Source organism: Ictidomys tridecemlineatus, unplaced genomic scaffold (assembly GCF_052094955.1).
Source record: "Ictidomys tridecemlineatus isolate mIctTri1 unplaced genomic scaffold, mIctTri1.hap1 Scaffold_769, whole genome shotgun sequence".
NCBI lineage: Eukaryota > Metazoa > Chordata > Mammalia > Rodentia > Sciuridae > Ictidomys > Ictidomys tridecemlineatus.
In genome coordinates, this window is record NW_027525642.1 from 36,897 (window position 1) to 108,985 (window position 72,089).

At 36.0% G+C, this 72,089-nt stretch overlaps 1 protein-coding gene and 1 pseudogene across 1 annotated transcript; one reads left to right on the top strand and one right to left on the bottom strand.

Moving 5' to 3' along the window:
- Positions 1-17,088: 17,088 nt before the first annotated feature.
- Positions 17,089-18,841, top strand: LOC144374591 (olfactory receptor 2AE1-like; annotated as a pseudogene).
- LOC144374592 (cytochrome P450 3A9-like) lies at positions 18,769-46,032 on the bottom strand. Its single transcript, XM_078037362.1, has 13 exons — positions 45,947-46,032; positions 43,252-43,345; positions 40,447-40,499; positions 38,337-38,436; positions 34,493-34,606; positions 33,961-34,049; positions 31,319-31,467; positions 26,323-26,450; positions 25,119-25,185; positions 22,209-22,369; positions 21,756-21,982; positions 19,531-19,693; positions 18,769-19,201 (listed from the first exon to the last, which is right to left on the bottom strand). The coding sequence occupies exons 1-13, from the start codon at positions 46,015-46,017 to the stop codon at positions 19,112-19,114; spliced, it is 1,506 nt and encodes a 501-aa protein (XP_077893488.1). The 5' UTR covers positions 46,018-46,032; the 3' UTR covers positions 18,769-19,111.
- Positions 46,033-72,089: the final 26,057 nt, after the last annotated feature.

Below are 72,089 nucleotides of genomic sequence, written 5' to 3' on the forward strand. Positions count from 1 at the left end.
CAGCCCTCCCTTTCTCTCCCTTCTCGCTGCATGAGCTATGCTCTTTGTCTCTTTATCTGTCTTCTCAATATTGCATGCAGTCTAATCCCCTAGTTTCATCTGCCTGCCTTCAACTTCTCTAAAACTTTGAGAAAGACAAAAATGATTGCAAGGGGAAAGGACTCCTGAAGAAGGGAGTCATTAGAAAGCCACACATCTCTCTTGTTGGTTTGAATAAATGTGCTATTACTTTTCTCCTGGTAAAGGAGTAGCCATGAAGGAACAATCAACTTACCTTCTCAAAGGTTTTACAGTAGTCTGAAGACAGTTTAGTTAAGAAAATGTAGGTGAAGTTTTCTATGGCTTTTGATGATGTTTATACCAGTCCTTCAGACATTACTTTTAATTATTTTGACATTTTTAAATATCCAAGGTAATTTGTTTCCATTTTTTCTAAAACATCAAAGCCTCCAATTTCTGCATAATTGAATTTGTGACTTAAAAGAGAAAGTGTCAGATATGTGTATCTGAAGGACCAGTTGAAGGGCCTTGTCCTTTAAAAGAAATAGAAGTGAGAAGGTAAGAGCAAGTGAACAGAGGGAAGAGGATGTAACTGGCTGCAGCTGGAGTACTGGGCATGCACAGCAGGATCTGGGTAGGATAAACAGAAGTGAGTGAGGGAAATGGAGGGGAAATCAAGATGAAGGTTGTGTAATGCAATGGCAGGTATATTAAAAATAAATATTTTTAGACATGTAAAATTCAAACTTGTTTCTGTGAAAGTAGCCAGGTTGGGTTGTCTCCAATGAAGTGAGGTTTTTAAGGTGCTACTAGGGCTACTTTGTTATTAGAAAGAAGGGAACAGAGTCAGGCATTTTCTGTGTGCATTTGATCGAAAAAGTAAAACAGTCCATCATATGTAAAAGAACTTCCTTGTATGTTTTATCTGATTTTTCTTTAAATTTTCAGTGCTTCTAAATGTACTCAACAATGATAAAACTCAAGATGCTGTTGTTATTGTAAGGAAAACTAATTAATTATTTCCTTCCTTGAGTTTTTTTATAATGTTGTAAGTCACATAAAATAAGAGCTTGATATTCTTGAGGAAATGAAAAATGGATGCTACCTGACAGTACCCATAGTGCTAACTGTTCTGCAGGCCGTGCATGTGTGTGTGTTGCTCACTGTGGGAGTGTGCATATGGCCAGTGCGGGTTTGCGTGGCTCACGGTGTGGGTGTGTGTGTGGCCTGTATGGTCTTCCAGAGGTGGATTTCCAGAACCGATCAGTGCATATCTTGCCAGCTATGTTGCCTTCATTTCTTCTTCTGCTTTTTTGTGCTTGAAAAAAATATTGCTTCAATGTATCTAATTAAATTGTTTGACTCAAATTGCATATTGGAAACTATTTGCCTTGCTAGTTAAACAAAAACAAATAAAATACCACAAAACACTTTATTTTTATTTATTTATTTTTTTTGCATGTATGTGAGTCCATCTGCTCACTGCAGACATTTCCAACCTTGTGTCTTGCATGCTTAACTTAGATACACAATCTGAAGATGATTTTATAACAAGTGGCTTTTATTTGAAACTTCACTGTTGCATGCTTTATAAATTTAATTGATGCGCTTCTTTAAAGTGTTCGCAGGCCTATTTTATTATCTCCCCACTGTTTATATTTTCCTTTAACTATTCTCCTAGTTGAAACTCAGTTTGAGTGTGTTTTCATTGTCTGAGACAGACATCTGTGCAGCCAGGATCCCATGGTGTTTTCATCTTGTGCATGGGCCTCTTGTGTGTCATGTTATCTTTAAAATACTGCTCCAGCATTTCAATTTTTGTGTTATGTGTACTTATCATGATAGATATCTCATCAGATTTAATTCTTTAATCTAGGCCTTAACAGGCCTTTTTTATCAACCTTAACATATTTACTAGACATTTAAAAATCAAGTCTATTGATAAGAATAATTCATTTCAAGAGTCATTTAGTATTTTAATGGTACTGGAGTCGACTAATATTTTTCTTATTAAAAAAAAATAGCACCATTCCTCCTTAGAGACTCAATATATTACGGGTTTGTTTCTCTATTTTTTTTCCTTAACTACATTTGAATTTAGAGTGGATGCTTTAATGCCTGTAGGTTAGCCGCTGAGTCAATGCTTCAAACAGATGTTAATGAAAGGAAAGAACCTGCAAGCAAATTGGAAAAAGAACCTTGTAAGAAATCACACCCTATTGTATACGTGTCCTCCAAATCCACTCCGGAGACCCAGTGTCCTCAGCAGTAAGGACTTCTCTCTTATCAGAGGGAAGTACTACTTGCCCTGAGGTTACTGAGGAGTTTAGTTAAGAGCCAGAGTGGTACCAGAGTTCCAAATACTCATGTCTCCTCATTGTATCAAGAGCCGGCATTTCCATGCTTCTCAACCAGGCTTTCAATTTTGATTGTGATCCTAAGGAGAGTTTCTTAAGTGATGACCCTTCATGGATCTTCTGTGATTCACACTGAATAAACTGTTAACGGAAGGAAGACTATACTTAACTTAAATCTACATGCAGTATAGTGTCTGGATTTTTTTCAAGTGAAGTGAATATTTTAACCTACCTTCAGAGCCATATATTCAGAGAATGAACTAATATACTATTATATTTTTGTATGTAATCTTTTTATGAACTTAGTTTTTCGTTGTATTGTAAAAATAGGAAATTTGATTTGAAAATATATATTGTTATAGATTTTGTCAGTGTTTAAAGCACCTATATGTATCTTTATTTATGTTCACTTTATGACTGAAGCATATGAGACAAATAATTTTAAAATATGAAATAAAATTGCAACAATTTCTCCTCTTTGTGTTTTCTTATTCTGTGTGGATAACAGGATATTATCAAAAAAGAATAAAGGTGTGGTCAAAAAAAGAAACTTCAGGGATTCTCAATTCCTTGATACCTATGATCTTACATATAAATATATGTATGTTATATATAACTTTATATTTTGTGAATATATACCTATATGTTAAGATTTAATGCTAAGCTTTCTAAATGAATATAGATTGGTTCATAGCAATTTCATGTATATTTTCTATAGGTGGGTGAATTAGGGTTCTTCCATGTACATATACCTACATATTTTCACATTCATTCATATTCACAAGCATTTCTGAATCCAATGTACTGAATTAGAAATGTTTCATTTAGTAAATTAAGTATGAATAGAAATCTAGGAGCAACACACAAAGAGTTTGGGAAATGTTTTTTACAAAGAGACTTGCACAAATATTTAAAGAAATTAAGCAGCCAATTGAAGGTTGAAGAACTGGGTCAACAAGGTAATCTCATACATTGAGGCTCTGCCTTTATCCCTAGAAACTGAGGCAATTCTGTTGATCTTGAATCTTCTAGGAATATATTGAAAAATCACTGCTGTAGATGATGGGAAACAAATAATGGATATAAACAAAATAGTGTCCTCACTCAATTTATTTTAGTAAAAGATTTGTGAAGTCATAATGGAAAATGGATTTAGAAAAAGCTAAGAATGGAGGCCAGAAATGGCAAGGTTTTTCATTGGATAGTACAGTTAAATACACAATGAGACTGAGGCAGTAGGTCAGTAATATAAAATGAGAGTTGGATTCGAGATACAGTTTAAAAGGAACAGAATGGTCAATAAGTGTTGAAAATGAGATGTGGGACTCAGATATTAGTGGATAAATGGTGGTGGTAATAGAATGTAGGAGTTGAGGGATTCAGTTCTAGTGGACACTTTTACTCAAGTACATGCAGGGAGCTGGGCAAAATGGCGCACACCTATAATCCCAGCTGCTCAGGAAGCTAAGACAGAAGGATTATAAGACACCATCTCAAAAATTAAAGGAGCTTGGGATGTACCTCAGTGGTAGAGCACCCATAGTGTGTATGATTTGCAAAAGTAAGTTTTTTTATTGAAACAATTTTGAAAGGAAAATGTGAACTAACATATAGCCTTGTTCTAACAGGCACATTTCTCCCTCATCATTACTCCAAAAAGTAGCCTTGGTTTATTCACTATTAGACAGAACGTGGAGTACAGATGGCAAAACTATTTTTTCTCCTTGAGAAAGGTGTTAGTAGAAGGGAATAATGTTTGATTTGCTAGATATTTTATGTTCTGCTTCTCTTAGCATAATAATAAGATTGTAGCATTCTAGGATATCTGAACCCAAATCTCAACTTCTCAGCATAAAGTTAGACTTGGGCAACTTTGTCTCTGGGAACAGTTGCTTTGGGTATTGCTTTTTTTTTTAAATAGTTGTAAGATTTTTTTTAATAGTTGCATTACATTTATTTTATTTGTTTATGTGGTGCTGAGGATCAAACCCAGCACCTCCTCACGTGCTAGGCAAGCATTCTACCACTGAACTATAACCAGAGCTCCTGTGTATTGCTTGTTTAATATTTTATTTTTTATAATTATTTATAATATGTAGATCCATAATCTACAAAATAAAATATATTTATAAGAAAGGTTGCTTTTATCCTTGTGTATGACTTACTTTTTCTCCCCTAACTTTTATGTAGACAAAATAGGTAGATAAACTTTTCACCTCCTTTCTTAGATTAAAAATAGAATACTGAGAGATGTCAGAGAAAAATGGTGTACAGGGAGCTTCAATGGACCACCCGTTCCTCTACAAAATTAGCCAATTAACTAAGGAATTGTAGAAAGCATAATGTGACTGCAGGAACTCTGGAGATTGATCAAGAATGTATAGCAGTGAGGGAACAGTCAAGAAAAAAATCAGCCTGAGTGTCGGCATTGAAGGAGATCTCTGATGATCACTAGCAATTACACAGCACATGCTTAAACCACCAGTGGGGTCAAAGAATCACAAAGAAAATACTTTTAAAGATGAATTTTAAATACTTAAGATGAATGAAAGTGAAAATGTAATAGAACTTAGAAGGAGATGTAGCAAAGTCAGAAGGACTCAGCAGGAAATTTATGTCTGTAAATTCCTGTGTTTAAAAAGGATCTCAGGCCAATAACTCAACTTTAAGGAATTAGAAAAAAGAAGATTAAATCCAAAGCTAGGAGGAAAGAAAAAATCAGAGAGACAATACAAAAATAATAAGATGTATGTATGGAAACAAAACGTTCATTCTTTGAAAAAAAATCAATAAAATTGGCAGACTCAATTAGACAAACCAATAGAAAAGAAGAAAAGACTCTAATTGATGAAATTAGAAATGAAATTGAGGCAATACTAACCATTTTATAGACATAAAAATCATAAAAAAATACTGTAAACAGTTATTAATTAGATATATCAATGAAGTTGTCAAATTCCTAGAAAAAAAAACTACCAAAATCTAAGAAGAAAAAAAATTATAATGTGGCATAACAAAAAAGAGATTGTAACAGTCAATAGTTTAAATAATAATTTTAAAAATAAATAATATTTTTTAAAAAACTTTCAGAATAAGATTCTGGGACCTACTGGCTTCACGAGCAAACTCTATTAAATGTTTTCCAAACCTTGCCAAAAAAGTAGAAGATCATTTCCTGACTCATTCTTTTAGGAGAGTATTAGCCTTATACCAAAACCAAAAAAAACTTTAGAAGAAAACTATAGACCAATATCAATGATGACTGTGGCTGCAGAACTCTGTAAGGTAAAGGAATAGATACCATGGCTGTCAGGGCTTGCATCTGAATTGCCCCCCAAAGGCTCATGGGTTGAAGACTGTCCCCAGTGCAGATGTGGGACTTTGGGGAAGTAATTGGATCGGGAGAATCCTGACCTTTTTTATAGGTTAATCCATAAATCCATAGCTGAATGGGTTATTGGACAGTGGTGGGACCTAGTTGGAGGGAGTGGGTCCTTGGCAGTGTGCCCTTGAGGGCTGTATCTTGTCCAGGGCCTCTTCCTCCCTCTGTGTTTCCCAGCTGCCATGAGGTGAGCAGCTTTGCTGTGTCATACCTTTCTGCCATGAAACTCTACCTCACCACAGGCCCAGAACAATGTAGCTAGCTGACCATGGACTAAAACATCTGAAACTGAGCCAAAGTGACACTCTTCCCCCAAGTTCTATTTTGTCAGAGCAATGAAAATCTGACTAACACAATGACCAAGTAGGATTTGTTCCAGGAATTCAGATTGGATTAAAGTGAAAATCAATGTAATATAAATTGAAAGCTACCCCATGTTTAGGAATTGAAAAGCTCAATATTGTTAAGATGGCAGTACTCACTGTCTTAGTCAGTTTGGGCTACTGAATCCTAGGTGGTTCAAGCAACATTTTTCACACTTCTGAATGCTTGGAAGTTCAAGACAAAGATACTAATAGATGCAATGTAATGAGGCCCCACTTTCTGGTGTGCAGAGCAATCATTGTATATTCTCATATGGTGAAGAACAGAGAAAGTAAGTGCATGTCTCTTTATAAGGTCACTAGTCCCATTCATGAGGACTCTACCCTCATGACCTGATTACCTCTTGAAGCACCCCCCGCCCCGTACCATGGCAGTAGGGGTTAGCATTTCAACATAGGACTGGGGAGAGGGCACATTTGGTCCATAAGATGACCCAAGTGATCTGCAGAATCAATGCAATTCCTATCAAAATCCCAATGGCCATTTTTTTTGCAGAAAAGCTAATTCTAAAATTTAAGTGGAATTGAATGGCATCCCAATAGCTAAATTCAACTTTAAAAAGAAGAAAGTTGGAGGTCTTTCACAAATTTCCATTTCAAAACTCACTGTAGAATTGCAGGAAACAAGATACATGCTGCAATGTAGATGAACCTTGAGAACTGGCACAAAAGACATTTGTTTTATAATTCCATTTGTGTGACATATCTAGATAGGCTCATCCATAGACAGAAGAGCTTCCTGGTTGGCAGAGACAGAGAGGAGAAGGGAAAAGGGAAAAACTGCTTGATGGACACAATTTCAATTTGAAATGAAGAAAATGTTTTAACTAGATGGTGGTGATGGTTTTGCAACATTGAATGTACTTAATTCCACTGAACTGGACACCTTAAAACAGTTAAAATGATGACTTTTATGCTATGTCACAGAAAAATTTCTAAAATCTTGTAGAAAGCAGCTTTCAGAATGTATAATGTGCAAAAAGAAATGCCTCAAATTATCAGTTTAAACTTTGAGGAAAGTAAAAGAAAATCTAGCAATTAAACCTTTATATTTTCTTATGAGAAAGAAAGTACATTAATAAGAAGAAATCAATGAAATAGTGTATAAGTATGTAGTAGAGAATCCACAAAGCCAAAAATTGATTATCTAAAAAGATTATAAAACTGATAAAATCCAAACCAGATTTATGAAGTCAAAAAGAAAATACAAATTAATAATATCAGGAATAAAGAAAATACATTACAGAACTTACTGATTTTTAAAAGATAACAGGTGGATGATCAGGTTACACCAACAAATCTGACAATCAAGATAAACTGATTAAATTTTTTGAAAAACACTTATTTTAAAAAAAACATTAAGAAATAAAATTTGAATTACCTAATATTAAATTGTCATTTTAACTAAATGCTTTTCCATAAAGAAAACTCTAGGCTCAAAACTTGAATGCATTCTTCTAATCATTTAAAAAACAACACCAACCTTAAAATTATTATTATTTTTTTTATGTTTGTTATTGGTAGTTGCGAGGGGTGCTGAACCACTGAACTACAGCCTTTTTATTTTTTATTTTGAGACAGGGTCTCACTAAGTTGCTAAAGCTAGCCTTGAGTTTGCAATCCTCTGGTTTCAAACTACTAAGTCACTGGGATTACAAGTGTGCACCACCATACCTGGCTTAGAATAGTTTTTGCTTTATATATAACTAATGCAAAAAGGCAAGAAAAAGAAAATTAAAATATACAGCTTTGAAAGGAAGAAGTAAAACGTTTTATAGGTGACATCATTGGGTAGAAAATCACAAATAATCAACAGAAAAATAAATGCTGACAGGGCACCATGGGACACACCTATAATCCCGGTGAACCAGGAGGCTGAGGCAGGAGGTTTAAGCCCATCCTTACCAATTTATTGAGAACCTGTCTCAAAGTATTAAATAAATAAATAAATAAATAAATAAATAAATAAATAAATAAATAAATAAAAGGCTGAGGATATAGTTCAGTGGTAGAATGCCGATGGGTTCAACTCCCAGTACCCCCAAACAAAATCTGCTGAATCTAATAAGCAATTATACCAAGTTTATAGGATACTTTGGGTTTTGTAATGGCCCTTTAGATACAACACCAAAGGCACAAGCCATGAAAGAAACAAAAATTTTAATTAAAAATGGGTAAAAGATCTAAATAGACACAAAACTACAGATGATAAATAATAAATAAACATATGAGAAGATGCTCAACATTTCTATCATTAGAGAATTGCAAATTAAAACAACAATGAGATCCCATTAAATTTCTATTAGAATGGTTAAAACCCAATACACTGAAAACAGCAAATGCTGGTGATAATTGGGAGCAACAGGAACTCTTATTCATTGCTGACAGAAGTACACAGTGACAAGCTACGTTGGAAAGCAGTTTTCTTACAAAAGTAAATACAGCATTACTACACAATCCAGCAATTGCTCTCCTTTCTTGGCATTTACCCAACTGAATTAAAACAACAACAACAAATGTTCACAAAAATGTTTATAGTACACATACACCTACATTCAGTGCATCTACTCAGAAGTGTTCACAGTAAATTTATAATCGTCCAAACTTGGAAGCAACAAAGATGTCCTTCAGAAGGTGAATGGATAAACAAATGGATATGCCCATACCATCCAGTCTTATTCAGTGGTAAAAGGAAATGTTATCAAGCTACAAAAAGACATGGAGGAACCTTTGACCTAAGGTTTCCTAAGGGAAGGAAGCCAGTCTGAAACTGCTACAGACTGTGATTCCAAATGCAAGACATTGTGGAGAAGGCAAAACTACAAAGACAGAAATCAGGGGTTGCCAGGAGTGAGGGGAGAGGGTAGGAAGTGGGATGGTGAGGTGGAGCACAGGGAGTTTTTAAGACAGTGGATCTACTCTGTATGATACTGTGTGGGTGGACTCATGTCTGTCATTTGTTAAAACTCATGGAACTTCACAACATGAAGCTGAGTCCCTAAGGTCAACTGTGGACTCCATGATAATGTATCAGTATGGATTCATTAATTCTAACATGTTCTAACATGCTCCATGTAGCAATTACACAGCACACGCGAATTACAAAGAAAATACTTTTAAAGATGAATGTTAAATACTTAAGATGAATGAAAGTGAAAATGTAATAGAACTTAGGAGGAGGTGTAGCAAAGTCAGAAGGACTCAGCAGGAAATTTATGGCTATAAATTAAAAAGGATCTCAGGCCAATAACTCAACTGTAAGGAATTAGAAAAAAGAAGATTGAACTCAAAGCTAGAAGGAGGAAAGAAAAAATCAGAGAGACAATACAAAAATAATAATACTAACCATTTTATAGACATATAAAGGTCATAAGAGAATACTGTAAGCAATCATTAATTAATTAGATATATCAATGAAGTTGGTGGAGGGCACCATTTTATACGAAAAACTGCTTGTGGGCAAGAACATGTACAGGGGAACTCTATTTTCGGCTCAATTTTCTATAAATTCAAAATTGCTACAAAAAAGCAAACTAGTTTAAAAAAAAAAAGAAACAGTTTCCACCCAATAAAACAAGAGGGGCTTTCTTTTAGATTAGAAATACCCCTCAAAAGCAGATAAATCTTATTTACTCATGAGAACTGTGTAAAATGTTTCCACTTACCTAACAAGTAGAGCTATTTTTAAAATTATTTTTTTATTTATATATGACAGTGAATGCATTACAATTCTTACTACCACATATAGAGCACAATCTTTCATATATCGGCTGTATACAAAGTAGATTCACGCCAATTTGTGTCTTCATACATGTACTTTGGTTAATAATGATCATCACACTCCACCATCATTTCTAACCCCATGCCCCCTCCCTTCCCCTCCCACCCCCTGCCCTATCTTGAGTTTGTCTATTCCTCTCATGCTCCCTTTCCTTACCCCACTATTAGTCAGCCTCCTTATATCAGAGAAAATATTCAGCATTTGTTTTTTTGGGATTGGCTAACTTCACTTAGTACTATCTTCTTATTTTATTCCTGACACACACACACACACACACACACACACACACACACACACACATGCTTAAACTGTGGAACCAACCTAGATGATGTAGCGTATATGCACAATAGAATATTACTCAGCAATGAAAGAGAATAAAGTAAGAAGATTATATATATATATATATATATATATATATATATATATATATATATATATATATATATATAACCAAGGATTTATATATAAAGCCTTGGTATTTTCTTACTTTAAAAGGAAAAGGGGCTGGAGTTGTGGCTCAGTGGTAGAGCACTTGGCTAGCATGTGTGAGGCACTGGATTCAATTCTCAGTGCTACATGTAAATAAATGAATAAAATAAAGGTCCATCAACATCTAAAAAATATATTTTTTAAAAAAAGTGAAAGGAAAAGAAAAGTGGTAGAACACTTACCCAGTATGTGAAAGGCCCTGGGTTTGATCTCCAGCACTGTAAAAAATAAAAATAGTTATCCTTTAGTTATAAAGGTTATAAGAAAATCATTTTAAATATGTTAAAACTCATGGAATTTTGTAGCCATAAACCCTCCTTGAAGGATTTCCTAGAATGTAATCATCCCAACAGAAGGTGCCTGGAATAACTTTTGCAATAGGATTGAAAAATTGAAAAATAACTACACATGTTATGGATAACAAGGTCAGAATGTGCAAAGGAGGAAGGCTAAAACAAACTCTGTGGTGTTGAATTGGAATTGAGTTTTATGAACTCCTGGATATGTCTACTGAGAGGTCCTGGCAGCAGTATCACCTGAGTACTGGTGAGTACCCTTGGCACCCAGATCTTGATTTCTTAATATCATTCTCCACCAAAAAGGAACTAGAATTTTTTGAAAATTAATGGACTCCAGGAGTATGGCTGGGAATGAATGAGATGAGCCTTATGGCATCTTATGCCAAAAAGTAAGAAAGTGCTCAGAGAATGGTGGGGCACATCGAAATGAACTTATCACCTTGAAGTGGCTCCCATTGGCCAAATCTGAGGACATTTTGAGCATATAAGTTGACAATAGTAATAGGTCATAACATTGAGTAAAATAAGAAACCACAAGCCCATGTAATTATAAAAAAAATTAAATACTAATGAATAAATGAAGAAAACCTTTTGCTCACAGTAGAATTGCATTGCATGAGCTCAGAAGAGAGAATAGATTTCAAAAATCTCCGGTACATATACTAGGTCATTTAGACAAGAATCACCAATAAATGCTATAATTAGTGGGATAAAAGTATAATAAGTTTTAGGATATTTACTTAGCCTCAAAATATTTACTGAGTAGCATCTTTCCTGGCTTGTATACTTCAAAATGCAGAGCATGAGTGATAAGTAAAGGTGGGAAACCTGATTCTGATTAGAGACCTATATCTGATTAATGCAATTTGTGATAGGAATAGTGGAACAACTGGCAAATTTGTACTTTGATTAGCTGATAGTATTGTGGGAATGTTCATTCCCTGATTTTGATTCTTATACTGCCTTGTTTTTAAGAAATGTACAATGAAATATGTAGGAGTGAATATTACTTATTCTCATGTCTGCACTTTATTCACAAGTGGTCCAGGAAATAGAAAGTAGTTTTATATATTGAAAGAGACATGAAAGCAACTATATTGAAATGTTAACATTTGGGAAAGGTACTTAAAGAATCTACAGGCTCCATTGTTCTTGTAGCTTTCCTGTAAGTCTAAAACTATGTTAAAATTAGAAGCTTTTCAGTGTTACTATTTGCATATGCTTTGTAGAAAGTCTAAAATACTTTGTAGATAATCTATTAAAATTAATGATGAAATTTATTAAAGTTGCCTATCAAATGCAGGTTTAATTTTTAAAAATCAGCTATAGCAGCTCTAAACACATGGAGAAATTTTTATTCAGTTTTATTAATTCTTTTTAGTTATGCATTACATTAGGATCCATTTTGATGTAACTATAAAAGTCTGAAATATAATTTGCTTGAAGTCAGTCCCTAGTATTTCCCCTTTTCCCTTCCATCCTCCCTTCTCCCATTCCCTTCCTTCTTCTCTACTGATCTTTCTGCTGTTTACTTGTATTTTTTCTTTTCAATTAGTGCCTTATGAATATATGTAATGGTGAGAGTCACTGAGGTATATTCATATATATACCTACGAACGTTGTTCATTCCACTGTTCTTCACTTATCCCATCCCTCCTGCTTCTTCCTCAATCCCCTTCCTGATCTTTATCCTATTTTGATGAAATCCTTCCCCTTTTCTTTTCTATTTTTTCCCTTATTTTTGACTAGCTTTTGCATGTCAGAGAAAATATTCAGCCTTTGACTTTCTGGGTCTGGCTTATTTCACTTAGTACATTAGTCTCAAGTTCCATCTATTTATTGGCAAAGGCCACAATTCCATTCTTCTTTATGGCTGAGTAATACTCTCATATGTATATAAACCACATTTTCTTTATCCATTCATCTGTTGATGGGCATCTAGGTTGGTTCCATATCTTGGCTACTGTGAATTGTGCTGCTATAAACACAGATGTGGCTGCATCTCTATAGCATGCAGATTTTAGATCTTTTGGATATACTGAGGAGTGAGATAGCTGGGTTATATATTGGTTCCATTCCTAGTATTTTGAGGGATCTCCATACTGCTTTCCAGAGTGGTTGTACTAATTTGTAGTCTCACCAACAATATTGGTGTATACCTTTCCTCCTACATCCTCACCAACAGTTCTTATTTGTATTTTTTTTAATTGCAATTCTGACTGGAGTGAGATGAAATTTCAATGTAGTTTTAATTTGCATTTCTCTGATTGATAGAGATGTTAAACATTTTTCATATATTTGTGGGCCATTTGTATTTTTATATTTCTTCTTTTGAGAAGAGTCTGTTTTTTAGTTCTTTTGCCAATTTATTGATTGGGCTATTTTTGTGTGTGTGTGTGTGTATATGTATGTGTTTCAAGATTTTAAATTTCTTTTTTCTTACTGGATATTAATCCTCTGTCCAGGGAATGGCTGGAAAGATCTTCTCTTATTTTGTAGACTCTCTCTTCACATTCTTCACTGTTTCCTTTGCTGTGGAGAAGCTTGTTAATTTGATGCCATCCCACTTTTTAATTTGTGATTTTATTTATTACACTTTAGGAGACTTGTTAAAGAAATCAATACCTGTGCCAATATGTTGGAGTGTTGGGCCTACATTTTTTCCTAGCAATTGCACATATTCTGGTCTAATTCCTAAGTTTGTGATCAGCTTGATTTGTCTTTTGTGTGGTGTGAGAAATAGGGGTCAATTTTCATTTCTCTGCACACGGAATATCCAGTTATACCAGCGTCATTGGTTTTAAAAGGCTATCTTTTAACCAATATGTTTTTGGCACCTTTATGTAGTATGAGATAACTGTATAACCAGGCATGGTGGTGCATGCCTATAATTCCAGCATCTTGGGAGGTTGAGGCAGGAGGATCACAAGTTCAAAGCCAGTCTCAGCAATTTAGTGAAGCTGTAAACAACCTATCAAGACCCTGTCTCAAAATAAAAAATAAAAAGGCTGGGAATTTGGTTAGTAGTTAAAGACCCTTGGGTTCAATCCCTGATACAAAAATGAAAAATAAAAAATGACCGTTTGTATGTGGTTTGTGTCTGTGTCTTCTAGTCCATTGGTCTTTGGGTCTATTTTAGTGTCAATGCCATGCTGTTTTTTTCCTATAACTCTGTAATATAATTTGAGATCTGCTATTAAGATGCCTCCAGCATTGCTCTTCTTTTTTCAGGATTGCTTTGGTTATTCTAGGTCTCTTATTTTTTCAAATGAATTTTAGGACTGTTTTTTTTTCTATTTCCATGAAGAAAGTCATTGGGATTTTAACAGGAAGTGCATTGAATCTGTATAGCACTTTTGGTAGTGTAGCAATTTTGACAATATTAATTCTGCTTATCCAATAATACAGGTGGTCTTTCTATCTTCTATGGTCTTCTTCAATGCCTTCAGTATTCTATAGTTTTCATTGTAGAGGTCCTTCACCTCCTTCATTAGATTAATTCACAAGCAATTTATTGTATTTTTGAGCTTATTGTGAATGAGATAATTTCTCTAATTTTTTTTCAGCAGATTCATTATCACTAATGGAGTATATGGGAAAGTTAATCTTGTATCTTGCTTCTTTACTGTATCTTTTTTTAACTCTAGAAGTCTTCTGATGGAGTTTTTTGGGTCTTCTAAATATAAGATCATGTTATCAGCAAACTGATAATTTGGCCTCTTCTTTTACTATATGTATCCCTTTATTTTCCTTCTCTTGCCTAATTGTTCTGTCTGTGTTTCAAGGACTATGTTGAATAGGGTGATAAGAGTGGGCATTGTTGTCTGGCTCCTAATTTTAGAGGAAAATGCTTTCAGTTTTTCTGTGTTCAGTAAGATGTTGGCCTTGGGTTTGCCGCAAATAACCAAGAAGACAAATGCTTGATCATATAATTGTAAATATACCATACTCCTAGAGATAAAGCCAACAGAAAAAAGTATAAGACTTCTCTATTAAGAACTTCAAACATCCCAGGGTAAAGAAGATCTACTTGGTGGTATATATTAAACTAAAAATATCACTTATTTCCAAATTGTTCTAAAGATTCAATACAATTTCAATAAATTCCCAGTAAATCCCCCCCTCACACTAGAACACAACAAGTTGATTCTAAAATTTATATGGAAATTCAACAAGCCAAGAATAGGCAAGAAAATCTTGAAGAATAAAGGAGGAGGGCTTATACAAACATACAAAGAATATTAGTGTATAAAGAAAGAAATTGAAGAAGACCTTAGAAGATGGAAAGATCTGCCATGCTTTTGGATAGGCAGCATTAATATTGTCAAGATAGCCATACTACCAAAACTGTCATACAGATTTAATGCAATTCCCAATGACATTCTAGAAAAATCAATCATAAAATTCATTTGGAGAAATGAGACCCAGAATCAATCAATCTTATAGGGAGAGAACACACTCTCATTTCTATCCACTGAATTCTTGGGGGTCTGATCCTATGAATTCTCGCTGTGGGAGAAGCAATACCATAAATTAGATGCAGACATCAAGCATGTATCACATCCTGGAGGACATTGCTCCAGCAATGAGAAGTGTTGTCATCTAGGTGTTACTTGAGGCAGAGTCTTCCAAGGGTATTTTACCATTCTATCAGGTTCTGTGTTTCAGGAAGATGGAGGACCTATGTTAATTATAACAAATCCCATGAACACAGGCCACATTACACACTTGTTTGCTGTGAATGGAGCTCCTTGTTCAGAAGCAATGCTGCATGGAATACCCTTATGGTGAATAAAGCATTCTGTGAGTCCAGAGATGGTAGTTCTGGCAGCAGCACTTCATGAGAGGAAGCAAAATCCATACCAAGAGTGAGTGTCCAGTCCAGAAAAAAAAGGAGTGTCCCTTTCATGCTGAATGTGGTCCAATGTCATCAATGTGCTATGCAGTGGCTGGCTGATTATCCCAGGGAATGGTGTGATGTTGGGAACTCACGATTGTCTTTGCTGTTAGCCATGGGTATTCAGCAGTGGCTTCAGACAGATTTGCCTTGGTGAGTGTAAGTTTATCATGATGAATCCAGGGATAAACTTTACCCCAGATGCCATGTCCAGTTTGTTCATGGATATATTGGGCAGATGCCAGGACTGAGTGAGGAAACAGGGGCTGATATCCAAACTACTGGTTAACCCTTTTTGGAATAAGAATCTCTATCCCATGGGTGGTTTTCATAAGAATATTTTTTTCATATATATTATCCAGAAAATTTTGTACTTCCAGGATAATAAAGGGAACACATGTATCAGAGGAATGAATGTCTCCTGTAGGCAACGTAAAGAACTTTGGGTTTTCTTCTGGAGAAAGGGTTAAGGTGTTTGCCTTCATGCTGCATGTATTGTATTTAGTTACACAGGTATCATTTTTGTATTTGAAGGTTAACCTGACTTATGGAGGTGTGCATGTGTACCAAAAAGACAGAAGATGGACTGCAGTGACTTTGTGATGTGTGATGTTTTCCAGGATGAACTACATCTCACCAAATTCCCTCTAATCCATCGTTTCTGTTTAAGGTGGGTCTCAAGAGGAGCTTCCTGGGAGATTAGAGAGCAGAAGGGAAGCAGCCATCCTGTAGTACTAATACATTTTTGCTGGTCTGCTGGCTCACACCTCACTGGTAAGGAGCAGTGGCTGGGCCTGCAGTTACTTAATCTTCCCCATGATTCTCCCTTAGGCTCTTGGAATTCTGGGCTAATGGTGTGCATTCAGCTTCATTAGAAATCTGACCTAAATTTCCAATGTGCCTGTATGAACATACCATATGGATCTCATCTTTATGTATAGCCACAAGTAACTAATAAAAAAACCATAAATAAATAGCATATCAGCAGAGCAGAGGGAAGGAATCAGAGGAAGAGAGGAGGAGAGGGGAAATGGGAAGTATGGAGACTGAATTGAGGCCTATTTTATGCTTTTTAATTATGTCAAAAGAATTCCTAATATTTTGTAGAACTCAAAAGAGCCAATACAAAAAGAAGAACCTTAGTGCCTAATTCTATAGACAAACAGACTGACTTTTTTTTGTTTTCTCTTGTGGGGTCACAGCTCATGCTTTGGGGTTTTGTCTTTCTTTTGTCTGCCCTGCTTTGTACTGTCTTCCTTTTCTACTGCTTGTCCTGTAGACTTTAAATTTCCACATCAGACTTAAACATGACAGCAGTATACCAACTCCTTAACCAGCTTCCACAAAGAAATAAGGCCAAAGTTCTGTAACACAACCATTAACATTTACATGCATAACTAACAACATCTTAGTGGTTAAGCTGCTCTTATTAGAACCTGCATGGTAAAACAGGAAACATAATCCAACAACCATAAAAACACAGAAACACACTCACACAAATCATACACATGATTACACACACATAGGCCTATATTTAGTAAAAAGAGTCATAAATTCTGGCCCTTAATAGAGTCTTGGAATTTCAAATGACCATGATCGTGATGACAAATTTTAGGTTTGTCTTGCTTTGAAAAAAAATGAATTTCAATAATTTCAGTTTCTGGATACTTACAAATAGAGAAAAAACTCTTCACAAATATTTTCTTGGATCAAGAGAGCTTACCACCCTGTACACAGGATCCCATATTTCTGGCATCACACTTTGTCTCCACTCCCTGTTTCCCCAAGGACTTTGAAGGGACCATGTGGCTGAGGAATCAGACGTCTCTGGCAGACTTCATCCTTGAAGGGCTCTTCCATGACTCCCCGACGCACCTTTTCCTTTTCTGCCTGGACCATGGTGGTCTACTTTGTTGCACTGAGTGGCAACACTCTCACCATCCTCCTCATCTGTGTGGATCGTGGACTTCACACCCCCATGTACTTCCTGCTCAGCCAGCTCTCCTTCATAGACCTGATGCACATCTGCACAACCATCCTCAAGATGGCTACCAACTACCTGTCTGGCAGCAAGTCCATCTTCTTCCTGGGATGTGCCACCCAGCACTTTCTCTATTTGTCTCTGGGTGGTGCTGAGTGTCTTCTGCTAGCTCTCATGTCCTATGACAGGTATTTTGCCATCTGTCATCCTCTGCGTTACACTGTGCTCATGAGCAGAAAGGTGGCACTGATGATGGCCCTCACCTCATGGTTGGGGGCATCTCTGAACTCCCTAATTCACACAGTCATCTTGATGCACTTTCCCTTCTGTGGATCTCAAAAAATGTACCACTTCTCCTGTGAGTATCCAGCTGTTGTGAAGTTGGTATGTGGTGATGTCACCGTCTATGAGACCACAGTGTATATCTGTAGCATCGTGCTTCTCCTCCTCCCCATCATTCTGGTTTCTACATCCTATGGCTTCATCCTGCACAGTGTCACTGAGATGCGTTCAGCTGGGAGTAAAAGAAATGCTTTTGCCACTTGTAGCTCCCACTTCATTGTGGTCTTTCTCTGGTTTGGTGCCTGCATCTTCTCGTACATGAGGCCCAGGTCCCAGCGCACTCCACTGCAAGACAAAGTTGGTTCTGTGTTCTATAGCATCATTACTCCCACACTGAATCCTCTGATTTATACTCTCCGGAATAAGGATGTAGCTAAGGCTCTGAGGAGAGTGTTGAGGAGAGGTATTATAACCCAATGACTACACCTGTATTTGGCCCAAGTATAGAGCGTTATTATGGGTAAAACTCTAAGAATTTTCAAGATTCCAGATCCATGATGTACTTTGACTATCCAAAGAATAAAGTGGTTTATGTATACCTTCACTATTTTAACTGAGTTGCAGAAATTCAAGTAGCATTGTATATGTGTCTAAATCCTTCAGAGTATTATGGAAAAACCTTTACCAATCCCATTTAAAGTAGACATATGAAGTTAAGTGATACTCTAAAAATATTAAGATAAATATATAAAGACCTTTTCTATCATTATTTTTATGGAAAATACATATGTAAATCATGACAACAAAGACTATTTAGGGAGTATAAAATTAGAATGTGTTGATTAATATTAGAAACCTGTGAAATAAAGCGTGTTTTGAAAGAAAAAAGTTGATGATAAAGTATTTCTACTCAGATATTTTGAGTTACTGAATCAGTGTTTAAGAATTTATAAGGGCAGATATGAAGAGGTGAGGGTGCAGAGGTGGGTGGATAGAATTCCTCCAAAACCAGAGAGGCTGAGTTTTCATATCTGTCACACAGATGGTCACCTCCTTTCCATAAAACAACACATAATTCTTTGCACAGACAATGAACAAGCCCAGCAAAGGTCCAGCCTCCTAGTAACTCAAGAGCATCATCCACCCATAAATCTATTTTCAAGACCAATTTTTTATTTATAGAGAAAATCAATATGTCTTTTCTTCTGAGATACATCTTCTTTGAAGAACATAGCAGAGATTTTCAGGGAGATTTAGACTCTACTTTCCAGGCTCATCTCTTGACACAACCTTTAGAACAATGGGTTTTTCTGGTTGAAGAAATGGTTTCTTGCTTAATTTCAGAGGAATCTGCAAACATTAAGCAAGTATATTTAGATGTAGTAAATGAAACTCGAAAAACAGAAAGAATCAGAAAAAGTACATTTCAGACAATAAAGCTATACAAACAAGTAAAAAATACTTTCAGCCTCTTGTGTCTGGGATTCCTTAGCTACCTGATCTTTAATATCTTGTTTTTTATAAAGCCACAGATATAGAGCTCTAAAACTGAAGAAGCCTAACATTGCACAAGTGTCTCAAAAGAGAGTCTTTGAGTGAGCAGATACTTTTCTTTAAATAGGTTCCTCAACTAAATGTAACTACCCACAAGACCTTACTTTTTCATAAAGTGTCCTGACCTGTGTTTCCTTGCAAGGATGGAAGAAGAAGTTCTGCAGTAATCTGATAAGAGCAAGTTTCATGCTCATGAGAGCAAACCTCATGCCAATGCAGTTTCTGGATCCATTTCCAAAGGGCTTGTATATGTAAGGATTGATGTTCTCCTTGTTCTTCTTACTGAACCTAATTTCACAATAGTAGATGAAAATAAGTTATTGAGACATAAATCTATGAAACCTACATAATTGGGGTTGTCTCCTAAACATTCATAAGCAGCAAAGCACAGGATTCTTTTGTGGAATGGTCACTGAAATCCTTCTGTGACTTTTCTTATAAGAATTGAAACCTACAGAACTTTCATTCTCCTTACACTAGAGGAGCTCTCTGTCTTGTTAAGATGTGATGAATGCTATTTAAAAGAAAATATGTCTTTAAGTACTGAAATTATATTCAGGATTGTGATCCATACACACTCTTTAAAAAATTAGAAAATGAGCATATAAATGAAGCAAAGTGTGTTCCTACCATAACTTCCACTCCTGCATTTCATATTTTTATTGATGAAGGAGGAGAAAATTCTCCCACCATGATTACCTCTCTTCTCTATACTCCTTTTTATCTGGATCTTATTGTCTCCCTTCCTTCCTCTCTCCCTTCTTTTACACAATTCCTCTCTTCCTCTACCTCCTCCTCATTCATCTATTTTCTCCTTCTCCTTCTGTTTCTGCCTCTCTCTCCATAGAATATTATCATTGTCTTCTGAGTCTGTCTCATAAGTTTAGAAATAATATCTGGAATGTTGAACCCAGTTTGTATTTAAATTGAGCCCTAGTTTTTTGATTACTTTAAGGAGAAAGTGTTTATTTGGAGAAAGTGATAATGACATTGTGATTTTTTTTAATGTATTCTTATATATTTGAGAACATTTTGGCAAATTTATAGGTGATTATGAATCAAAGTAATATGGAATCTATTGGAGGGTTTGTGGTGTGTGGAGGGTCTGATGAGGTTGGTTGATAATTGTTTGAGCAGATGATGAGCAGATGCGGAAGCATGGAAAGCGTTTTCCAAACTACTGTCTGTAGATTATGCTTGTGTGTATGTCAAGAGTCCTCTATACCACACATATTTGTAATTTTCCTCATCCTGGTCTAGTCCCTGATGCACTTTAAGCATGTAGTATCTTATCATGCCTCAGTGAATCAAAGAGATGTGTAATCTCTGATTTTGTATCTGTGAAGTTCAAAAGTTGGAAGTGCTGAAATTGGAGGAAACTGGCATTGAGGAACTCATAACCAACAAGACAAGGTCACTCTAATCAAGAAGTGTAACATTAGGGGCCAAGAGTAGTCTTGATCCCATGCCACTGGACCCCCCAGACACTACCCTGAAAACTTTCTTTATTTTGCTCCTCAGTACAACAACAGGAAAACAGTAACTCTTTCCAGAGTGCAAACTGTGAGGTTGGATCAAAATTTTCAGAAGACCAAGGTCAAGGATCAAAATTTTCAGAAGACCAAGGTCAAGACATATTTAAGGATGAATATCTCAGGTGTCTTGGGGGCAGGTTACTTGGCTTTGAAAAAGTCATCAAATGTGGATAGTATGAAGAGCTGGCCCAGAACACTCCAGAGACAAAACTCTGAGGATCTGAGCTCTCTCCATCCTCAGTGAGGCTGCTTAAACTATCTGGGTGGGGGGTGGTTCTTAGGCCTTAACTTGTATTTAACAATTGTGCTGGAGGAACCAGGAAGCAATGTTTAATCAAGTGGAAGATAGCAGTGCTTCCTAAAGCTGGTAGAAAATTCAAGGAGCTATAGTGAACAGGACAAAAATCCTAAAATGATTAAAAAAGATAAGCATCTAAAATAAGAGACTGGTCAAGTGGCAGAAAGGTTTATAGATTACTGTTAAATAAAATAAAAAACAGTTTAACATCAAATGAAATGTGATAGCATTTCAGTCCTTAAAAACTACACATTTATATAAAAATTTCCATACTGAATTAATCACATTAATAATAGATAGGGCTTATCTTGATGTTCTAGGGCCTTAAATGGCTATAGTCATTTATTTTTTCTAATGTTTGTCTTCTAAAACAATTACCACTTTGTAAAAGACTTCTTAAAATTTTCTTAAAACAAGAAAATTTTAAAATCACATGTATGCCATCTGCACTAAAAGTCCTCAGAACATGTGTGAAACAGCCTCTTAAGGGTGGATTTTTTTCTCAGGAGCCCTGTACCTTTCAGGGTAGAACTTTTCAGGTTCTGGCCAGTTCGTGGAGTTTTGATGAAGACTATATGTTGGTATAGCCACGATTGTTCCTTTGGGAATGCGCACCCCATTGAGTTCAACATCTTTTTTACAGACTCTCACAATTCTCTCAATAATTGGATACAATCTGAGAGTTTCATTCACCACCATGTCCAGATACTTTATCTCAAATAGTACATCATATGTAACAGGTGCCTGACAAGAAAGAAATTTTTTGTAAATTAAGATTTGGAAATAACTTAAAACTTTGTTGACACAGTACACTGATGTTTTCAGAGCTCCTCAAATAACTCATATTGGTAAAATACCATAGCATTTGTAAAGTATTTAATAACCATCATAATTTTAGAACTGCCCAATAACACACTGAGATGCCCAGAGATTTTAACTCTCCTCTCCCCTCCAGGTGCCATTCACTCACCTTATTTGGCAAAGTCTCATCAATCTCCTGCTGAAGCTTCTTCTGGACATCAGGGTGGGTGGCCAGTAGATACATAATAAATGAAAGAGTGTTGCTAGTGGTGTCATACTCAGCCAAATTAAAGATAATAGACTGGGCTGCAATCTCCAGATCAGATAGACCTAAAAGGGGAGGAAAGACAATTTAGTCTAAGCATGTACATGCACACTTTACAGTTCACATGAACATAAATCAGAATGATGATCCAAAATCCAATGAGGAAAAACTGGAAGAGCAATTCATAATGTTCCTCATTCTGCCACCCCCCACCACGAACACAACTGGGTGATTTCAAGAGACAGTATGGATGTCAAACAAACAGTATTTTTCAACTGTGCCTTGCATATCATGAACGTTATTTAGCTATAAATAGTGGGTAGCACTCTTCCCCTGGGAAAAAAATAAACTTACTCTATCTAGAATGTAGTTTGAAGAACCTTGAAAGCATTTGCAATACTGGCATCTTTGCAGGGAAAATAAAGGCCATAATTGACAGAACTATACTGAGCCACAGAGAAATTTTTCTACACAAACTGTGGTCCATGGACCAGCAGCATCAAAAGCTTCAAGGAGCTTATTAGAAACACAGAGTTTCAAGCTACTAAACTGAAATCTGAACTTCCATGAGATGTAGTCAACTCTGTTCACAAACTAGCCTAAGAATCATCAGGTAATAGAAGACCTGGGGCACCAGTTTTCAAATTGGATGATCTCAGGGTGTGCAGAAACTATACAGAGAAAAATAACCCAGAAGAGTAGTGATTAACCAGAGCCTAATGAGTGGTATTAAAATCACACAAGAAAGAATGTGTTGATACAGGGCATTAGGCAGAAGCCATAGGATGATGGGGTTCAGTGAGTGAAATTAACATTGCTTATCAATCTTGGGCTGAATGTCATCTTTCTTAGTACACATCCCCTCTATTTGCTGAACTTCATAATCATCAAACAGCCTTTGTGATAGAAGGTGTTGTTTCTCTTGACTTTTCTCCTAAAATGTCACATTCAAGTATTCATCTCATTGATTGGAGAAATGATTAGGATTTGTTGATACTCAAATACCTGAACGAAATATGGTATACATTCCAACGATGTAATTCATAACAAAAAATAATACAAAAATACAAAATGAGTGTGAGAAAGATCTACATGGAATTCTAGCTTACAGAAGCTTTCTATGATGCTATTGTGGGAAAACTCAAACCAAATTTTCCCCACTACTGGCATAAACCCAATGATACTAAAATGAAATTGGAGTATAAACTTAAGTTACACTTAAGTTAGTGGTAGCCACTAACCATATGTGTCTATCTAAATTTAAATTTTAATGAATTAAATCTAAATAACAATAGAAAGTACACTTCTTCAGTAACATTACCTACATGCCAAAAGCTACATAGCCACGTATCCAGTGCTTACTGTATGAACAATACTTATATTTAGTACTTCATTCAACACAGAAAGTTGTAGTGGAATCAGGGAGAGGATTACTGTTTCAACCATGTATATGGACTCACATAGAAATATTTATATTGCTCAGTCTGCACTAATATATTTTATTTTCATATCTCTGTTCAGAGAAACGATCTCAAAGAAACTACAGTAGTAATGGTCACATTACACTTCCAGATTTTGGTTTCTAATACCATCTCTCACTTAAAAAAGCCAGGGCTTCTAGAAAAAATGGGTGATTCCAGGCCTGATCAAAGGATATAGACAAGGAACCTAGAGTTTCTTGCACCAGAAAGCAAGAATGTTCTCCCAAAACAATCTGAGAAAACATATGCAATACTGTGTATGTTTCTACAATGTGGATATATATCATTATATAGGAATCAAAACTGATAGAATGTACAAACTCAAGAACTCTTATGTTCACCTATGAACTTAGGGGTAAGGTGACTTATCTGTGATGGTTCATTGATTGTGGCAAATATATCATTTTGGTGAGGGACCTTTGTAATGGGGGAAACAGATGAATTTCGAGAAAAAAATGGATATGGGAAATTTCTATGCCTTCTTCTCAGTTTTGTTATGAACCTAAACTGCTATAAAATATAGTCAATTTTATCAATCAAAATATAAGATGAGGAAGAGAAGAGGGACGAGGAACAGAAAGAGAAGGGATAAGTTGTTAAAAGACTTAAGCCCAAGAGAATTTGACCATAAAAATAAAAAATGATAGCAAGAGAATAAATTCATAGTATATAACATCATACTGACATAAATAAGAATGGAACTCTCTGACAATCTAATACCAACTCATAAATGTACAGTAGACAATAGAATGATAAAGACAGCAGTTTGTAAACATCATAATTCAAATGCTTTATATCAAAAATCATTCATGTATGATAAAACTAGTTGGTGAAAGTATGCTGAGGAATAGGATATTTACACAGTATCGGAGGTTTCCCCCACAACATTCTTATGAATTACATGGGAAAAGTTAATCTTAATATCAGATGAAGCTAGTAAACACATTTTCACCCAGTACTGCCATTGACCCTCACCACTACTGGAACAGTGAACCTCCTGATTGGATGTACAAATGCAAATATCCAGGCAGAGGTTCTGATTCAGTGTATCTGAATGAGGCTTCAAATCATCATTTGTTCTGATGTTGATGGTAAAAAGACAACAGACTAACTTCATGACTGAAATGCTTTTTCCTAGTTTCCCTTCAATTTTTGAGCCTTGTTACATCTGTATGATTCTAGACAGTACATGTGGGCACCATTTGCAATATCCAAATGTGTATCTTCCTGCAATTTGGTGGAAATCTATTTTCTCTAGAAAATGTGTATATTTTCAGGATAATTTGCTTATTTGAATTTCCGTGTCAATGGACCATGAAACATTCTTGGTTACCTTGGTAGGGCTCCTTGTCTTGGGAATTCTGGGAATCAATCATTAACTGGAGAAAATCAATGCGGTTCTGGAATTAGAAATGGAAATGGGAATGACAAAATCAGTCATAAAGTCAGAAGTACATCTTGAATGTAGCATTTCACCTCCCTTCTTAGAATATGGGTCCTTTAAGTCCAGAAGTCTGGCTAGGGTTACACAACCCACAAGTGAAAAAAATATGCATGTATAAACCATGGAAAACAGGATATTTTCCTGAGAGAAATCCAGCTATGGTGTCCAATATCTGTTGGTCTTTGCTCCCCATAATGCTGAGTTTGTCTCCTTTTCCTGTCATACTTGCTTGACCAGGAAGTGGTCTTGGACTTCAATTCTTTTATTTTTCCTTAATTCTTATTCAATGACCACACTGAATACACTTGGTAGTTTCAAAGATGATTACTAGCTTTTGTTTGTGTATCATCAAATCCTCCACCCATTAGGTACATGATTCAATCTTCAGTCACACTTGGGGATGTCTGTCCTGCCTCCCTGACCTGGAGACATTCTTGTGCTGACCTCCAGGCAAAGCAGAAGGCAAACCTGGGTTATCATATTACCTTGATGGTAACTGAAGAGCACGGCCTGATTGTGGACAGGAAAAGACTCAGATTTAACATACACATACTTCACCAGGTGCCCAATAGGACCTTCCTTTGAAGAATGTGCCAATTAAGATGTAAAGGGCTTGGAATTGTAATGATTGTTCACCAGTTTAAGATTTGGGGAATACTTTTAACAGTAAAATCATTTTGAAATACGATTTTTATTTTGACAGTTTACTGAATGAGAGGGAAATGATAAGGTTTTTATTTGAATGATATTTTTTTTCAAGACATAACATCATGTCTATTATTGTATCAAAAATTTTCAATCTTACTCATTATCAGTTTGACTTTTTTAAATTTGATCTTCATTCTAACCAAAATGTAAAAATTCTCCAGTGCAAATCTTAAAGTATTCCATCAACTTTAAAAAATGTACAGAGAGGGACTGGGGAATGAAGCTCAGTGATTCAGTATTTGCCTAGCATACATGAGACCTTGGATTAAATCCCCAGCACCACTTACAAAATTACATGTACATTTGTATATGCACAAGTCAGATGTACACAGCAAATAAATGATCAAAAAGCGAACATTGTCATGTCACCACCACCAGGTTTTACCTTTTCTTTATTTTCTAGGGGTTTTTGTTTCACCTTCATTACAGAATTTTTAAAAAAATCCAGAGCACTTTTTGAAAACTTGTAGACATTTAATGCTTGAAACACTGGTCTAAGGAATGGAAATATCACTAGAAAAAAAGTGAAAGAAAAAATAAAGAGAAACCTTGATGAAAAGGCAACATCCCAGGAGCATTGATTATTTTATAAAAAATACAGAAGAGAAAAATCATCAGTTTCCTCCAGCAGAAGCCATTGCCTCTGTGGCCAGTACCTGGTGTCTGGTTCATGGCTGAGCAAGGGCATTTCATACATGGGGTTGCAGCCACCATAGCAGGAGATCAGTGGCCCCATCAATGCCACTGGACTGATAAAAGGAAGAGGATTAAATTCCCTGGCTCCTTACCCTTTTGTGTATTGGAATAGGGTCTCTGGGTAAAACAGTTTATACTCTGTGCTATAATTAATTATGCATTCAAGGAAAAGTAGGCAGGATAGGTACAAGTTGACCTATGTTTCTCAGCTGTCAAGAACTGAAACCAGAAATCAATAACAGATGGAAAATCAGGAAACTCAGACAAAAATACAAATTAACTATAAAACTTCCAGACACAACTGTCAAGCATGAAAGATGGAATCCAAAAGCAACTAGAAGTTGTTTTTTAGGTGAATTAAGGTGATGACATGTTATATCACACTTAGGAGAAGTAGCCAAAGCAGTGCTCATAAACATATAGCTACAGATGTATAGGTTTTATAAAAGATAGTTCTCAAGTCAATAGTCTAAGTTAAATCATAAAATGGTGAAAAGAGGAAATTAAACAAAAGGGAAGCATAAGAAAGAAAATCATAAAACTCAAGTTGAAACAAATGAAATAGAAAAGAAATAAAATCGACAAAAACAAAAGGTGTGTATATGTCACCTTACCCCTTTGAAAATGTCATAAAAATCACCAAACCATTAGCCAGATTGACCAAGAAATACAAAGGCATAACAGTTTCATATGATATTTCCTTCAATATGTACTAGAAATGGGCATCTGGATCAGAAGGTATATCTACTTTTATTTATTTTGGAGTCCTTCACACTCTTTTCCAGAATTGTGTACATTTCTACCTACAGTATGTAAGAGAATTTTTTCTCCACATCTAACTAGCATTTGTTATTTTTTCATTCATTCTTTCTTTTTTTGATAATGGTCATTCTAACCAGGGTGAGATGATGCCTTATTGTAGTTTTTATTTGCATTTCCCTTACACCAAGTGATATTGAATAGTTTTTTCATGTATTTTTAAGTCATTTTTTTTGAGAAATAACTATTTGGAGAATTTTTCTATATTTAAACTGGATTACTTGGGTATTTGGCCATTATGTTTTTAAAAATTTGTTATATTATGAAAATATATATCATTTATATATGTAATACTTTATAGATATATAAAACATATTTTATATTAATATATTTTTTCTATATGATTGGAACATCTGTACATCCAGATTTATTTCTATATTATTCTGAATACCTGATATGTGCATTAAATCTAGGTATCCATCAATGCATGGATAAAGAAAGTGATATATATATTTATTTATTATATATTATAATATAAAATTTATGTATTTATAATATATATTAAAATAAAAAATATATATACCCACACATACATATATGCCCAATGGAACATTCATCCATAAAGAAGAATGAAATTCTGTATTTTGTAGCTAAAAGTGGATGGAATTAGAGGACATTCAGCTTATGAACTAAACTAGACACATCAGTACAAGTACCACATGTTTTTTCTCATATGTGGAAGGTAAAAATATTTGACCTGAATGTATAATAGTGATTATTAAAGGTTGGAAAGGGCTATGGCAGAAGGTGGATAAAGAAAGGCTCTATTTCATTTGTGTATGCTGTGTATATGTGTTGAGACATCACATGGAACTCCATTTATTTGCATAACTCATACATGTTAATGAAAAAATAAAATAAATATTAAAAAAGAAATGAATAGCAAGAGAAATGAAAAAAGAATTTATTACTACCATTGGAGAAGGATTATGAAAGAATTCTAACAATTTGCTTGTTCACATATATTTGTGCAGAAAATCCTAAAAGACACAAACTACAGAAATTGATTGAGAAGTAAATATACAACATGAATAAACTTGTAAAATGTAACATGATTGCATTAGTAATAGAAAATTATTCACAAATACAAGCCCAGATCTTGATTGTTTTAATAGTAGATTCTACAAAATACAGAACTAATACCAATTTTTCAAAAACACTTCCAAAATTAAAAGAGCATTTCTGAATATACTCTAAAAGACCAGTATTACCCTAATACTAATACCAAGCAAAGACAACACAGGAAATGGTTGTGTAATACACCAAATCCATGAAATAAAAAAGTCAACACAGAGGATTATTTCAATTGATGCAGAAAAAAACATTTGATAAAATCAAAACCAACATTCCCCGTGGAAAAATAATTCTCAAAATCATTCTTTTGTGATAAAACCCTCAGCAAATTAGGACTAGGATGAAATTTTGTAAATCTGATAAATGATATCTATGAAAATTTGTAGCTTAATAATGTAATAGTTTTACCCCAAATCAAGAACATGACAAGCATTTCTCTCTCACCACTTCTCTTGGGATACTGTAAGTAATAAAAAGTTCACCAGCATTTTATGATACAAGATCAGTACACAAAAATAAACTGCATTTCTCTACACTGTGATAAGCAACCCAAAAGAAAAACTAAGAAATTAAAAAATAATTCTATATTCAATGACATTAAGAAGAATAAAATACATAGGAATCAATTTAACAAAGGTGCAAGACAAGCACAATAATAACTACAAAATATTGTTGAAATAAAAGAAAGAGGATCTACATGACTAGGAAAAACATCTCAGGTTTGTGGATCAGAAAACTTAATATTGTTTAAATGGCAATAGTACTGAAATTGATTTGCAGATTCTAATGTACTTTGTAACAGAATCTTAGCTGGCTCCTTTGAGGAATTGGCAAGTTGATTTAAAATTCACATAGAATTCAAAGGAACACAGAATAGCTAAAATAATGTTGAAAATGAGATTGAAGTTGTAGGACTCACATTTCTTGATTTAAAAACCCACTCCAAAGCAAAAATAAAATGTGGTCCTACAAGATGGGTAAACATATAGATAAATGGAATAGGATTTAGAGTCCAGAAATAAACCCACATGTCTATGGACCATGGAATTTTGAGAAAGGTGCCCTGGCCATTGAACAGGGCAGACACTCTTCAAAAAATGGTGCTGGAACAACTACATAGCCACATGCAAAAGAATAACATGTTGTCCTCACCTGGCCCTGAATGTTAAACTTAAATTAAAATCATTGGGCTACCTTAATATCAGAGCTAAACTACAATTTTTAGTAGTAAACAATAAAAAGTATGTAAGTCAATATGGTTTCAATCAATTCTTATATTTGATACTTGGAGCACAAACAATAAAAGAAAATGATTTAAATATTAAGTTTCCAAGACCTGTTCAGTTTCTAACATTTATATAAATGGCATCAAATTGCATGCATCTACTATCAATTGCTTTTCTTTTGTGAACACTACAGCTTTAATATTAATACATTTTAAGATTTTGAAATCCAGCTCATTCATTTTAATGGTTGGGATATGGAATACCTTCCATGATAGGAATAAACTGCAAAAAACTAAAAACTTTGTGCTTTAAAGGACACTATCAAGAAAGTAAATAGATATTTATAGAATAGGAAAAGCTTGTTTCAAATCATAATCTGATAAGAAACTGTGTAAGGAATATATGAAGAAGTATTTTTTCAAATAAATTATTTAGAAATTATTTTTTCTTTTATTTTAAATTTGTTCCAATTAGTTATACATGACAGTAGAATGTATTTTGACACATTGTACACAAATGGAGCACAAGATTTCCTTCCTCTGGTTGTACATGGTACAGAATCACACCAGTAAAATTCTTAAGCCTCAAAACAAAAATACAAATACTTCAGGTAATTGTGGGGAAAGATATGGATAGACATTCTTTAAAATAATGAATCTGAATTATCTTTCCTATGTACATAGATGAACACCTCATAGTGAATCTCCACATCATGTACCTCCACAAGCCTGCCATCCTAATTAGAATAAGGTATACTTTATGTTTTTATAAATATGTGATGTATATCTGAAAAGAACAAATAAAAAAGTGATTAACATTGCTTGTTATCAGTAACCAACAGGAAAATACAAATCAAATCCACATAAGTTGACATCTCACATCCACTACAATGTCTAAAATAAGAGATGGAAACAGGAAGTGTTAGAAAATAAGTGAAGTAATTGGAACCCTCATACACTTTTAGTAAGAATATTAAATGGTACAGCTATTATGGAAAACACTGACAGAAGTACTTTGTAAGGCAGCAATTTCACTCCTGAGTATATACTCAGATGAAATTGAAAACTAGAGTTCACAAACAAGTTGTCACACTAATGTTCATAATGGCACCATTCATAATAGCCAAAAGGTGGAAATAACATAAATGTCTATGAACTGATGAAAGGATAACTAAATTGTAGTATATCTATACAATGGTATATTATTTGGCCATAAACATGAAATACTGATATATATTTTACTTGGAAACAAAATACTAAATGATATCACCTTACATCACAAAAGACCACATATTGTATGTCCCCATTTTTATAATGTATGCATCATATGCAAGGCTAAAGAAATAGAAAATACAGTAGTGTTTGTTTAGCATAAACCATTTTGAAAGCTGACAGTTAAAAGATAATGAGTTTTCTGAGTTTTGACAATGGTGAGGGCTGCACATATCATTTATCATCCTAAAAATTATGGAGTTTTACATTGTAAGGAATCATATAGTATGTAAATAATATCTTAATGAAGTTGTTATTTTAAAAGAAAAAAAAAAAGAAACGGTGATCCACATACTAATTATAAGAAAAATTTGATGGAAGACATCTGAACCAATGGCTTTCTTGGCTTTTTTCACAAATGGATCTTGTGCATTGTTGAGGGAATTGACATTAACTCCAAAAGATGTGCTAACGATCACGTCCATGCTGTAGCTCCCCAAAATTCTGAGTAGAAAAAGAAATGTAAAATTTCAATCTGTACTGCTTTACTCTCCTACTACACATGCTGGAAGAAGTGATATGAGCACATTCACAAACCGTCAGAAATATCTGTTGATCAAATGACTAGTCCATGCTCCTATCAAATGCCGTGAGGCAGCTGCCCCTGTGCCAGGGGAGTTAGGGATACCAGGGTAGTGAGCTCAAGGAGTTCAGTCACAGAGACAGACACCCATAATCAGATAAATTACCTCAGTGAGTGGAGCGCAGAAGATAAAAGATGATTAAGTATGGAGCTTCAGCAAAACCAAGGTGTTATAATTGACTCCTGGTAGGAGATCCAATATAGGTGACCTTGACCTAGGTCCTGCCTCAGCACAGTCTGTGCCCAGAGCTGATTCCTCTCTAGCACATCACATAAAAGCAACACCCTGTTCTGAGAGGCAGAAACATTGCCCCCCCTTCTCTGCACCCACTGCTACAGCTCCTGAGAGGTCCTGAACTTCAGGACCCAAAGTGGCCCCAAGGGCAGAATCTCACAAAAGGAAATGAGTAAGAATATCCTCAGTTAAAACATTGAAAATTTTCTCAAAATGTACTTGGATGATCTCACAACGTGGGGAACACATTCTCTCAGATTTCCCAAGACAGTATCTGCCGGGGTCCTGCCCTAGCGGGGTCCAGGGAGTCCTGAAGGATGAGTTGCGTCCGCGATAAGATGAGACAGGAGACCTTCCCTCGAGCAATATCTAGAGAGAGAGCTAAAGCAGCTTTCTCTGCGTCCCCTTTTATTACAATTTTTCTCATCATTATAGATTCACAATACGTCATTAATTATATAATTTAAAACTTTGCCAAGACATGACATTTCCTTAACCATGATTGAGGGTACATTAATTTACATTTTTCCAGGATATGACCTTCAGTTATATAATTATTAAAAGTACAGAATCATTAATAAAATATGTCACTAATTTACTTTTGCAGATTTTCCCAAGATTTACTATTTTTCCCAAGATATGTTATTTTCTTATTAACTAATGTCAAACTACGTAACCAGACTCTAAGTCTCCTAACCAATCATTAACCTAAAGTACACTTGTACTTTATTTTTAATCTAAAATGCCCATCTAAAAATGTCCCTTTAAATATTATATTTAAAATATCCTAAAGTTTATGAATTATCCTTAAAACATATCAAAAACCTATACAACTAAAGACTTAAGAATTTCTAAACTTAAGAATCTAAATAAAATAATATTTCTAACATTATTCTAAAACTGTGTCTTATAAATCTATTTTAATTAATTCCTAAATTTATTCTCATAAAACTGTTTGAGCTGCTTTCTCAAAGAGTTTCTTTGTTTCTCAGTCAAGGAGCACTAGTTCTCATGACCTTTCAGAAGATGATTGTTGTCTGTTATTAGGTTTGTCCACAATGTACTAAGATAGAAGAATAGCCTTCTACATTGTCCTTGATATGTTGGGTAGTAGGACACCCTCCAAGGCATGAACTACCTTTTATGTTCTAGCCATCTAAGATTTAATTTGTTTGGCATTTAACATACTCATGCCTCCTGTGAGAAGCATATGCATGAAAATGCAAAGTCCCAATTACATAAAAAAAAGGGTCTCATGGTTTCGGTTACCCACCAACCAGCATGGCTTTGCCAGCATTCATCCTCACTGTGACCCTGTCAAGACAGTGGGAGAGCGGCTTTTCCAACACTTTTTCTCACTGTGACCCTGTCAAGCAGTGAGTGGGGGGATCACCTTCACCAAGTATCAGTGGTTGTTCATGGGTCAAAATAACCCATTTTATATAACAAATGATATGGTAGTTGTAATCCATATCCTTTCAGGACCTTATCTCTGTTGAGACTGGAGGAACAAGTGGTGAGAATATTTCATATTTTGTATTTTGCTGATATTCTCAGTGCAACCATGAAGAGATTTGTTGTTCCATGGCCTGCATGGTATTTTTCTTTTTTAATTTTTTTTAAATATTTTTTTTTAGTTGTAGAGGACAGCATGCCTTTATTTTATCAGTTTATTTTTATGTGATGATGAGGATCAAACTCAGTGCCTTACACATGCTAGGCAAGTGTTCTGCCACTGAGCTACATCCCTAGCTCTGTGTTATATCTTTCTATCCCTGCTCAATAGGTACAAGAAACTTCCCCCCATCCAACATTCCCTAGGCTCTACCCTCAACTTCTGAGTGATTATGTTCTTCATTGTAAAATATGTGTTTTGACTTACATAATATCCACATTGACGATCAAGCAGATAAACTAATTCTGTTTTTGTACACAGATGTCCCAGCACCCTGCCTCATCCTAGGAGCCTCTCCTCCTTGTGTGGCCCATTGTGGTTGTGACAGCACACACTTACTTTTGTCTGGTCAGGGGGTAGCTCAACAGTCGTAATTTCAGTTCCCTGGCAGGGTGCTGGAAGGTCTTAAAACAGCTCAGAACCACAGAGCTGCCTGCTACTTACTCTTTCACAGTGACAGGCTTGCCTTTCTTCACTTCCTGGCTCAGGTACTTCACCAATGCTTCTCCATATTGGTTAATGATGGGGATCTTCTAAGCACAAAACACAACTTCACCCACAGTTAGAGGAGAATCGAGTCCCCGAGGCTCTGGTTTTCCCAGGATTATAAAGTATGAGATATTTATAATGAATAAAATAATATCTCTTCTAGATATAAAGACAATAGGTCATTTGAAATTTTTAATTAGTTCTTTTTATTTATCCATAAGAATAAGTTTCATTTTGACATAATTATAAAAGCATGGAAAATAATTTGTTCTAACTCAGTCCCAATACTTCCCCTTTCTCTCCTCTCTTTCTTCCCTCTGTTCCCTTCCTTCTACTGTATTGATCTTTCTGATATTTACTTTTAGTTTTTTTAATTAGAAATTTCAAACTTAGTGAAATATTCTTTGGAAAACGATGATGTTCTCACACATGTCCTATCCCCAAATCCTTATTTAAGTTTTTAACTAAAGTCCTCTTAGTTTATTACCTCCTTGAGTTTCCCACTGGAGAACACTGGTGACAGCAAGACTCGAAATCTCTTCCACTCTTCATCCCTTGCTGCAAATAGAGCTTTTTGCATAAATCCCAATGGCAAAACTACCTGAAGTTCACACAAAAAAAGACATTTTGTATGAGGTATGTTTTGGAAGTCTCCACATTGTAGAGAACTTGTTAAACAGGCATCAGTTTTTTTAATCAGTTATTTACTGAGTGTCTACTAGGGGGCTCTCCCTGTGTTAGATGCTCCATAAACTTTTATCCCAAATTCCTCTTCTCTTGTGAGGGTAGAGGGGGTACCCAGCCACCAGATGCATGTTCAGTATTTATATTACGGCTGCTGTGTAAATACAAAGACCCCTCATGGTAGGTAAACTGTTCTTCCAGGGTACAGAGAGCATTATGACCTAGGGCATCCTATACAGGCAGCACAGGAAAAAACTGATTGATGACAGTCATCCAGATAACCTTGGAAAACTAGGTTGCCTAGACCAGTTATGCTTTTCCATATATGTACAGCATAAATGTCTTGCAAGGGATGCCAGGATATAGCCACTTAAATATAGTATCTAATAACTTAAAATATTAGGAACTTCTTCTGAATTCTGAAAAAATTATGCAATTATATGGAAGCACTTTTGTTGAATCATCTCCCACTACACAAACATGGAGGGACAGAAGGAAAAGGAAAGATAATTATGTTTCCCAGCTTGAGACTGGCCTGTCAATCCAACCTGCTGGAAGCTGTCATTCAGCTTCCAACACTGTGTTTTATTTATAAAGGTACACATCCAGTTCTCATTCATGATGAAAGCTCAAAACACTAGGAAGAAAAAAAAAACTTCTTCAATCTGAAACAGACTCTATATACTAAAAAACCCAAAACCAACAACAAAACCTTAAGGTAACATAACATTTACTGGTGAAATGGTGAATCTATTCTCCTAAGTTCAGGAAGAATGTATAGTTTTCTACTTTTATCATTCTTATCCAATATTACTATACTCTAAATTTGTACTGGAGCAATGGGACAATGTTTTTAAAAAGGCATAAAAATTGCAAATGAAAGAACCTGAAGTGACCCTGTCTTCAGGGGACAAAATTATCAATGTGAAAAATCTCAAAGAATATTTTAAAACTTCTAGAACTAATAAATAGGTTCACCAAGGTTGTAAGATACAGTATTAACATGCAAAAACAAGCTATATAAAAACAAGGGAAATGTAAAAAAAAAAAACATTAAAAACACAATACTATTCACTGTCACTCCAAAGAAAATGAAACACATTAGGAACAGATATAAACACAAGTACAGGATTGCTATGCAGAAAAGTATAAAATGTTGATCAAAGATATTAAGGAAAATCTCAAGAAATGGAGAAGCATAACATGTATTGAAAGATTCAACCCAGAAAAGATACAGATTTTCTCCAAAGTAATCTATAGATTTGATTGAATTCTTATCAAAATCTCACCAAGTGGGTTTTTGCAGACAAACTTATTCTGAATTTGTATGAAAAATTAAAAAACCAACATAAATAAAGTGGGAGGCCTGGGGATGTGGCTCAAGCGGTAGTGCGCTTGCCTGACATGCATGCAGCCCAGATTTGATCCTCAGCACCACATACAAACATAACAGAAAATAAGGAGTTAAACAGTATGATAGTCTCTAATGCTAACTTAACACACCAGGAGACAGGAGTTTGAGAAGTCAGCTCAGCATTCTGAGGCTATGAATTCATCAGAAAAACCAACAAGCCAGAAGCAAAGACCAGTTCATTACAATAAAACCCACTGAGAGAGGCCACTAGTCTTCCCTGTTCTGATAATAATACTAGGGACTCCCCCAGATGAGGTGTCACATCTTTTTGAACTAAGGGGCAAATGCATGCATAGAAAAGTTAAGATGGTAACTTCTTTGTCTTATATATATATATATATATATATATATATATATATATATACTTGTAGATGGACACAATATTTTTATTTTATTTTTTTTATGTGGTGCAGGGGACTGAACCCAGCCCTTTACACATGTTAGGCAAGCACTGTACCACTGAACCACACAACCCTGGCCCCAAGATGATAACATATTTTTTCCTTTGCTTTATTAACATAGTCACCATCCCCCAAGGTTGGTACTTAAAGTGGTAATGAAACTCATTGCAAGAAAAAACACAATGGAGAGAAGAGCACAGGCACAACTAAAATAAAACAGAGTGAAAAATAGACACACCCTCTCAGCCCAAATGAATGCTTTGCAATGGTGTAAACAGAATGATCAGAGGGAGAACAGTCTTTCTAAAGATGGTACTGAAACAACTGGACAGCCACAGACCAACAAAACAAGACAACAACAACAAATGAACCCTCACCATGTTTTAAAATTAGCATTACATAGATCATAGGTTTTTATGTAAATTGTAAAGTCTATAACTTTTAGGAGAGAAACAAGAACAACATAAAAGTTAGAGGCAAATCTTTTCATGTATTAGCGTCCCCCATAAAAGACAATACTTGCTCTTATGGAGACGCTGTTAAGAGAAAAAGACAAGTGACCCATCAGGACTTGAAAAGACTAGCAAGAGGGAGCCTTGGGGATCACTATATCCCAAGAAAGCTGATGATTATATGGATTTATCCACAGCAGCAATTTTGCCCAAATGTACATAGGCTCTTATGTACACGGGCACATAAAACTGGTGAAATCTAAATAAGTTCTGTGGATTATATCAATGTCAATTTCTGGTTACTCTAATAACAGGAATAGACTACATTCAGAGATAAGTAATATGATATTCAAAGCATGTCAATTGGGAAAAACAGAAGAAAAGTTTTATGAAACTTCCTTGAACAGTTTTGGAGCTAATTTCTGTGAAGCTGTGATTACTCCAAGACACAAATTTAATCAATAAATATTTGTATTTTTAAAAATAACCTTAGCATACACTTCACAGAAAATGATATAAGCTCAATCAACAAATATATTAAAAGCTATTCATCATCTTTAGCAATCAGAGAAATGCAAATCAAAACCACTATCATGTCACTCCAGTCAGAATGGCAATTATTATGAAGATAAACAACAATAAATATTGGCGAGCATAGGGAGAAAGCAGCATACTCATACTTTGTTGGTAGGATTGCAAATTGATGCAGCCAATATGTAATGCAGTATGGAGATTCCTTGGAAATCTTGAAATGGAACCATTATTTGACCCAGCTATCCCTGCCTTTGGTTTATACCCAAAGGACTTAAAATCAGCATACTACAGGGACACAGCCTCATCAGTGTTTTATAGCAGCGCAATTCACTATAGCAAAACTGTGGAACCAACCTAGATGCTCTTCAGTGGATGAATGGATAAAAAGGGGGGGGGATATATTCCCAATGAAATTTTACTCCACAATAAAAGAGAATGCAATCATGGTGTTTGTAGATAAATGGATGGCATTGGAAAAGATAATGCTAAGTGAAGTTAGCCCATCCACAAAAAAACAAATGCCAAATGTTTTCTCTGATATAAGAAAGCTGATTCATGATGGGTTAGGGAGGGGTTGAATGGGAGGAATGTATAAACTCTAGATAGGGCAGAGGGGTTAGAGAGAAAGGGAAGGGGCGGGGGTTAGCAAAAATGATGGAATGTGATACACATCATTATCCAAAGTACATGTGTGAAGACATGAATTGGTGTCAACATACTTTATATACAACCATAGATATGAAAAATTGTGTTATATATGTGTGATAAGAATTGTAATGCATTCTGCTGTAATTTATTTTTAAAAAATCAATTAAAAAAAAGAAATTTAAAAAAATTAATGCTTACTGCCCTATTTGTAAAAACAGAATAACATTCTTTCACCAGCACTGTTTTGATCATCTCTGGATCCGTAATAACCAACACAGGCTGTTGACCATCATACAATCTGTGTTGGGAAAGAAGAGCTCATTAAACCTACTAAGACATATTCTTCAGTTAGAGCAACACCCAGGAATCCAAACTGATATTCCATAATCCGTATGCCTGACTGTAGAATGCACAGTGACACTAGATACAAGTTCAAGTTAGGTAATGACACACAAGAACATTCTGGACATATAAAATGAAGGTCATGTACCTGAAGCAGGGAAGGGATATTTAAAGATAAAGAAACTCTTTATAAGAAGAGCCTGGTCAGAGATGTCTAAATGGTGCGTACATGTTTTCTACCTCATTCTCTAATAATTTTGTATTTAAAAATATTTTATAATCAGTGCAGTTTTAATCTGCACTTCTCTAATTGGGAGATATGTTAAACATTTTTTCATATATTCATTGGTAATTTGTATTTCTTCTTTTGAGAAGGGTCTGCTCAGTCATTTTGCCCATTTATTGATTGGGTTATTTGTTTTGTTGGTGTTAAGCTTATTAATATTGTGAATATTAACACCATAAATGAAGTTCAGGGGGCAAAGATTTTATCCACTTCTGAAGGTTCTCTTTTTATGCTTTAATTGTTTCTTCTGATGTGAAAGTATATTAAATTAGAGAAAAATAGACAAGTAAATTATTAAGTTCTTACAAGTGCTTAAGATACAAGAGATGGCTAAGGTTGTATCAGTGGGGACTCAGCCCTGTGTGCTCTTTCCAATCAACAACATGGCCTTTATGAGCCATGCCAGTTAGGTAGGATGATGTGGTCAGCTCTGCTGTTTTGAGGACTTGATGAGAGACGATGAAGAGGGAGGAAGAGGCAAAGCCTTCTTCCACTTGCTTATAGAACACAATAACTACAATAATACCTCTGGAGCTGCTTTCATCAAGCATTATTAAGAAAATGGCTACTGAAATTAGCTGTTTTCACCCTAGCAGATTATGAAGTACATAAGCCCATGGAAACACAGTGGTTTAAAATGTACTGGAAGTCTATTCTTGAAAGTCAGTAGAATGAGGTAGGCAGAGAAATCCCTGTGTATACTTCTAGTGAAAACTCCTAATTGTCAGGGAAAAACAAATGAAATCTCCAAGACTTCACACTTGCAGAGAAAGTTAAAACAAAAGAAAGCAGAGGTCAAATCATTTCCCAATCTGTTCATCTCTGTCTCCTCTTTTCTTTCAAATGTACATAATAACCCCAAAATTTATATAAAGGTCACTTTTATTCAATGTGACAATCTTGAAAGTAGATTAAGCCATGCATGGTGAACATTTTAGGAAGGTCTGACTTAATGTCTCCTATGCAGTATTAAAGGCTCCTAATGAAGAAAAAAATGGAAAAGGGGGTAGAGGCTGGGCACTAGAGAGAAGGTGAGGCCAAGAGTTTTTGGGTCATCAGAGACTGAGAAAAGTCAAAAGTATGACATTCTTGTCCATGAACCATGACATCTGGTGAAATATGGGACTCTTGACAGGAGGAGGAGCCTCTAAAAGCTTTATGTAATCAATTCCCAGTAATAGCTCTGGGCTGGCATTGTCCTCTTGCCCTGGAGTGCCTCATTTAATAAGTCTACTCAAGGGAAGTTTCCAAAATACTCACCTGCTGGTAGCAGGCCTTCCCTGTCCCCCGGGGCCCAGCCCCCAATTCCTTGTTCTGCATGTCAATGTGGCCAGCTCACAAGGCCGTGACGCAGGTGGCCAGCTCACAAGGCCGTGATACAGGCTTGCAGTTTCCAGTTTATCTACCTCGAGCATATGTGTCTCTCGGAACAGCTTGACCTGTTCGAGCCTCCTGAAAGGGGACATGACGATAACCCAAGGACACAGTTATTACTCTTTTCTCCTCGCCTTTGAGTCATTTCCCCTGTTACAAAAGATATTTAAGGAGAACAAATTTGGCAATAAAGCGCACACATGCCTCCTCCTGGATGAAGAACCTTGGTGTCCTGTGATTTTTTAATTTTTTAACCTCAATGTCTCTCGCCGGACTCGGTTCCCGTTAGCCGGACGTGGCACTCACCCCCACATTTTCCCATACTTTTTATGACATTGGACATCATACTGCCAAAAACTCTGGGTGGAGAAACAAGAGAATTTATATTGTTATTTTGAAAATATTGAACCCTGCTTTTAATTCATGAACCAATATTTAGAATCCCTTGAAATCAGACTGGAATATGGTCTATAACTGGCAGTTAGAGGGAAGCTCTTATTCTAAGTCATCCAAAGGCAAAGAAGAGAAAATAAATGGGATATTAGTGTTGAGAGCCACAGTTTAGTCGGAATGATGCCTGGCATTTTGCTGAAGGGAATGGTTAAAAGATGACCCTGCTCTGAGATTAGGGTGGCTCTGGGATTAGAGCGGATCCTGCTGCCTCTGGTGCTCGCTACTTTTGAGTTCCCGTTGAGTTCTCTTGGGATTCAGAGAGAATTGACTGCGTGGAGCCCTGTGGAGGGAGTGTGTTCCTGGGAAGTGTATGTAGAGTGCTGGTGAGAGTTCCAGAATAAAGAGTTGCTGTTTGAACCTACAAGGCTTTGTGGCGGCTTGGTTAATTTGTGCCCAGCCAGACTGCAGCATATTAGAAAAGGGAATTTAGAGTCCATCTTGAATTTTCTTGAAGTATTGTACATATTGAAGAAATTATCCTCTTTTTTTTTTAGACAAGGTATTGCCAAGTTTCCTATGAACCTTGAATTTGTGATTCTCTTACCTCAGCCTCCAGAGTGGTTGGGACTACAGGTGTGTGATATAGTTTCACTAATTGTCCTTGAGTATGAATATGAAGCAAGTCTAGTTTTCTGTATCATTTTCTCATGTGCATGGACTGTTTTGAAATCCTGCCAAATTTGAGTCATTCCCTCCACCTGGATGTGAAAAAATCAAAGCTGAGAAAAAGTGAGTGAGTTTCCCAGGGATATTCTCAAGGCCACTTCACTCATTCATCCCCAGATCTTTTTTCATTTCTCTCATGAATCTCCGTAGAATACTGGGGAAATGAGGAAGTTCAAGGCACCAGTCACCTCTAAGTTGACCATGTTGATGTGAGTAGTTTAGCTGACTATTTCACTACTGTGACTCTGACAAGAACCATGTAGAAAACTAAGATTTACTGGGCTCACATTTTCAGAGGTCTCAGTTCATACATCGCTTCCTGTGTTGCTGTGGTCTGTGGTGAGGCAGAATAGCATTGCAGAAGAGTGTGAAGGAATAAAGCAGCTCAGGATGTGGCATTAGGAATCAGACAGAAACTCCACTAACCAGGGACAAAATGTATGCCCTGAAGCCAGGCCCCCAGTGACCCACCTCTTCCAACAATACCCTACCTGCTTACAGTTGCCCCCAATTAATCCTTACTGAGGAAATAGTATAGAGTAGATTAAGGATTTCACGATTCAATCACTTTATTTCTGAACTTTCTTACATTTCCTCATAGATGAGCTTCTGAGGGATACCAAGACCATAACAGTGATTCTCATGCATGTTGTGGAGTGAGAAAGAACAAGTAAGGATTGCCAAAATGGAGTCACCTTCTGTTTTTCCAGATCAAAGTGGAAAAGATGGAGAGATGCAACTCCTACCCATGGGAGTCAACAAATTAAGTACTTGCTCTAAGTTTTTTTTTCTAACACTTAAAAAGAAATCTTCCTATTGCTATATTTCAGGGATGATGTTTTCATGATGCACAGGGAGATCCCCAATTATGTGGATCTTACAGCCTGTCTAGTATACTGTTTATCTGGAAAGCGTAAATAGAAAATAATGCCTTTTCAGCAGGAATAGCAGAATGGAATTCTCAGGGTGTCAGGGGGCCTATAATTCTCAGGGGGGTCTATAATTATGCTCAGAATTATAGAATTAGAGTATGATAAACAAGCCTCAGTGTTTGGAAGAGATAATCTGAGCAGAGTGTAGCATTTTTTTCTGGCCTCTGGTTTTGAGCTCATAAATTTCTGTCAAGAGTCAGGCCCCGAGTCAGATATCTAAACGGGTTAATGACAAAGGCTTGATGAAAATTCACATTTCTTGTGGAACATGTTACCTTGTATTTAGTTTAAAAATTTAAATTTTTTTTAAATCATGTGATTACTGTTCATTTCATATGTGATACTGCCTTTGTTAAAAAACAATACACATCTTGTGTTTAATTATGTGAAATCCATATACAAGGGCTAACTTATCTCATTCATACTTATTTGTTGCTAAGACTCACTGCTAGGGTGCTATCTTTGAATGATAAGAAGAAATGCAGAATGCTGTCGTTTCATCTGTTAAATTCTCCAAATATGTCACAGGAAGTAAAACTTGGGTGAAGCCATGGAAATAACCACAGGGTATTTACATATTAAAAAATTAACTATGTGCAAATTGTCAACTTATGAATGCTTGGGGTACTTCAGAAATTGTAGTTTCATTTTTAATTTACAAAGGGACTCATGAGACCTTGCAAAGAATAGGAATGTTTGAAGGTGTTTACCATGCCCTCTTTCACAGATTTTTTGCTCAAATACTAAGCACAATATAATCGTCGTGGAAATGTGCACCAAGCAAGTTAAAAATCATTTTTATGAAAAATTCAAAGTCTGAACAACATCATGAAGATCAAATGCAGATGTACGAGAGATCCAAGCTGTTCCACTGAGGCTCTTGAAGAGTTGACATCAGAGCTCCAGGGAAAACCTGCCCATGCTCCAGGAGGGGCCTGAACATTGTTTCTCAAAGGATAAAAACTACTAAATTTCTCTTGAAGATAAACATTTTTATTGATGACACTAAACTGGCATTTGTACTCAGGAGATAAAATAGAGGGAGCTCAAGCACACTCACCTTGCGGTAGTACAGAAGAGTTCCAAATAAAGGCAAAGGTGTTGGCCCAGGTATTCCCAGCTTCTTAAATAGCCCATGAGAGTATGTTCCATATCTATAAAGTGAAATAGAAAGCCGGGTCACCCTGATTGTCATTCTATAGATAAGGTCCTGACCAGTCTCTGACTTAGAAACTGGACCAGGCAGTGAGATAGGTAACATGTCAGTGATACATAACAACAAAAACTCCAACTGGCACATTCTGTTTTCCAACACCACTTAGAGATAACTTCCTGCCACAAGAGGCACAATGATTTGGTAAAAGAACTTGAGTCTTCATTGCCCCAATAACTGGGTTTGTTCTTAATAAACATTCCCAGCCTTGACTGCGCCTGAGAAGGTCAGGCTGGCATTCTGCCAGAGCATCAGAGTTGCTATGTGTATTTGGTATGTTAACCTTTCCTTAACGTAGAGATTCCTAGTAAAAAAGGGCCAATGCTTTGACATGCCTTTCATTATGAGATTTTGAGTAACCAAATCCATTCAAGCACACAGTGTCCACTGAGAACCTATGGTAACATTATTTTTTGCAATTTGGTCATAAACCTTTCATACTTTTCCTTCTTTCTATGCCATGTCTCTGGTTCAGCATTCAGCCCTTCTTTAAATTTGACTTCACATGGATATTTGGAAGCAGTCATAGTATTCTTATTTCTGTTGAATGACAAATGTGACATTTAAGAAAACTGGGACTTCCATTGGCTTTATACCAACGTGAGCTAAGTTGAGTGTCACCCAAGTCCATTGTCAGACAATCTAAGTGACTTGAGCAAGAAGGAAGGCTGAGTTTCCTTAGACTCTTAGTGCTACTGTGAGGAATAAATGACTGAGGAATCATCTCCAGGCCATTCCTCCTCTCATTGAGTCTGATCCTCCAACTGGTGATGCTCAGATGGCAGCATAGATTTAGGCATGCTCATGTTTACCAAGGCAGTCAATCATAAAATAAATTTTTGTATTGCCTCTATACATCAACTCTCCTTGTATGAAAACCCACAAAGGCTGGTGCTTCCTTGGGCTAGCCAACCTGCAACACAGATGTGTCATGTTCACATCCCCATGCCTGAGGGTTCTGGATCCTAAAATCTTCACCCCTATCAGCATTGATAATAGATGAAAGACTAGGTAAAGGAAAAATGGTGAACAAGAGATTCCTGGCAGCTACTTCAATCACGAAACAACCAGTCTTGCAAAGATTGCCCCATAGTAGCACAGAAGAGAAAAGTCTGGCATGTTTAAATAGCTCAACATGCCCAGCAATTCCTTTTAACTACATAGAAGGTGACCTTCCAAATTTTAGTTACAGTCCTGATGACAGAGCAGACAATATGCAACATAAAATAAGAATCCATAATGTGTTCCAGACAGTTGAATAAGAACTTGCTGCTTCTTTGGAGGAGAATTTTTAAGGCAGTATAGTTTTCACATACTCTGTACAAATCCTGTCATTACATACAGTAAAATTAAACTACATTGATTCACTAGAGAATGTCTGCAGAGAGAGGATTATGTTGCCACAACACCCTGAATTAGTAGTACCTTTTCTTTCAGACAATAAGACAGATCTATATTTTCATTTTCCATGCTATTTTGATTCCTTATTTTTAAGAGTGAAATTGAGACAAATGTCAGATGTGACCTGTGTGGAATCTCTCCTACCCACAATCAAAATAACCTCTTTCCCTCTGTTTCATGATGTCAGGATCCCATTAGTAAAAGCAATTTCCCTACTAGATGATATTCATTCCTGCGTTTATGTTGGAGTGTAAAGGAAAAGAAGTAAAGCCAATTTGGCTTTGTGATGTTGTTCACGCTGCTAGACTGTTTCATATTGAGGGATAATAAGTCTCTTTACTGATGCTAATATCTCAGAGAGAGCAAAAATAATACAAAAGGAAAGAATAAAACTTATTAAAATTTCTGTCAGGTATTCTCTGCTCTAGACACTTATCATTTACAAGAAAACAGTTCTGTGAATTTCAGGGTGAAATAATTGAGTTTTACAAGAGAGGAAAGTGCCAGGAGAAAAAGAGGGAATTGTGCAGTCAACCTTCCAGGGAGTCTGAGGGGAAATTGGTGTGTTATATAGAGGGTGCTGGGGGCAAGAGGGGGCAGGAGTCACCACATGCACAGGGGATAGTCCTCTTGCATGTCTTCTGCAATAGGCAGAAATCCAAGAAGATAAAGAGACAAAACCCAAGTAAACTGGTTTTCCCCAGAATTCCCTAAGTTTGAAAGGGAGTGAGGTTCCCAATGCATGTGATAATAGTTATTAATTATCTGTATATGCTGAATTCTGGTTTATTCCTCTAGGTGAAACACAGAGCCAATCAGATAACCCCCAGAAACAAATCTCAACACCAATTTCCCTATCCACAAGAACTCACCATTTGTTCAGCAGTTCTGTCTTCTGAATTTTTTTTCTACTATGTGGGCTTTTTTGCCAAAAATGTGTCAATTTGTAATTCAGTGAGGCCAATTTATGTGTTAGGAAAGGAGATGGGGCCAGGCATGCTCAATAGAAACTTTTTAAGTGTTTATAGAAATTTCAATTCCATGATCTCTTTTGATCTTTCAAATAGACAAAGAAAAGAGGAACATGATTAGGTCCCCACCTCCAGGGTAACAGTGGAGAGGAGACTGGACAGCTACTCACAGATATAGGAGCACCAGGAAGATAGCCAGGAGGACCCAGGTCTCTATGGAAGAATTGGAGATCAGATCCATCACCACTTTTCTTCAGCAGTTCTGTCTTCTTAATTGTTTTTTTTTTTTTTTTTTTTTTTGCTATTTGGGCTTTTTTTGCCAAAAGGTGTCAAGCTGTAATTCAGTGAGGCCAATTTATGTGCTAGGAAAGGAGGTGGGGCCAGTGGAAAGGCCACCTATGCATCTCCTGGAATTGGAGAGGTCAGGTGTTCTCTTTGCAGTTGACAAAGAATCATGCACTCTCCTCTTTGATCTTTTAAACTATTGACTTAAACAAACTTCCTTTGGTAATTTCACTAACTTTGAGGCCAACAGCTGTCCAATGGGTAACTAAAAGAAGAATAAATCTTGGTATTCTGCCTTCATTAGGTATCCTTTACTAACCTAATATTTGTGACTACGCAGCTTTGCACAAGACATGTTAATCATTTAAGGAGTGTTTATCTAAAAACTAGCAAAATAAGAATATTTAGTCCCAAATATACCTAATCTGATACCATCTTGGAGATTGAGGCAAGATTGTAGGGACATTTGATTGTCAGCTTTGGGGGTTTTGTTTTGTTTTGTTTTGTTTGTTTGGTGCTGAGGATGGAACCCAGGGCCTTGTGCATGCAAGACAAGCACTCTACCAACTGATCTGTAACCCCAGCCCTGATCCTCAGCTTTTAAAGCAGGTTTTCTTCAGAGCACCAGAGTGGTACCTAGAATTTCTCATTCATTTTTCAATTCCTTTCAGGAATGGCAGAGTCTTGTAGACAGATCACTATGAAGAGAATGTTCCCTCAACAAAAGGAATCATATCATGACATCTACATTGCCTTTCTAGTATCCAATATCTGGTAGATAAACATCCTGAGCAGTAAGTAAAATTTACCCCTTTCAAGTGATTAGGACTTCTCAGGAGCTACCTCACAGTGCTAGAACTGAGATAGTGATCCATGAGACTACAGTTTGGGCAAGATTGCTTAACAATGCATACTTCTTCCCCACTGCTCTAATTCTTATATAAAAGCCTTCAGGTCAACTCCACACCTTGAAGACATGCCTAAAAATATATCTTCCTGGGGTGGATACACAGATTATATTTCTTTACTTGCTTTTTACATTTACCCTTTGCGTTTGATTTTGGGGGTGAGTGGCCAGACCTAGATTTTGTATCTGGCCTGAAACTTCTGTAGTATGCTTAGTGTATGTTTGGTGAAAAAATAAATATATCACTGTGTAATCAATAATGTCAATGTTATTTAATATTTTATTTTTGAACTCAAGCAAAACCATTAGCATTTAATTTTCTTAATTTTTCATAGCACCATAGCTGATGACATGAGAATACACGAGACCTTCATCAAAACAAGCTACATCCATAAATCTTTGGCTATACAGGTTACTGCACCTAGAATGTTTTTGTGCCTCACAAAAGACTTCAGCTTACCCTTCAAAAACCAGCTCCCACAGCACCTATTTTGGTATAGTCTTTCCTAATTTATCTTGAGCAGTAGGAAAACTTATTCCTTGCTCTGATCTCCAAGACTCTGAAAGCTGACGAAGGAGGATTGCAAGTTTAAAACCAGTCTCATAAATTGATTGAGGCCCTATGACACTTAGATAGACCCTCTCTCAAAATAAAATATAAAAAGGGAAGAATAATAGAATGAATAATACAGTATTACTTTATGTGCATATATGGTTACACAATCCAGGTAAATCTACATCATGTACAACCAAGAGATTCATTTTACTATACTTCCTACTCATAAACCCCCTTCATTCCCTTCACATATTTCTACTTAATCATGTCTACACCCCACTTTATTGTGAATTAGCATTAAGATATCAGAGAAAACATTTGAAATTTGGTTTGGGGGGATTGACTTATTTTGTTTAACATAATATTCTCCAGCTCCATCCATTTACCAGTAAATGCCATTTTATTCTTTTTTAAGGTTGAGTCATATTTCATTGTGTGTGTGTGTGTGTGTGTGTATCACATTTTCTTTATATATTCATCTTTTGAAGGACACCTACATTTGTTCCATAGGTTAAGTATGAAGATCTGCTCACGTATTTGGTTATATACAGACTCAGCCCCAGATACCATGCTGATTTGAGAGGGGCACACATGAACAGGCAATTGTAGGATGCCAAATAAAGTAATCATAGAGGTATGAGAAAAAAACATTCTTATCAATTTTAAAGGTGGAGCTTCTTTCTTGGCATGGGACAGTCCATTCTCTTGTGCATCGTAAGTCCACATAATATCTGTTTTGAGAAGCCTGTTATCACTTCCACTGACAAATAAATTGCACATGGGTTTGGCTTTTGTTTTACATTCAAAACTCACAGGTCATAATCTTAAGTATGCAAAAAAATAGAATGGAATGAAAGAAAAAAAAAGTAAGATGATTTTTTAAACTCAGCTCTCAAATGCTCTTTCTTTTAAGTAGGTACTATTTTCATCTTGCTAACTTTGAGAGGCAGAAGTATCTAAGCTTTGTGGTGGGGAGAGGGAATAGCCAAGTATTCTCGGCCTTGTGTTTTGAGTGGTGTGAAGACTGTCAGGTCCAGGAACACATCCTCTTGGACTGAAGGAAAAATGTTCCTCAACCCATAGTCACTGCAGGTTGAATGTGATGTATGCCCACTGTGTTCAGGACCTGTGTCAAGCATTACACATGAACTATCCAGAAACATGGCTTTCATGAATTTTAACCATTGTTGGGGGAATTAAACACTAAACAGCAAGATGAAAAAAAACCCACACATATAGATTTTGAATTACAAATTTGGATGAGTTCTGTGAAGTTAAAGAATACTTTACTGAAACTTGTAGCAGGATTTGACTCACTCATTTTTTCCTTTGTCAAACTTACTCATTTTTCAAAAAATATAAAAATAGCATAATCAACAAAACTAAAGAGAAGGGAAGTGTGAGCCATTGGGTGTAACTAGACTTCTTTCCTCATGTAGGTGATGGATATTGGCTAGAATTGACCTAAGATGTCCGCGGGTCTTGTTATCTGAATCACAGGACTTGCTCAGGACCGCCTGCCTCTCTCAGGATTGATATAAAACACACCACTTCTTCATTATTCTACTTATCTTGTATATTAAAGTCCATAATTTCCTGCAGTCCAGTCAGGAACCAAGAGATCCTATGATCATGATGCACAAAGGTAGAATAGGCAGGATCTTAAAGAAGACACAGCTGCCATGGAAGCTCTGAGTCCTAAAGTCTAGAGAGTTTTCTCAACTGGGAGTGCAGAGAGAGAGGTACACCACACCTCCACACACCCCTTACCTCAAGAAAAACTAGCTAGTGTTTATTTTTTAACTCTTTAAATTTTTATTTGGGGTTTTTTGATATATATGAAAGAAGATTGTATTTTGACATTATACATACGTGGAGTATATCTTATTCAAATTAAAATACCATTTTTGTGGTTGTACATCATGTGGATTTTTTCTGGTCATGTATGCATATATGAACATAGGAAAGTGACATCCAATTACTTCTACTTTCTTTTCTAATATCTTTTTGTTGTTGTTTTGTTGTTGTTGTAAGGACTTCTCCTTCATTAACTGGCACAACCCATCCAACAATTCTATGAGATATGTATGGCTATAATTATCATTTTATGAAAGAGCAACTAAGCCCCAGAAATTTAATTCATCACATACAGTTACATAGCTAATTACTACCATCAAAAAGTGGGGCCCTGGAGCAAAATCTTGTAATTTCATTTTCCATTGAAAGTTCAAAAGACCTTCTAAAAAACCTGGTTGATGTTTCAACCTCACATGTGTTACATATTTCTTTCCGCATCTTCCAGAACACTCCCAACACAGTTACAAAATGTTGCAGAACTGCTTGTAAACACAAATCTACAGACGACCTTTTGTTTATTTATTACTAAATGTGAATTCACTGAATTCTATGAGTCAGCAGACAGTCAGAGGTAAAAGGAGTTCAGCCATTTTGCAATCAGAATCATTCCAATAGTCAGGAAAACAAGAAGGAAAAGAGGTCAAAACCAATAAATCAAAGATAACTGAGAGAATTAATCAGTGAGGACAAAATGTGCATCATGGGGTTATGTTGAAAAAGCCTGAAAAGCCTGCACACTGCCCCTCTATGTGGGCCAGTGACTTTCTAACTTGCCTGGTGGGACTGCGGGCTGGCCTTATTCAGGGAATGACCTGCTCACCATTATGGAGATCTCTGTAAAATGCATCTGTTAACATTTCTTACTGATTTTGTTACCCAGTCCTTTTGATTTTGAAACAGAGTCTTCCTAAGTTGCTTAGAACCTCACTATGATACAGATTAAAACTGATAATTCACTGGCTTATGTAAGCTTTTCTTTTCAACAATTTCACCAAGAATTTTGGATTTACCATAAAACAGTTATTTCATAAGGAATATTCCATATTCCCTCAAGGTCAAGCCATTGTAGAATGAGCTCGTTTATCTATTAAGCTACAATTACAAAAATTAAAAGGGGGATATAAGACTATGACTCCCCAAAAAAACCTCAATAATGCTGTATTTGTTTTAAATTTTCTAAATTATGACTCAGAAGGTCACACTGCACTGAGTGACACATCTCTTCCACAGCAACAGGCCCTTTAGGACTTACAGACTGATCAATGGAAAGGACAAGACACAGTGATTATGTGGGCCATAGGTCATGCTTGTATTTTGCAAGAAGGTGGTTTTTGTTTTATTTGGGTACCTTTGTCTAATGTAAGATGACTGCAATTATGTGGGTTAGTCTCTGTGTCCTCTATTCTGTACTATTGTTCTAGCAGTCTATCTTGGTGCCAATACCATGCTGTTTTTGTTACTATTGCTCTGTAGTATGGTTTAAGTTCTAATATGGTGATGCCACCTTCTATACTTTCTTGCTAAAAAGGGAATATTAGAGAGAAGATCTTATACTAAGACATCTAAAAGCATAAAAGAAAAAAGAAAAGAGATATTAGAAAAGGGAATTTAGAGTCAATCTTGAATTTTCTTGAAGTATTGTACATATTGAAGTAATTATTCTCTTTTTTCTTTGAGATAAGATTTTGCGATGTTCTCTATGTTGGGTATAGTCCGAGAAGTGGGATATCTGGGACAAATGGCAGATATATCTTCTTAAAGGTCCTCAGATTACTCCTGGATTTGCAATTCTCCTGCCTCAGCCTCCAGAGTGGTTGGGACTATAGGTATGTGCCACAGTTTTGCTTGTTGTCCTTGAGTAGGAATATGAAGCAAATCTAGTTTTCTGTATCATTTTCTCATGTGCATGAACTGTTTTTGAAATCCTTCCAACTTTGAATCATTCCTTCCACCTGGATGTGAAAAAATCAAAGCTGAGAGAAAGTGAGTGAGTTTCCCAGGGACATTCTCAAGGACACTTCACTCATTTTTTCCCCAGATCTTTTTCATTTCTTTCATTAATCCTTCTAGAATCATGGGGAAATTAGGAAATTAAAGGCACAAATCACCTCTTTAGTTAACCATGTTGATGTGATTAGTTTAATTGGCTTCTTCATTACTGTGACCCTGACAAGAACCACTGGACTCACAGTTTCAGAGGTCTCAATTCATACACGGCTTACTATGTTGCTGTGGTCTGCAGTGAGGCAGAATAACATGGCAGAAGAGTGTAAAAGAATAAAATAGTTTAGGACATGGCACTAGAAAGCAGACAGAAACTCCACTAACCAGGGACAAAATGTATGCCTTGAAGCCAGGCCCTCAGAGACCCACCTCTTCCACCAATATCCTACCTTCCTACAGTTGCACCCAGTTAATCCTTACTGAGGAAATTCTGTAATGAGTAGATTAAGGCTTTCAGAATTCAATCACTTTATTTCTGAACTTTCCTCACACATGAGCTTCTGAGGGACACCAATGCCATAACAGTGATTCTCATGTATGTTGTAAAGTGAGAAAGAATAAGTATGGATTGACAAAATGGGGTCACCTTCCAGTTTTCCAGCTCAATGTGGAAAAGATGGGGAGATGCCACTCTACCCATGGGAGTCAGCAAATTAAGTTCTCTAAGTTTTTGCTTCTAACACTTAAAAATAAATCTTCTTGTTGCTATGTTTCAGGGGTGATATTTTATGATGCACAGGGAGACCCCCAATTATGTGGATCTTACAGCCTGTCTAGTATACTGTTGAACAGAAAAACGTGAATAGGAAAATAATGCCTTTTTAGCAGAAATAGCTAAATTATGAAATTCTCAGATGGTCATTAGATCTCAGAATTTTAGAATTAGAATATGATAAATAAGCCTCAGTGTTTGGGAGAGATAATCTGAGCAGAGTGTAGCCTTTTTTCTGGCCTCTAATTTTGAGCTCATGAATTTCTGTCCAGTAATCAAGATTTGAGTCAAATACCTAACCAGGTTAGTCCCAAATGCAAGCCACAATTTCACATTTCTTTTGGAATATTCCATTCAGTTGACTTAAATTTTAATAATATTTAAATCACCCAATTTCTGCTCATTTGAAATCACTAAATGTGCCTTTGTTGAAAAAACAATACTCGTCTTATGTTTAATTATGTGAAGTCCATAGATAAAAACTGTCTGATCTATTTATAATTTTTTTCATTTGACATCACTAAATGTGCCTTTGTTGAAAAAACAATACTCATCTTATGTTTAATTATGTGAAGTCCATAGATAAAAACTGTCTGATCTCATTCATAATTTTTTCCTTCTAAGATTTATAGACAGGGCATTATCTTTGGAGAATAATAAAAAATTCAGAATGCTTTTGTTTCATCTCTCAATTCCTCTAAATGTACCTTCAGTAGTAAAACTTGAGTAGTGCCATAGAAATAACCACAAATTTAGACATTAAGAAATTATGTATGTGTAAATTATCAAACTATGAATACTTGCATTGCTCAAGAAATTTTAGTCTCAAATCTATCCATGAACATTTTTAAATAGCTACTCATGAAATCTAGTTATGAATACGAGTGTTTGAATGTGCTTGATGTCTTCTATTTCACAGATTTTTGATCAAATATTAAATACAATATAAATTTCCTGGAAATGTGCAAAGGCAAATTAAACATCCCCTTTATGATATGTACAAGTCTGAACAACATCATGAGCATCCAATGCAGATGAACTAGAGATCTGAGCTGTTCCACTGAGGCTCTTGAAAATTTAACAGCAGAGCCCCAGGGAAAATCTGGCCATGCTCAGCGTGGAGCTTGCACACTGTTTCAAAAAGGATGAGAGCTGGGAACTTCCTCCAAAAGAAGTGCAGTTTTACCAATGACATTAAACTGGTACTTTCTTTTTGCCAAAGAAAAAAGAGGGAACTCAACCATACTCACCTTGCAGTAGTACAGAAACATTCCAAAGAAAGACAAAGGTGTTGGCTCAGAAATTCCCAACTTCTCAAACAGCACATATGAATAGGTTTCAAATATATAAATTGAGAGACAAAGCCAGGTGAGTATGATTGTCATTCTATAGATAAGAGCCTGACCAGTCTTTGACTCAGAAACTGGACCAGGCAATGAGATAGGTAACATGTAGGTGATATATAACAACTCCAACTCACAGTGTGAGAAAGTGGGCACATTCGATCTTTCCCAACTTCATTTAGAAAGCACTCCCTTACACCAAAGTCATAATGATGAGTTAAGAGAAGTTGAGATTTTATTACTCAATTATTAGGTTTATACTCAATACACATTCCCAGACTTGAGTGCTCCTGCAAGGTCCAGCCTGGCATTCTGCCAGGGCATTTCATTTGCATGTCTCTTTGGTATGTTGGCCCTTCCTTAATGTAGTATTTCCAAGTCTAAAAAGGGGGGTGATATTTTGAAGTTACTTTGATGAAGAGATTTTGCTTAACACAGTCTATTCAATCACAGAGGGCCCATTGAGAGCCTCTGGTGACATTTTTTTCTTACAACTTGGTCATAAAACTTTGGGGTTTTTCATTTTTTCTCTGCAATGCTCCCAGTTCAGCATCCAGCCCTTCTTGAAAATTGACTTTATATGGATCCTTGGAAGCAGTAATAATATCCTTCTGTTGAATGGCAAATATACCATTTTGAAACAATGAGACTTCCCTCTACCTCACACAAATGTGAGCCATGTTGAGTGTCACCCAAGTCTGTTGTCAGACAATCTGGTTGCCTTGATTCAAAGGGAAGACCGAGTTCCTTGTGTCCTCTGAGTGCTACAGCGAGGAATGAATGACTGAGGAATCATCTCCAGGCAATTCTCTCTCATTGATTCTGTTTCTCCAACTGTGATGCTCAGATAGTAGCCCAAAGCCAGGCATGCTCATGTTCATCAAGGTGGCCAGTCACAGCACACTTTGTTTATTGCCCCCATGCATCAACTTCCTTTGTATGAAAACCCACAAAGGCTGGTGCTCCTTTAGCCTGGCTGGCAGCAACTCAGATGTGTCATACTCACAGCCCCATGCCAGAGTGTTCTATGTCATACAACCCATGCTCCACCATCCCCAAAATGAGGGAAACATGGAGAAAAAGAAATAGTGTACAAGAGACTCCTAGCAGCTATTTTAACCATTAAACAGCTATTTCTGCAAAAGTGGCCCCATAGTGGCAAAGGAGAAAACTGTGGCATGGATAAATGGCCCAGCATGCTCTGTAATTCCTCTCATCTACATGGAGGGGGACCCTCCAAAGTTCAGGAACTGTCTTTTTGAATGAGAAAAAAATATGCAATATAAAATAAGAACCCATAATGTGTTCCAGACAGTTGCAATAAGAACTTGCTGCTGCTTTTTAGAGGAGAATGTTTAAGGCAGTGTAGGTTTCTTATATTCTTACAAATCCTGCCATTTAATACTGTGATAGTAAAATTAAATGTGACTCCATTTTGTTTTGTGTATCCATTCTATAAAACGACCATGCCAAGTAGAAGGGTCATGACTGGGTCAAGATGTTCTTTTCCTTTTTTTATCAAAACCTTTAAGGACATGGAACTACCTAATGGGGCATGGTTTCTATAACTAGGGTAACAGGGCTCTGTTTCTGTAACTGGGGTGACTGAGCCAACTGTGATTGGTTAGGCTTCCTGCCACTTGACTGCACTCTTCCGCTTCTGAAACCTGGCTTGCTTGCATTGGCTGGACCCCCAAACATCCCTTTTGTGGTTTTCAGGGTTATAAGTAGCACCCTTGCAATTGTTCAGGACTGATCAGGGGAACAGCTTTATATTCTGTTAAGTGGCCACTAGTGTGCTGCAAAAAAGGCTTGATTCGATTATACAAGAGTGGTCTGGAAGTCAATTTGTGAAACCCTGGGGTGAAGCTTTAACTATAACATCTGGGGGGCTATAGCATCCTAGGATGCTCCTCCGGCTGGCCTCTCAGAAATGGTGAGTGGACTCCTCTGGGGAAAAGGCCAGATTGGGCAAAGTTGCTTACACCTTTCCTGGGACAGGAGGAGATATTGCCACTGTCTCCCTGGAGACCTCCCAGTGGGCTCTTACCTTTGCCTGGGGCAGGATGAGTCATGACTCTGCCCCATTGGAGGACTCCCTGTGTGACCTCACCTGTCTGTATCTTGGGGCATGAGGAGACATTGTCTCTGTCCCCCTGGAGGACTCCCTGTGGGGCCTCATCTTGTACCTGGGGGCAGAATGAGACGTGGTCTGTGCCCCATTTGAGGTCTCCCTGTGTGACCTTACCGATTGTTGCTTGTCCTGCATCTGTTCTGCTGTTTATCGTTTCTCCAGCTTCTGCCTTTCTATTTGTTATTTGTCCAGTGTCTGTTTGCCGGACATCTGTCTTGTGTTTATCTGTTCCTGTGTTGTGCATGGGCCCTTTTTTTGTTCTCACAACTGCTCTTCTCTCATCAGAACTCCTTCTCTTCACCATCATCATGGGACAAGGAAGCTCTATAGAGATCTCTACCTGGACCCCTTTAACTTATTTTCTTAACAATTTTCAGAACTTTTGTTTGTTGGTTTGTTTTTGTTTGTTGCCTTTGTGTTCTGTGTTGATTTCTACTTCAATTTGTTTCTAATGAGAAAAGAAATGATTAAAATGGTTTTAACTGTGCTCACTACAGCTTTCATTAAAATATAAAGTGCTTCCAACAGGAATTGTCAATAGTAAAAGCTAAAGGTAAAAAAAAAAAAAAAAGCAATCTGGAGATTGCCTTCACTTAGTAACTAGGCCAGGTGCCAACTGGGTAAATCGTGTCAGTTCTTATAGAGAACAGATTAAAACTAAAGTGTTTTATAAAATTATTATTACTAAATTGTATAACAAAAAGCATAATTTTGTCTAGGAAGTTTGGATTTTGTCTCTCAGTATTTGCAAGCATGAATAACTCCCAACTATTAAAAAAGTGGTCCAAAGATTTTTCTATGTCAGGTTAAAATTTGGTCGCCACAATCCAGGAAATGAGGAAAAAACAGTTTAGAATGAGTCCCCAACCTAGGGACTCTCCCTAGGAGACCAGTGGAGCTGCATCTTTCGGAAGTTTTTTCAGGAAAAAAATAAGACCCTTTCATTTGTCTATATTCCCTTAACTCATTTTAGCTTTGATGAACAGGACCTCCTCAAGGAAAAGGTCAAAAAAACTTTTAAAATTTTATATTTGCCAAATTGATAACTTTGATCCAATATGCCTAGATTAATATGTTTTTCTGATTACACTCTGCTTTATTCTAAGGCCAATTTACAAGGGTTAACCCTCAATCTAATAGGTTTTAAAAAATAAGTTACAAGGCTTTTGTTTGCCTGTTTGCTTTGTGTGGGTGCACCCGTGTACTGTCCATCTACATGTATTGCCATGTCTACATATATTTGGTACAAAAAAATTGACATCTGAGATCATAAATTAAAATTAAAAAATAGATCCAAATACCTTTCATTATTATGATTTAAAAGTTTTAATTTAAATTGGTAAAATAAATAAAAATACAAATGTCTTTAAAGTTACTAATGACAGTTTTTTTCTAGATGGTTAAACAGCTGTTAAAATGTTAATATTTATAAAGTGTCTGATATCCATTCTCTCTAGGACTTTTCTTCAACAGGAAAAAACGATTACTAACACTATTGAATGCACCTGTTTGATACCTTGTTTTTTAAAAATGAAACATAAATTACACCTAAACATATATAAAATTAATCATGGATGTGTTTGGTATAGACATCTAATTGTTTAACAAAGTTAAAATTCTAACTGTTAAATATAGTATCAAGTACTTTTAACACCTTAAATTCCATAAGGCAAAATACCTAAACAATGTTTGTGTTTTCATAAGTTGGTAAATTAATTTTTTAAAAAATTATTTGTGTGGGACAGAGAATGTGGCTCAAGTAGTAACGCACTCGCCTGGAATATGCAGAACACTGGGTTCGATCCTCAGCACTACATAAAAATAAAATAACAATATTGCCTCCACCAAAATCCTCAAAATAAATATTTAAAAACTCTCTCTCTCTCTCTCTCTCTCTCTCTCTCTCTCTCTCTCTCTCTCTCTCTCTCTTTCTCCAAAAATATTTTGTGTTATCATAAAAACAAGGTTACTACAAATTAAAAGTCCCAACAAGTATAGTTCTATATGCAAGGAGTCAAGACGTTTCAACTACATTTCAATTAAAGACCATAAATAACAAATATTTCATCTTATTAAAATAGATTAATTTATCTAATTCAGGAATGTATAAGGGTTATTTCAAGGTATAAACAGAAAGAAAGATCAATGGATTAAAAATTATTAAAATGTTCTAATATAAAAATATATTTAGTAAAAATCTAATAGGTTTTAAAAAATAAGCTAATGTTTCAGATGTATGTCATATTGTGCTAGCTAACATTCATACAGAGTCAGGAAACAATATATGTAAACTTTATAAAATAATATTTTAAAAGAGAGACAAAAATCAGCTTTAAAACCATTTAAAAATAGGTTCCAGGTAAAAAGTCTTTATGTGGTAAAGTATAATTTTAATACTTCTAAGTAAACAACAAAAGGATCTAATTAAGTAATATAAAGGTCTAAAAATAAAAGATAAATATTAAAAGGTTTATATGTAAATAAGTTGGTTATATGTGTAACACAAATAGTTAAAACTATTCAAGTTCTTTCCCTACAGACAAATATTAATGTACTGATATATTTATATACTAAAATGACAAAACCTTCTGAAAATATTAATTACATTGTGTCTGTGAATTTTATCCCCTACAACAAATAATCTTGGTTAAACAGCAACGTTTATTTTAAAGTATTTTTCTACATTACACAGTCTAGATTTTTCATTAAAAGCTAACCTTGGTTAATATAAAAACATCAATACAAGTGTGGTACATTACTCTTCTTTACAGATTGAATGTGTTCAGACTTGAGGCAGACAAAAGAAGCTGACACTTGTTCAGCCTGCTCCACAACTAACAATAACTGAGCCTGTTAATGTGTTATAGAAGTAAAACTTCATTAACACACAACCTAAGTTAATTTGACATAATAAGCCATCATCTGTAGACAGATAATAATTAAAAGAGGTTAAACTAACTGAAAAGGGGCTAAAGTTATAGCTCAGCAGTGCAGTGTTTGCCTTGCATGAGTGAGTCAATGGGTTTAATCCTCAACATTAAATAAGTTAATAAAAAATAAAGATATAGTGTTATGTAAAAAAATTAACTCTAAAGTTATAAACATTAAGGTTAAAACAGAGTATTCTCAGTTTAACACTGATATAACTGACTTGCTAGATGCTTAGGATCAAATTTAAAAATTAAGATTAAAATAAAGGGGACAAGAAAAGCAATATTTGGCTCTTGCCCTCTGTGTCAGCCTGAACCCAGAACAGGAGGAAGAGCTTTGCAACTCTGGGCCACATAACCTCCTGATAAGGGAGATTAATGAGACTACTGGAGAACAGAAAGCCAATGAGTATACATGCTTCAAAAGAGAAGGTTCATTAAAAAGAGGAGACATGCCTGATGCTTCCAAGGGAAGCCACATGGTCAGCAAGACCTTGACCCATCCTAATGTAGATGGCACTAGCAGAGCTGAAATACTGCTCACAATTTCCCCAAGAGTGTCCTCCAAGGAAACTCAGCTGACTCTTTCCAATAGATAGAAAAAAGGTCAGTTTGACCAGCTTGGTCTTAATCACCTAGCAAAAACAGTTAAAAACCAAAGCATAGCCATTTCTTGGCATTTAAAATAAACAACACTTATTTTAATGTAACATAAAGTGTACACTTGTGTTAACACCCTCCAGTAAGTAAGACTGGAGACAACAAAAGAAAAATTCTTGGGCAAGAATGCCTGATAATAAAAATTGCGAGTCAGAAGTTTTTAGTCAGTTTAAGGCCTACGTATTTTCCTAACCTCATACACAAATAGACTTAATCAGTGTTTGTTAGTATAACTATCTTCCCCTATGTAACAAAGAAATCTCTACTGAATGTAGAGGTCATGCCAATAAAGATATTTTACAAAAATAAGATGACATTATCTAACTTACCTAAATGTTGTGTCTACATTCCTGATAATTCTGACAATGTTAAAGATTTATTTCCCTAAAAAAGGGCCTTATTAGGCTTTGTTAGGCCTTGTTATGGGAACAATTTCTCAGGTCTTTTGCCTCCTGGTAAACAATTATTAATTTCTATCATTTTCATAATATTCATGAAAAGATTTCAGATGCTACAACTACTACTTTGCATTAATCTTATTTCAGTACTCATGTCATTTTGTTTCTCTCATAGAAGTGCACACCCCCAGATGAATTTACAATCTATTCTTCCTGAATCAAATTTTTACCATGGACTCCTTGACCCTCTCAGTTTCTACAAAGGGACTCCAAACTGCTTGCCCACTGCACATCGCTCCCTCTCAGCTCGAAGCAGTAAGAACAGTCATCTCCCTTTTACTTTACAGCAGTAGTAGGTCCCTAATATTATAGAAAAAATTATGGTCAGTATAGATATTCGCCAATATGTCTAGCTCAGGAAGATGTACCTGGGGAATTACCCCCAAGATCACCCTGGGTGATCTTCCAGAAAGAGACACTTGCTTTCACAATCCAAATTATAAGTGGGACAACTCCCCATTTACCAAAAATTGTGCTTCCAGGTCCCACTTTAAACTCCTTGCCTAAATCTCAAAACTGTCAATAACTCTTATCTATGTAACCTACTATTTTGATGGAGAAATTGGAAAAGTACCTGGGCTTATTAAAAGACCAGGGCCCTCTGATTTATCAACATAGACAGGCTGACCCCATTTTAGTTCCCCTCCTGGCTGGTATGGGAATAGCTGGATCAGTATACTGCTTTGGGAACTGCAGCTCTTATCACAGGCTCTAAAAATTTTAAGTCCCTCAGCCATAGAATATATATAGATTTTGGAGAACTAAAAATATCAGTCTCCAAACTAGAATTTTTACTAGACTCTCTGACAGAAATAGTATTACAAACAGATGGGGTCTAGATCATCTCTTTCTAAAACAAGTAGGATTTTGTATGGCCCTAGGAAAAATGTGTTGTTTTTAAGCAAACCATTCTGGGAAAAAAAAAAAAAAACAATTTGGTGCTAGTGAGAAAGAAACACAAACCATAAGAAGCTTCAGGCAATTAGTTCTAAAACTATTGCTCCTGGTCTCCTTGGCTGACTACAATCATCTCAGCCATAGTTGGGCCCTTAAGTCTTTCTCCTGATTGGGACTACTATAGGGCTCTGCCTATTACACAAGAGTGTAGGTGAGGTGCGACTTATGGTCTTGCCAGCCTAGTATGGTCCCTTAGACACAGAAGGATGAAAAAGAAACTGAAGCCTAATGATGTGCAAGATTGACAACAAACCTACTAAAACCAGTGGGAATGTGATAGTAAAAAAAATGTGACTCCATTTTGTTTTGTGACTCCATTCTGTAAAACAGCCATGCAAAGTAGAAGGGTCATGATTGGGTCAAGATGTTCTTTTACTTTTACTATCAAAACCTTAAGAACATGGAACTACCTAGTGGGGCAATGTTTCTCTAACTAGGGTAACAGAGCTCTGTTTCTGTAACTGGGGTGACTGGACTCACTGTTATTGGTTAGGCTTCCAATCGCTTGACTTCACTCTCCTGCTTCTATAACCTGGCTTCCTTACATTGGCGAGACCCCCAAACATCCCTTTTGTGGTTTTCAGGCTTCTAAGGAGCACCCTTGAAATTGTTCAGGGCTGACGGGTGTGGGGGGCAGCTTTAAGTTCTAGTCAGTGGCCACTAGTGCACTGCAATAAACGCTTGATTTAATTATATGTGACCAGAATGGAAGTTAGTTTATAAAACCCTGGGACAAAGCTTTAACTATAACAGTACAATAAAACTAAATTACATCACTTCTAGATTGTATGGATTCATTCTTTCATGCTGGAGTGTGGAGGGAAATAATAAAGAAAAGCCCAATTGGGTTTGGGGTGTTTGTCAGGTTGCTAGTAGATTTTATACTGGGGGTAAATAAGTCTCTTTACTGATGCTAATCTCCCAGAGAAAGGAAAGATAATACAAAAGAAAAGAATAAAACTTCTTAAAATTTCTGTCAGGTATTTTTGCTCTAGATGCTCATCATTTAGACATTTCTGTGAATTTCAGGGTGGGAGAATTGAGATTTTTGAAGGAAGGATGTGCTAGGAGAGGTTCACAGAAAAGAGGGAATTGTTCAGTCAGCCTCCCAGGGAGTCTGAGGGGCTATGGTGCATTGTACAAATGGTTCTACAGCCAGGAGGGCACAGGAATCACCATATGAACAGGTACAGTCCTCCAGAATATTTTTAGCAGATAACCCAGAAGATGAAGAGACTAATTTTCCCCAGAATTCCCAAAGCTTGAAAGGGTGACGTTCCCACTACATGTGATAAGAACTTATGCATTAGCTGTATCTGTTGAATTCTGGTTCATCACTCTATGTGTAAACTCAGAGCCAATCAGATTATTACTGGGAATACACATCAACATGAATCCCCAAACCCATAGGAATATAGATTTCAGTGCAGGGAGAAGCTCAAGCAGTCTGCCTAATATCAATAGAAAATTCTTAAGTGTGTATAACAATTTCAATTCCATCATCTATTTCGATCTTCTGAATAGTTAAGGAAAACAGGAACCTGATTAGGCCACCAACTCCAGGCTTCTGGAGGAGAAAAGGCTTGACAGTGACTCACAGACAGAAAAGCATAAGGCTGATAGCGAGGAGCACCCAGGTGTCTATGAAAGAATTCAGGGATAGGTTCTTCACCACTTTTCCTCATAAGTTTTGAATTCTGTATCTTTCTTTCAGCAAGATGGGCTGCCCTTTGCAGAACTGTGCCTGCAGAGTGTCCCTTCTGTGACAAGCTATGATTCAGTGAGGCTAGTTTTTGTGCTGGGGAAGGAGGTGGGGCCAGGGATGAATTCAGTGGAAAGGCCACCTTTGCATCTCCTAGAATTGGAGGGGTCAAGTGTCCTCTTTGCAGCTGGCAAAGAATCACGCACTCTCCTTCTTTGACCTTTGCTTGAAAACAAGGACTTACAGATACTGCCTTGGGTAAAGACATTGACTCTGGGGCCTGCCGCTGTACAATGAGTAACTAAAAGCAGGATAAAGCTTGGCATTCTGCCTTAATTCAGGATCCTTTACTAACTTAATATTTGTGACTGCTCAGCTGTGCACATAGACATGTTAATAATTTAAGGAATGCTCATATAAAAACTAGCAATAGATTACCAATTTATCTAATCTGTCTTATCCCCCTTGAATATTAAGGCAATATTGAAGGAACATTCAACTATCAGCTTTTAAAAAAAAATATTCTTTTTAGTTGTAGATGAACAAAACACCTTTGTTTAATTCATTTAATTTTATGCAATGCTGAGGGTCAAAGCCAGTGTCTCACACATGACAGTCAAGTGATCTACAACTGAGCCACAACCCCAGCCCATCAAGTGTCAGCTTTTACAGTATCTTTTTTCAGAATCCAAGGGTGCTTCTCAGAAATCTTCAGTCATTGTTTATTTCCTTCCAGGAAAGGCAGAGCTTGTAGACAGATATACACAGGAGTTTATTTCCTGAACAGGAGCAATCATCTCATGGGACATACACTGTTTTTTTTAGGATTCCAGGTCTGGTAGATAAATATCCTGAACAGTAAATAAAATTTATTCCTTTCAAGTGGTAAGAACTTCTCAGGAGCCACCTAAGAGTGCTAGAAGTGAGATAGTGATCCCTCAGACCTCAGTTTGGACAAGACTGCTTCACAATGCATACTTCTTCCCCACTGTCCCAATTCTGCTTCTATTTAAACCTTCAGGTCATGCCAGCACCCAGAAGACATGACTAAAAACATGGATCACCTTGTCTTTCTGGTGTGGCTGCACTGACTAAAGTTCTTTTTTTGATTTTTGCAATTTCTTTTTGGATTTTTTTTTTGGGGGGGTGAGTGGCCAGACCAGGATTTTGTACCTGGCATGGGACTCCCATAATTCTTTACATTATTATTTTGTGGAAAATCAATAAATCACTGTGTAGTCAATAATGCCAAAGGTTATGTGATATTATGACAAACTCAACTGAAGCTACGGGGACTAATCTCCTTATGTGTTCTTGGAACCTAGCTGCTTTTCTTTTTGCTGATTTTGTTGTTGTTGTTGTTAGTGTTATAAGTGGACACAATATCATTATTCTTATTTTCCTGTGATGCTGAGGATCAAACCCAGTGTCTCACACATGGTAGATGAGCATTCTACCTCTGAGAAAACCCAGTCCCATAGCTGCTGTATGTACAAATCTTGAGACCTTTGTGAACACAAGCTCCATCCATATATCTTTGCCCACACAGGTTTCTCTGCCTAGAATAATTTTGTGCCTCAGAAAAGACTCCTGTTGAGCCTCCAAAAGCCAGCTCTTTTAGCACCTATTTTGGTAGTCTTTCCTTACTAATCTCAAAGAGTAGGACAACTTATTCCTCGTCTCTTCTCCTTTGGACTCTATAGTCTGAGGCGGGAAGATTATGAGTTCAAAACCTGCTTCAGAAATGCAGTGAACCCCTCAGCATCATATATATAACAGCAGAAAAAACTGGTCATTACCCTATGTGCATATATGGTTACATGACTGGTGTATATCTGCATCACATACAACCAGAAGAATAAGAATTTATACTCCATTTTTATATAATGTGTCAAAATGCATTCTACTGTCATGTACAACAAATTAGAACAAATAGTGAAGTGTTGGGGATATGGCTCAGTGACTAAGCACCCCTGGATTCAATCCCCAGAACCAAAATAAATAAACAAATAAATAAAAATAAATGAATAAAGGCTGCACCTCAGTGGAGAATCACGTCTGGTTTAATTCCCAGTTCAAAACAAAACAAAACAAATTCTCACAAACCAAGAAATGAACAAACCACCACCATCACCACCAGCAATAGCACTTATTCCTCTGAAGCAACTTCTGTGCTCTGCACACACTTCCATTGTTTTCTTCTCTACTCTTATATCACATTGCTTGTTTCCACCAGTGTTTCCCTGAACCAGACATTGAGCTTCTCAAGGGCCCAGTCTGGGTATCATCCACTATTTTAGCCTGATATCCAGCAGAAGGTTTTACTCCTGGCATCAAGAAAAGTTGGCTGAGTTGAACTGAGTGAGATTGTTGTGGTTGTGCATGATCCTTTCTGGGGAGTCTTTGGTGACCACTTAATCTTCCTGCCTTGTTAATATACCAAGAAAAGTTGTCTCTGTGTCAGTCACCTTAACTGTACTTTCAGTCTGATCTGTACTAATTCTGTTGGGAAGATGGCCTCTCAAGAAGAGATGGGACATAGACAAGATGGAGCTGATGGTCTCACCAGTGTGTATTTATGTTGCTGTGCAGTTCCTGAGGGAATATTGCAGTACACAGCAAGTTACCCAAATTCTTGACAAAAGAGAGGTTCATGCTTTCCGGAAATTCTGCATGTCCCAAACCAATGGATGTGAAAGAAAAGAAAAAGAAAACAGCGGCCTGCATGGACACATAGACCTCCAACCCCCTTGGTGCAATGCCAGAGCGGATACAAGGTCTAGGAACACCAAAATATGATTTGAACTTTTCCTTTGGGATCATAAGTCAGAATATATGGCCTCCTGATTTTTGGTGAATAGAGGGTTAATTAAATGGGTGGGCATCAATTCTGGGAAGCTAAGAGAGGAACAGCTCTGTAACAGGTGTCATTACTACCTGTAAGCCCCCATCACTTTAGTGATGAAAGACATCCCCTGATTATATGGAAATAACACCAGTTTTTTATCTAATTTCACCATATGATGGACTATCTATCTAATTGGAACATTATCTATTATTCTGTGTCTACTTGGTCTGAGGAATTAAGGATTAGGTGATAAATCTTCAAAGTTCTTAAAAATCAACAGAAAAAAGTAGGAATTTAAGCAGCACAAGGAGGTCATTCTATTTTTATCTGTTCTCAGTGTCAACCTTCTGTATAAACTTGTAACTACCCCAGGCAACTCTTCCCATCTCTCTGGTCTGTAAATCCCCAGGGATTACTGACACTAGCCTGAAAATGTGGACTTCTCACTGGCAAAATATGATAAGGTTTGAATGCATGTGAAACAACATTCATTCATCAAGGAAAGTTTGAAATATCATTTCATAACTATAAACAATTTAATTAGTCCACCCAAACTCTAATCATTTTTATTTTTTTTTTGGAGACACATTCCTATGGAAACTATATGTTTCTATGTTATAAAAACATGTGTTTTTCTGAGATGATGTTATGACTAAATCTAATTTGACTTTCCACATGCTCTGCTTACATGAGCAACAGCTCACATATGTTAAAATGGACATAATGGAGTTTTACTCAGCCATAAAGAATAATGAAATTATGTCATCTAATAGGAAAAGTATGGAACCACATAACATCAGAATAAGTGGAATAAGCCAGATTCAGACAGTCAAGTGTTGAATGTTTTCTGTCATACACAGCAGCTATACCAAACTAAGAAATAAAATGGGGAGTGAAATCCCATGAAAGTGAAAGGGAGGTCAGGGGGGCAGAAAAAGGGGATTGAGAGGAAGGAAGGAGCAATGGGAAAAAGAGAGAAAAAATAAAATTAAATTTACCAAATTATTGTATGTCCATAAATGAATGTATTACATACATTGAATTTCACCTTTATGTACATCTACAAACACTAATTTAAAAGCTATAAATAAATAGAACACCAATAGATTAAATGAAGTGGAACAGGGGAAAGGAGGAGAGGAGAAAAAGTGGATGCACTGGGGACCAAAGTGAAGCAAATTATATTTTATGCTTGTATGATTACATCAAAACAAACCCCAATATTATATATAACACACAAATAGAATCATTAAAAAAACTGACATCAATATCAATAGGATAATCTGTGCTTAAGACGAAATGTAATATGTACCAGGTATTAACCAATGCATTGGACCATTCATTGATTGGATTATGTGTTATTTGGTGTTAAATTTTTTTTAGTTCTTTATACATCCTAGATATTAATGCTCTATCAATGTGTATATGGTTAAAAATTTGCTCCTATTCTATAGGCTCTCTATTCACCTCATTGATAAGAAGCTTTTCAGTTTGAATTCATCCCATTTATTGATTTTTGATTTTTATTCTTGCACTATAAAGGTCTTATTAAGGAATTCAGGGCCTGATCCAACATGATGAAGATTTGGACCTACTTTTTTGTCTATTAGGTTCAGTGTCTCTGCTTTAATTCAGTGTCTCTGGTTTAATTTCTAGGTCCTTGATCCACTTTGAGTTGAGTTTTGTGCATGGTGAGAAATTGGGTTTAATTTCATTTTTTGCATGTGGATTTCCAGTTTCCCTAGCCTCATTTTTTGAAAAGGCTCTATTTTCTCCATTATAAGTTTTTGGCTCCTTTGTCTAGTATTATATAACTGTATTTATGTAGGATTGTCTCTGTGTCCTCTATTCTGTACCATTGGTGCCAATACCATGCTGTTTTTGTTACTATTGCTTTGTAGTTTAGTTTAAATTCTGGTATAATGATGCCACCAGCTTCACTCTTTTTGGTAGTTTGCTTTATGTATTCTGGGTCTCTTATTTTGCCAGATGAGTTTCATGATTGCTTTTTCTATTTCTATGAGGAATGTCTTTGGGATTTTGATTGGGATTGCATGAAATCTGTATAGTGCTTTTGGCAGTATCATCATTTTGAAAATATTAATTCTGTCTCTCCAGGAGCATGGGAGGATCTTCCATCTTCTGAGGCTTTTTCAATTTCTTTCTTTAGTGTTCTGTAGTTTTATATTAGAGGTCTTTTACTTCTTTCATTAAGTTGATTCCCAAATATTTTATTTATTTATTTACTTTGAGGCTATTGTAAAGAGGATGATTTTCCTAGTTTCTCTTTCAGAGGATTTGACACTAATGTAAAGAAAGGCCTTTGGTTTATGGGTGTTGATTTTACATCCTGCTACGTTGCTGAATTCATTTATTAGTTCTAGAATTTTTCTGGTGGAATTTTTTGGATCTTCTATGCATACAATCATGCTGTTGGAAAACAGTGAGAGTTTGACTTTTTATTTTCTAATCCATATCCATTTAATTTCTTTAATCTGTCTAATTGCTCTGGCTATATTTTCAAGAACTATGTTAAATAGAAGTGGCAAAAGAAGGCATCACTGTCTTATTCCAGTTTTTAGAGGGAATGCTTTTAATTTTTCTCCATTTAGAATGATGTTAGCCTGTGGCTTAGCATAGATAACTTTTACAGTATTGAAAATGTTCCTGTTATCCCTAGTTTTTCTAGTGTTTTGAACATAAAGGAGTGCTTTATTTTGTCTTTCCTGCATCTATTGAGATGATCATATGATTCTGATCTTTAAGTCTATTAATGTAATGAATTACATTTTATAATGAATGAATTGTACTGATGTGATGAATTACATTTATATTTATGTTGAACCAACCTTACATTTCTGGGATGAACCCTATTTGATTGTAGTTCACTATCTTTCTAATATGTTTTTGTATTTTATTGGCTAGAATTTGATTGAGAATTTTTGCATCTATGTTAATTAGAGATAGTGATCTGAGGCTTTCTTTCTTTGATCTGTCTTTGTCTGATTTTGGAATCAGGGTAATATTGGCATGATAGAATTAGTTTTCAAGTGCTCTCTCTTTTTCTCTTTCATGAAATAGTTTGAGGAGCATTTGTATTAGTTCTTTGAAGGTCTTTTAGAACTCAGCTATGTATCTGTCTGGTCCTGGGCTTTTCTTGTTTGGGAGGATTCTGATGCCATCTTCTATTTCATTTCTTAAAATTTATCTATGTAACTTGTGAATATTATCCTGATTCACTTTGAGCAAATCATATGACCCTAGAAATTTGTCTATATCTTCGATATTTTCTATTTTACTGGAGTACAAATTTTCAAAATAGTTTCTAATTATCTTCTGTATTTCTGTCGTGTTCATCATGATATTACCTTTTCCATCACAGATATTAGTAATTTGAGTTTACTCTCTCTTCCTTGTAAGCATGGCTAACGGTTTATTGATTTTATTTATTTTTTTCAAAGAACTAACTTTTCATTTTGTCAATTTTTTTCAATTGTTTTTTTTGTTTCAGTTTCAGTGATTTCATATCTGATTTTAATTATTTCCTGTCTTCTACTGCTTTTGGTCTTGATTTGTTGTTCGTTTGGGGGGCTTTCAGATGTAATTTTAGGACATTTATTTGTAGACTTTTTATTCTTTTAAGGAATGAACTCCATGCAATGAACTTTCCTCTTAGTATGGCCTTCATAGTGTCCCAGAGATTTCAATATTTGTGTCAGTGTTCTCATTTACCTCCAAGAATTTTTAAAATTATTTTAGATTTTGTGTGTAGTTGTACATGGACATTATGTCTTTATTTTACTTATTTTCATAAGCAGTTCTAAGGATCAAGCCCAGAGACTCACACATGCTAGGCAAGCATTGGGTCACTGAGCCACAACCTCTAATAATTTTTAATCTCCTCTTTGATGTCTTTCACAACCCATTGTTCATTCAATAGCATAATATTTACTCTCTAAGTTTTGGAGTATCTTCTATTTTTTATTTTGTTATTGATTTCTAATTTTATTTCATTATAATCAGATAGAATGTAGGGTAGTGTCTCTACTTATTTGTATTTGCTAAGAGTTGCTTTGTGGCATAATATATGATCTATTTCAGAGAAGGATCTATGTGCTGCTGAGAAGAAAGTGTATTCACTCATTGGTGAATGATATTTCTCTATATGTCTGTTAAGTCTAAGTTATTGATTGTATTATTGAGTTCTATGATTTCTTTGTTAACTTTTGTTTGGAAGATCTATCCAGTGGTGAAAGAGGCATATTAAAGTCATGCAGAATTACTGTATTGTGGTCTACTTGACTCTGGAATTTGAGAAGAGTTTGATTGGTGAGCATAGATGCTCTACTGCTTGGGGCATACATATTTATAATTTTTATGTCTTGTTGATGTATGGTTTCCTTAAGTAGTATGCAATGTTCTTCTTTATCCCTTTTGATTAACTTTGGCTTGAAGTCTGTTTCATATGAGGGTGGAAACCCCTACTTGTTTACACAGTCCACGTGCATGTGCTTTTTCCCAATCTTTCACCTTTGGTCTGTGGATGATTTTTCGTATGAGATGAGCCTTTTGAATGCATCATATTGTTGGGTCTTTTTTAAAAAAATTCCACCTGCTACTCTATGTCTTTTGATTGGTGAGTTAAGGGCATTAATATTGAGGGTTACTATTTAGACATGATTTGTATTTTAAAATACCAAAAATAAACATAAATAGTCATTATGTTTATTTTTGGTATTTAAATTGACTTGGTTTCTCTTTTGACTTATTTTTCCTTTAGTGTAATAACTCCCTTTGCTGATTTTCATTGCTGTTTTTTATTTTATTCTCATGGACTATTTTGCAAAGAGGTTCTGTAGTGCAGTCTTTCTAGTTGTAAATTCTTTAAACTTACATTTGTCATGGAAGATTTTTATTTCGTCATCAAATCTAAAGCTTAATTTTGCTGAATATGATTATTGGTTGGCATCCATTTTCCTTTATAGCTTGGTATATATTTTTGCAGAATCTTCTAGCTTTCAGGGTCTGGATTGAAAAATCTGCAGAGATCCTAGTTTGTTTTCCCTATATGTGATCTCATTCCTTTATCTGTTGCTTATAAATTTTTATCCTTACTCTGTATGCAAGACCTTTTCATTATAATGCATCTTGGTGTAGATTTGTTGTAATTTTGGTTTCCTATAGGCCTCTTGTATTTGGTTTTCCAATTTATTCTTCATACTTAAGAATTTTTTTAATATTATTTCATTGAAGAGATTGTGCATTCCTTTGGTTTGAATCTTTTTCCCTTCCTCTATCTCAATAAATCTTAGATTTGGTCTTTTGATATTATCCCATAATTATTGGGTGTTCTGTTTATCTTTTCTTAACTTTTTCGCTGTGCTCAGGTTTACTTTCAAGCTTGTATATTTTTTTCTTCATTATCTAACATTCTGTCTTCCAAGTGTTCTAATCTGTTGTTTATGCTTTCTGTTAAGTTTTTGCTTGTTTGTTGATTGTTTCCTTGATTTCTGATTTTATTTTCAGAATCTCTCTTTCTTGAAGTCCTCTATTGCTACCGATATTTGCCCCCTTATCTCTTTGTTGGTGTGATCAATGGTTGCCTGTATTTTCTCAGTTAGGTCATTCTTTACTTTATAGGTCATTTTAATTTTGTATATTCTTAATTCCTTTTCTGACATTTCATCAACTGTACTGTCCATGGATTCTATTATTATAGTATCTTTGTGTTTTGGGGACAATTTTCTCTTTTTTTTCCATGTTATGTATATGTCTTCCTTTTTTGCAGTGCAAATCTGTGTTATTACAGTTTCTACCCTATAATCTTATAGTTTTCCTGAAGATTACTTGTACCTCACCTCGGTTTTGGACTTCTGGCCCCCAGTCAATGTCCCGTGATAATGCTACTGTAACTAAATATGATGGTGGCAATAGTGGAGATAATTCAAGATAGCTGTGGGGTTGTCTTAAGATGGATGCAACTACTTTCAGAGATGGGGCTAAAAAGTGGGCCTTACAGTGGCTTTGAGCTGTCTGTTCTGAGATGCAGCTGCCTCCACGCCCTACCTGTTTTCCCAAGGTGGAGACTACTGCATAAGGAAGGTTATGGTGATACTTATAGAGGCCCAATATGGAGGTGGGGTTAGGCCTGAGTTCTGTTGTAGGTCTGCCAGTTGGCTGGGTGGACCTGGGATTTCTTCCACCCTTTTTTGAATGTTTTCTTGCATTTAGCACAAAAAGACTCACCTTGGACTTTCACAAATTTTAACCTGGAATCAGCCTTTTGTGTAACCAGCCCTGTTTCCTATAGTGAAATATGGTATTTTAGTTCCATGATCTGATCACCAAGATTGATCCACTGGTCTTGCTATTAAAATGTCACTGTTACCCAGTCCCATTAGTGCAGACAAGTATGAATTTAATTTTCTACATTCGAACACTCAAAAACACACACACACTTGTTTCCTCTATTTTTATATCTGGAAAAGCATAAATTCACAGTGATTCATCCATTTCAGTCCTACTTAACAGGCCGCATCCCAATTTTCTTTACTGAATCATAGAGTCACTTCACCAAAATTTCCTATGAAAAACTGGATTTTATTGTCCTTAATGTATTTACTTATTTAAACAATCTCTCTTTTATACAACTAAATTTTATTCATCCTATTCTAAAACCACACACCCTCCTTAGCTCACCTAGGTGTTTTTTACCCTGTTTTGTAAATGAGTGTTTATGATAGGCTACCTCTCTCTGTGGAGCCCATCTTAGGTTCCTTGGGCTTCCATACAAAGGCCAGGCTGTCCCTTCTGAGGATACCTTCCCAATTGTATCTCATATCTAACTTGAAGCCACCATTATTCACTCCTCTATCACAAAGTGTGCCCTCACATTGCTGAACCACATCTAATGGCATTAGGAGTGAATTATTCAAGAAGGTATGGGGAAGTAAAGGGAAG

Excerpts from the sequence above, each read along its gene's own strand:
- LOC144374592 (XM_078037362.1), bottom strand. The coding sequence starts at position 46,017 with ATGGATCTGATCTCCAATTCTTCCATAGAGACCTGGGTCCTCCTGGCT. Across the intron at positions 26,451-31,318 it reads TCAAATTTTTCTTATAATTA|TGATATTTCCATTCCTTAGA; the intron begins GTATGTGGATCA and ends CTTTTTTTCTAG. Across the intron at positions 25,186-26,322 it reads CCCTAGAAAATAAAGAAAAG|AACCGCATTGATTTTCTCCA; the intron begins GTAAAACCTGGT and ends TTCTAATTCCAG.